We start from the raw sequence: 71,262 nt of genomic DNA, 5'->3' as shown, positions 1-71,262 counted from the left end.
TGTGGTAAAAGACACAGACCATTGTTAATCTTCTCTTTTAGGACTTCCACTCAAGTAAAGCTTGAGGCTGACACAGAGAAGGACTTCCTGGGATTGGAGGGGTGGCTCAATGACTAAGAGCTCAGACTCTTCTTGGGGACCCATGTCGGGCAGCTCAGAAACTCCCTGTAACTCCAGGGAGAACACAGCACCTCTGGCCTCCTTAGGCACCTGCACACACAGACACACAAACATGCACATAATCAAAAATAACAAAATGACTGGGTGTGGTGGTTCATGTTTTTAATCCTGGCACTTGGCTGGCAGAGGCAGGCAGATCTTTATGAGCCCAGGCCATCCTGGTTTACATAGAGACTCCAGGCCAGACAGAGAAACATAGGAAGACCCTGTCTAAATAAATAAATAAGTGAATAAATAAACAAACAAATAAGTAGGTTTTTAAAAAATCTTAAAGAATTCCAGGAAAAGATAGTATGAAGCAAAGTTGGGAGTTTATTAAAATGAGATTTTTTTTTTACATGCACAGGTGTTGTGCTTACATGTCTATCTGTGTACCATGGACATGCCTAGTGCCCTCAGAGACCAGAAGAGGGTATCAGGTCCTTGTATCGAGTCCTCTGGAACGGGAGTTACAGGTGGTTGTAAGCTGCCCCATAGGTGCTGGGTATCAAACCCAGGTCTTCTGGAAGTGTGGGCAATGCTCTGTTCACAGAGAAATCTCTTCAGCCCCTAAAAACAGATTTTTAAAAAATGGATTTATGCCCAGAGGTTAACAGAAAGACAGACAGGCGCTCAAGGAAAGAATAAGACACATCTGAGAGTGTAGGCTGGGCTTCCTTCCCAGCAGCCTCCTCTGTCTTCACAATAGCTGTGTATGTGTGTGTGTGTGTGTGTGATATGTATGTGCATGTGTGTATGTATGTGTGTGTGTGATATGTATGTGCATGTGTGTATGTATGTGTGTGTGATATGTATGTGCATGTGTGTATGTATGTGTGTATGTGTGATATGTGTATATGTGTGTGCCTGTGTGTATATACATATATATGTATGTGTATATGTGTGTATATATATGTGTATGTGTGTATATGTTTGTGTACTTGTGTATATGTGTGTGTATGTATGTGTATAATATATATATTATGTGTATATATGTATAGATGTTTGTATGTGTGTATATGTGTGTATTTGTGTGTATATGTATGTATGTGTGTGCATATGTGTGTGGATATGTGGATGTATGTGTGTGTTTGTCTATGTGTGTATGTGTGTGTATTTGTGTGTATATATATATATATATGTGTGTATATGTGGATGTATGTGTGTGTGTTTGTCTATGTGTGTATGTGTGTGTATTTGTGTGTATATGTATGTATGTGTGTGTGGATGTGTGTGTGTGTGTGTGTGTTTGTCTATGTGTATATGTGTATGATTTTGTAGTTCAGAAATTACCTTCAAAGGGTTGATGAAGAATTTAAATGATGTCACCAGTGGTTTCTGGGGTGCACTGGACAGGACTGCAAGACAAAGTAACATCCAGATCAGAGGGACCAACGTTGTGTTGTTAGCAAAAGCTAACAGCCTTGTTTGTGAGGTGCTCAACACACACCTGTACGAGGCGTGAAGCCACTCTCGAGACCTCGATCACTCCGGCCTAAGACATAGTTTACTGTTTTTCAGAATTATTATCTGAAGCCATCTCTATACAAAAGGCATGACCCCTCAGCAGATCAGGTGTTCGTCCCACAGGCATGAGGATCCAGTTTGGATCCACATTAAAACCAGCTCTGTGTGGTACCCCACCTGGAACCCTAGCGCATGGAGGCCAAGATGGGAAATCCCCGGAAACAGGCAACTAGCCAGACTAGCCAAAATAGCGAGGTTTGAATTCAGCAAAACGACCTGCCTTGGGTTCTAATATGGAGAGAGATTGAGGGAGACAGCTAGCTGTTGTCAGCCCCAAGCCTCCACGTGAATACACACTCATGCGTGTGCATCCCACACTCACAGACACATACCTACATCTGCAAGAAAAATAAATGTCTTTACGGTTGCAACCTTCACAGCAAATGCTATCAGTAGGCTGATACTTTTGTTTTGTTTGTTTGCTTGTGTGTTTTTGAAACAGGGTCTTACTACATAACCTGAGCCAGCTTGGAACTTGCCATGGAGACCAGGCTGGCCTTGAACTCACAGAGATCCAACAGTTTCTCCTTTCTAAGAGCAGGGATTAAAGGCATGCCCCGCCCCCTCCTCTCCCCCACCTCACCCTGAGGCTGTGCAAAATTCTTGAATCTCTGAGGGCAAGAGAGTTTGACCAGACTCTAGAGTATATGGCTCTGTTTTCTCCCTTTACTTTTTTCTTTCTATCCTGCCTCAGTGGCCTGGAACTCTTCATCCTCCTGCCTCAGCCTTCTGAGTTATACATGTGTATGCCACACTCAGCTTGGCAAAGGTATTGTTTTCTGGGTTTGTTGTTTTTACTTATTTTTCTTTTGTGTATATACCTGGGTGTCTGTGTCTGCTGCAGATGTGTCTATGTCCGCTGCAGATGTGCAGTTATTTTCCTTTTGTGTGTATACCTGGGTGTCTGTGTCTGCTGCAGATGTGCAGTGTCTGGGGAGATCAGCCAAGAGAATGGGCTCCCCTGGAACTGGAGTTATAGATGGTGATGCACTGCCTGCATGGGTGCTGGCGCTGCCTGCATGGGTGCTGGCAATCAAGCCTCTGCAAGAACAGCCAGTGCTCTTAACCATTGAGACCAGCCCCATAAGTACTGTACACACAGAGATTAGTTTTGTGAGCTTTGGATTTTGGTTCAGGTCTTGGCTTTAAATGATGATCATGAACGTCTGATCCCCCTGCCTGTGCCTCTTAGTGCTGGGATTCCAGGTGTCATATGCTGTTCCTGATGACCAGAGCAATCATCCCTCAGAACCTGAGGTGGGAGAGGTTGATCCAGGACCCCCAAAGAATACTCAAGTCCTTTGGGTAAAACACATATAGCTGGTGCTCATCCTCCTGCGTGCTGGGAACCATCTGTAGGTTGCATGTAAGATATAATGTAACATTGGTGCTAGATAAATAGTTGCTAATATAGTATATGGTTTAAGAATGATCACATGAAAAACATGTACATAGTCTGCATAGATACAATGTCATTTTCCTTTTTTTCATTTTTTAATACAATTTACACAGATACAATATCGATTTCTTTGTTTCTTTTCTTTTTCGTTCCCATTCCTGGCTGTCCTGGAATTTACTATGTACCTACTATATAGACCAGGCTGGCTTGGAATGCACAGAGATCAGCCTGCCTCTACCTCCCAAGTGCTGGGATTAAAGGCATAAGCCACTCCTAGCTTGCAATGTCATTTTTGAATACCCTCAGTTTTCAAGTAGGGGCCTCCAAGATATAGAGCGGTGATCATGTATCATTTTATTATTTCTTTAAGCAAACACCTCAGTGAGAAACTGCTGGGTCAGATGCATGTGTTCTGAACGGCTCCTGAATATTTGGCTGCAGGCTGGGCCCGTGATTCCTGGGGCCTGTAAGCCAGCTGTCCTCTCTGTACTAGAGACCAGGGTGAGGGAGTCAGCGCTGTTGCAGGGGGTGGGGGGCAGTGCACACTCAGAGGTTGGAGCTCAGGTCTATAGAAAGCAAGTTCCACCCTCCTGCTGTGTGTCATCCAATTCCACCCTAGTACAGAGGATGGGCAGGTGAGCGTTTGGAAAGTGAGTCCCGGAGGCTGTACAAGAGTCTCAAAGTCAGAGCAGAGAGAGTCAAAGTTCCCCAGGGGAGAGGAAGTTGCAGCAGCAGCCTTCTCCAGACAGTGATGCTTCTGGAGTCACCAGTGAAGGAGGATGTGACTTAGCATGAGGACTCCCCATGGGTACCGAGGGAAATGGAGGCCCGCAGAGCCTGCCCTTAACCGTGGCTCCTTCCCTACTCATGTCAACAGGTGAAGGCCTCCCCAGGGCCAGACCTGAACGAAGAACAATTACTAGCTTTGTGACCCGGAGTGGCTCCCTGTCCCGCTCTGCTTACTCAGTTGCACAGTCACTTGTGACTGTGGGGACTGAAGGGGCGTCACTGGGTCAGCTTTTGGAAACGGTGAATGGTCCAAGACTCGAGCTATAAAAACTAACTAACTAAATGAAAGCTTCTCTCTAGCTCTTGTAACAAAGCTGAAACATTGTATCGTCTCTGAGTTTTCATGCTAAAACATCTTTCCTACCTATTGGACAATGAATGGGGAACAGGTCTGAGATTATTCCTCAGCATCAAGACAAGATGGGGATCCCCATGGGGTATAACTGGGGGGGGGGGGGAGTCCTGCAGACTTGGGAGGCCAGATATGAGGCTATGGGATGGAAGACAAGGACTCCCAGGGCCCCCCTGCCTCTACCCCTCCACTGGCCTCCTCTGCGTGGGGCAGCCAGCTGGTCCCTGACCTTGTGCCTCTGACAATGATTTAACTACAAGGTGGGGGGTGGGCAGGGATCTGTAGAGCTGTCAGTAGTGGAGGGGATTCCGAACGTCTCTTACGAACCCATTATCACTAATCCTTAAACCAGGTAATAAATAGTGCAACAGACGAAAACTACAGACCAATCTAATGAGCATAACTCAAAGATACTCAATACAGCTTGCAAACAGCTTCAAAGCTCGGGCTCAGGCAGGCACCGCAAGGATGAGCAAATTCACGAAGGAGAGACGGGAAGAATAGAAGAAACTGTACTGCGCATGTGCGGGAAAGAGAAAGGTGGGGCTGGAGATGAGTCGAACAGAGTCCACAACGAGGACCAGGCAGATGCGAGTTGCCCACACCGGCCCCTAAGGCCATAGTGATGTCCAGATTTGTGCAGCCACTTGAGGGGCAAGACTGGGTCTGAGGTCCAACTGCAGCTGTAGTCTATATCGACGTCCGATCTCTGAGCTGCCACCTAAATCCATGCGGATGTCTGCAAGCCTTGCTGCTGCGAAGGGGTAGGGGTGGGTGGGAGTGGGATATTGATCTGCGTGACCTGCGCTACCACGGTGGTGTCCAGGCCCATGCTGCAGCTAAGGGCCATGTGTGTATTTGTGCTCCTACCACAGCCAGGATCTGTGTTGATGTCCACGGTTCGCGCTATCACTGAAGGTCATGCTCTGCGCAGAAGCCAGAAGCCATGTTGATGTCCCTAGACTGTGCTGCCGCTAGGGGGCCACAGCAGTGAGTAGCCTGTCCGTGTTCCAGGCTGCCTCAGAGGGTCTTGTCTGGGTTTCTGAGCCTACACAGCCAGTGGCTATGTTAGTGGTCTGCGCTGTCCCCCGGAAACCATATGGAAGCCCATGACTTATGCTCCTACTGACTGTAAAAAGCAAGGAAGTTACTTAATTAACATTGATACCAATACCTGCAGATGCATAGTTGAGAAAGAGGGACACGGAAGCCTTCTAGTGACATCCCCTACCCCTACCCCACCCCTCCCCAGAGACAAAGAAAAAGTAACAGCCTTAACAGGAAGCTGTTGAAGAGAATTCTTTTAAAAGTGCAATAGGATACTGAATTCACCATTGATGGCTCCTGCCAGTTCTATTTAAGGGGCAGGTCACTGGGAGTTTGACCATGCTCCAGAGTACATAGATGACACAGAGCAGATCTTTAATTTTAAGTTTTGGAGGGGGGAGGTCACAAGGGTGGGAGATGGGCATGTGTCTTAGTCAGGGTTTCTATTCCTGCACAAACATCATGACCAAGAAGCAAGTTGGGGAGGAAAGGGTTTATTCAGTTTACACTTCTGCATTGCTGTTCATCACAAAAGGAAGTCAGGACTGGAACTCAAGCAGGTCAGGAAGCAGGAGCTGATGTAGAGGCCATGGAGAGATGTTCCTTACTGGCTTGTTTCCCTTGGCTTGCTCAGCCTGCTCTCTTACAGAACCCAAGACTACCAGCCCAAAGGTGGTACCACCCATAAGGGGCTCTCCCCACTTGATCACTAATTGAGAAAATGCCCCACAGCTGGATCTCTTGGAGGCACTTCCCCAACTGAAGCTCCTTTCTCTGTGGTAACTCCAGCCTGTGTCAAGTTGACACCCAAAACCAGCCAGTACAGCATGGAAGGACTTGGAAATAAGTGTCATCAGGGTGCGTGATGTGAAATTCCCAAAGAATCGATAAAAAAAATACGTTGAAAAAATTATTTGTGAACAAAAATATAGACATATCAAAAGATTATCCGCCATGACCAAGTTGGCTTTACCCTCGAAATACAAGGATGGTTCAACATAAGGGTCACCAAACTACATAAATGGGCGTAAAGATAAAGGACACATACATGATCATCTCAATAGATGCAGGGAAAAAAAACCCTTTTGATAAAAATCCAACATGCCTTCAAGATAAAAGTCCTAGAGAACGTAGGACTAGAGGGAACATGCCTTATGTGGTGGTTTGAATACCTTGGCCCAGGGAGTGGCACTATTAGGGGGTGTGGCCTTGTTGAAGGAAGTGTGTCACTGTGGGGGTGGGCTATGAGACCCTCCTCTTAGCTGGAGACATTCTTCTGGCTGCCTTCAGGACAAGATGCAGAACTCTCAACTCCTCCTGCACCATGCCTGCCCAGATGCTGCCATGCTCCCGCCATGATGATAATGGACTGAACCTCTGAACCTGTAAGCCAGCCCCAATGAAATGGTGTCCTTTATAAGAGTTACCTTGGTCATGGTGTCTCTTCTCAGCAATGAAAACTCTTTAACACCTTAACATAATAAAAACTATACATGAAAAACCAGAACTAACATCGTCATAAACAGAGAAAAGCTTAAAGCAATCCCACCACAGTCAGGAATGAGACAGAAACACCCATCACTCCCACTCCTTTGAAATGTTTCACTCTCTGGAACAATAAGGCAAGAAGAGGAAATCAAACTACACAAACGGAAAGAAGTCAAATGATCCCAATTTGCAGATGTTGTGATACTACATATTAGAGATCCCAAAAGACTTACCACAAAACCTTTAGAATTTAGAAACAAATTCAGCCATAGGATTAACTTGCACAAAGAAATAGTTTTTCTAGACACCAACAACAAGCATACAGAGAAGGATATTATGGCCACATTCCCATTCACGATCACCTCAAAGAGAATAAAATATCTAAGCATAACCAAAAAGGTGAAGGGCCTCTACAATTAAAACTTAAAACTCTGAAGAAAGATAAAGACAGTAGAAAATGGGAGAGCCATGCCACATGAATTTGTATGGTTAACATTGTAAAAATTACCATTATTTCAAAAGTTATTTACAGATTCAATGTGCTCTCAATCAAAATCTCCATCTCATCCTTCACTGAAGTAGGAAAAAAAACAAACAAAACAGCTGTCCTAAAATTCATATAGAACCACAAAAGAGCTCAGAGAAGCAAAACAATCCTGAGCAGAAAGGAGCAATGTTGGAGGGATTATAGTTCCAGACTGCAAGAAATATTATAGAGCTGGGGCAATAAAAGAAATATATCACCAGCTGGCCCAAGACCAGACATGTATACCAAATGAACTGAATTGAAGAACTAAATGTGAATGCATGTAACGTCAGCCATTTACTACTTAACAAAGATGCCAAAAGCGTACACTGTAGAGGGGGGAAAAAGAAAAGAAAAAGCATCTTCATTCTTCATCACGTGGTACGGGGGAAACTGGATGGTCACATGAAGAAGAATATATCTAGCTGGGTAGTGGTGGTGCACACCTGGAATCCCAGCACTCTGGAGGCAGAGGCAGGCAGATTTCTGAGTTCGAGGCCAGCCTGGTCTACAGAGTGAGTTCCAGGACAGCCAGGGCTATAGAGAGAAACCCTGTCTTGAGAAAAACAAATCCAAAAAAAAAAAAAAAAAACCAAAAAAAAAAAAAAAAACCCAAAAAGAATAAATCTATGACCTTATACAAAAACTAGCTCTAAACAGATTAAAAACATAAACCTGAGATTTTTGTATCAGAAAACATCGATTACTATCAATGTAAGTTAATATATATTCACAAAAATCTGAGCACATAGTACATGCACACATGCCAACAGTTTAACATTGACCTTCCTAGTAACTGGAGGAGCATCTGCTCAGACTCGGTGCATCCTGGTTTGACTATGATACCTTTTTTGTGGACTTGTGATGGCAGCACACAGCGATGTAATTTCAGTCCAACTGGTCAACCACAGCTTGGGTCATGGCAAAGTCTTATGTTGAGGCTCCTTTCTTACCTACATCATTCCTAAAGCACCAAGTCCAGCTAACACTGTTTTACAACTCTGGATATTTGTATAGCATCAGTCTAGTTAAAACTATTCTGTCATTAATAGTGAAAAGATATCCATTGCCTTTGTATCATTTCACAGAATTCTGGACACCTAGCATCCCACAGGGAAAAAAACATAGGCAGTAATATGACAAGGATATAGGAAAGGACTTCCTGCGTAGGACTCCATCTGCCTGAGAACTAAGGTGACAAGAGGGGCTTCATCAAAACTAAAAGGCTTCTGTACAGCCCTGGAAACAATCTATCGAGTTAAGAGGAAGCTCACAGAATGGGAGAGAGTCTCTGCAAACTATCCATCTGATGGAGGATCAATAGGCAGAACAAAGAACCCAGAATCAAAACAAACAATAATGGCACCTTCAAAAAGTGAGATCTGAACAGAGAGTCTCAAAAGAAGAAAAACAAATGAATAAGAGATAGCTCTAAAGTGCGCATTGTCTCCAGCAATTAGGGAAACACAAATCCAAAGAACTTTGAGTTTTCATCTTACCCGAGTCAGAGAGGCAAGGAACAACACGTAGGACAAATGCAAGAGGGGGGATGGGGCAAAGGGAACCTGTGTTTCGCTGCTGAAATTGCAAACCGGTGCAGCCTCCATGTACACCAATGTAGAGAAACCTTAAACAGCTAAAAATAGCTTCATCGCATGACCCATCTATTCTGCTTCCTGGCATATGCTCAAAGGACTCAATATCCCCCATGGCTGTGTGAACACAGCCATGGTCAGTGATGCTCTATTCACAACAGCTAGGGACTGGAAGCAACCAAAATGTCCCAAGACTGAAGAACAGATCATGACAATGTGCTTCATATGATGCTGGTAAATATTTAATATCAGGTGGGGTTTCTACCCTTACCTTAGTGCCCAGATAAAAGATTTTTTAAAAGTCTTTATATTTATGATAAGTCTTTAAAGTACTAGGTAGAGTTAGGCAGATACCCATCTAAGCTGTTATGTCTACTTCCCTAGCAGTAACCCCCAGTTATAACTTGCCATGTTCCATCTGGGCTGTTTTAACTCCAACTGGTCAGCCCTCATGGCCATGTTCTCCTGATCCACCTACCCCACCTTCTTCTCTCTCTACCTCCTTCTCTTTCCCAATGTGGTCCTACCTCAGACCCCAGATCTGGAACTGAAACCACATGTCTCAGTCAGGGTTTCTATTCCTGCACAAACATCATGACCAAGAAGCAAGTTGGCGAGGAAAGGGTTTATTGAGCTTACACTTCCACACAGCTGTTCATCACCAAAGGAAGTCAGAACTGGAACTCAAGCAGGTCAGAAAGCAGGAGCTGATGCAGAGGCCATGGAGGGATGTTCCTTACTGGCTGGCTTCCCCTGGCTTGCTCAGCCTGCTCTCTTATAGAACCCAAGACTACCAGCCCAGAGGTGGTACCACACACAAGGGGCCCTACCTCCTTGATCACTAATTGAGAAAATGCCCCACAGCTGGATCTCACGGAGGCATTTCCCCAACTGAAGCTTCTTGCTTAGTGATAACTCCAGCCTGTGTCAAGTTGACACACAAAACCAGTCAGTACACCACCTATAGCTCTTCTACGCAGCTATAGGCTGTAGGCATCTTCACTGACCAATCAGGGATAACTTGGGGGGCAGGATCACATCGTATCTGTGGTATACCCGAGGATCTCCTTGTCCTGGAGGCAACCACCGCCATGCCAGGATTCAGTGTTATAATCCACAACATCAAAGCAAATCTCAACATGATGGAATATATTAAGGTGTCAAGAAAATTTGCAGGTAAATGGACGGAACTAGAAAAATTCATTTTGGGCTAGATAACCCCGACTCGGAAAGACAACGTTACATGTTTTCTTGCCTGAGCTTCTAGCTCGAAATCTTCAGATGCGACTGCATATCCTGGGGTAAGTGCAGAAATAAGCAAAGTAAAGTGGGGGCAGGGACAGGGGCAGAGAGAGGAATGGCAGGGTACTAGTGATCTGAAGGGGAACTGGAAAAACTGGGGACTCCAAGGAGGAGAGAGAGATGAATAAAGAAGGAGGGTTGGTGGGGAGGTATCTACCTAAAAACACCTGTAATCTCCTTAAGTCAGTAGATAAACATATGTAGTTTAAATGAAATTTTCTTCTAGGCTGATTATGCTTCCTCCAAGAGGCACAGAGACCATTAAATACAAACCCCCAACACCAGACATGAAAAGACCTCTTTTTAAAAAAAAATATTTTTTTAAGATTTATTTATTTATTATAATATATATATGACTACATTGTTGCTGTCTTCAGACACACCACAAGAAGGCATCAGATTCCCATTACAGACAGTTGTGAGCTACCATGTGGTGTGGCTGGGAAATGAACTCAGGACCTCTGGAAGAGCAGTCAACGCTCTTAACCACTGAGCCATCTCTCCAGCCCGACCTTTTTTAAGATTTATTTTATCTGTATGAGTACACCATCGCTGTCTTCAGATACGCCAGAAGAGAGCATCAGATCCCATTACAGATGGTTGTGAGCCACCCTGTGGTGGCTGGGACTTGAACTCAGGACCTCTGGAAGAGCAGCCAGTACTATTAACCACTGAGCCATCTCTCCAGCCCGAGAAGACCTCTTTTGAGTTGTTTGTCAGAGTTGTCAAAGAGACTCCCCAAGCATTTTGGCTGTCACTGTTACCCTTGGCTGTCCCCTTCTCCCAGCAATAGAACATACCATCCTTATTGCTGAGAACACCGTTTACTTCGGAATGGCGCTCAGAGACCCCTGAGCTGGACCTGGCCTGAAAGCCTCCTCCCTGAAGCCTGACTTTCATAGGGCTAGAAAGCCATGCAGACTTCCAAAGGAAGTTCTACCCAGCTATGGTGCCTGCAAACTATAACAATGACCAGTATGGCACTGTAATCCAGGGTGCAGTAATGGTACCTGCTGGTACCCAGCAGCTCTCTAACAAGATGTAAGCCCCTTTTAACAAGAGGAAAATCATGCCTGGTACTGGAAGGGCTACTGAAGGCATGGATCTCGAAGGAGAATCTACAACAGCGACCTTACTAAAGCAATGTGATCCCTAACTAAATACTAAATATTTGCTCCTATACCTGCAGATCCGTGTAGTTCTCACCCTTGTCAAGGAAACCTCTCCTTGTAACAGACGAAGATCGCTACAGAGGACCACAACCAATCAAAATGCAGAGATGCATAGCCCAGTCCCAATAGCTACATCTATAGGACAACTCCTAAGGCTCAGGGATAAGATGAAGAGGGGCTGGAAAGACTGTAAGAGCCAGAGGACCAGGGGGTTTGCTGTGAGGTTGTGTTGCTTAGAAACGTCAAAAGCTACACCCACAAATCCCATTAACACAGCTACCTTCCCACATCCATCATTAATCAAGAAAATGCCCCACTGGCTTGTCAAGTCAGTCTGGTGCGGACATTTCCTCGATGTGGTTCCCTCTTGTTAGATGACTCTAACTCACGTAGGGTTGACAAAAAACAAGCAAACAAACAAAACAAACAAACAAAAAAACCCTTACCAGAATGGCAGATAGAGGCGCTCGTGAAGTAAGACAAGGAACTTGAGTTTGATCCCTGAAACCAACATAAAGATAGAAGGAAAGACCAGACTGCACGAAATTGTCCATGACATGCATGCCCCCCACCACCACCACCACCGTCATCGTCGTCATCGTCATCATCGTCGTCAATAACAATAGCAATTCTTCAAAAGGGAATGAATGGTAAGCAGGAGATTTCTGCACTAAGAGTCAACGCTAGGCTAGAGGTGTGGTTCCTTGTCCAAGACTCTGGTTCTGTCTGATCTTCATCACCATTGCTGACAACAGACCTAGGTTTAGAGAGGTCCCTTTAACTGTAAGAGAAATATTAAGTGGAACCTGCGGCCCATAGGGAGGAGAACACCGCAGAGCAGAGCAAGGGGAGGCAACCACGGAGTCCCGGAAGTCAAGAAAGCTCAGTTAGCCGCCTTGGCGCATGCGGTTAATCTCAGCACTGGGGAAGACGGCTGGGAGTTCTGCCAGTTAGAGTCACCCTGATGATGTGCCAGCGATACACATACAAGAAAAAGAGAAAGAAGGAAGGAGGGAATGAGAGAGAGAGAGAGAGAGAGAGAGAGAGAGTCTAATGTCTAACCCTAGCCCTACCCGAGCCACAGAGGGTGTCTAGGAAGCAGTGGCTGCTGCTGTCACTATTTGCCTGTGTGTGTGTGTGTGTGTGTGTGTGTGTGTAGTGTGTGTGTGAAAACTCCATGCCTCCTGACTGCTTCAACTCCCGCACCATTCTCTTAATCTTCCAACTCTCTCTCCTCCCTAAGCAGCTAACTAGAGACCCTCTGAGAATTACTGAGGACCAGACTCCTCTCCGTGACCATTCTGAGAGCAAGGGTGACACGTGTGTGTGTGTGTGTGTGTGTGTGTGTGTGTGTAAGAGAGAGAGAGAGAGAGAGAGAGAGAGAGAGAGAGAGAGAGAGCGCGCAAACCAAAGCCCAGAGAGGTCCCTAACTCTCCTCGTTCTGGTGGGCGTGGCTTGATCTGAGCCTGGCTCCCACAAGCCCCGCCCATTCCCCTCTTTGGTGGGGGTCAGAGTTGTTTCATCCTTGGGGACTAAGCTCCTTGGGAACCACAGTACCCTCAAAAGCCTCTGCATGATAGATGAAGATACAATGTACCAGTTTGGAGAGGGCACTGGCTCAACAACTTAAAAATCCGGACAGCATCCTCGCTCTGCAAGAGTCCCATCTAGGCTTCTCTGGACCCGAGTGTTCCGGCAGGGGAGAGGGAGGCGCTGGCGAGCCACAAAGGGGCTCCCTGTGTGGCCTGGAGGCCCAGAGCTTTTGAAGGCCGATTTGCTCTGGCTGGGCCTGAGGAAGCCGGAGCTAATTTCCTCCTAAGGGGGTCTGCTGCCCTTCCTCCCTAGGGAGGGAAAGCTGGGGAAGGGGCTGGGTTTGCTCCACCTCCTCTACCCGCTCCCCCCCACCTCCCTCCAACTCCCCTCCAACTCCCCCCCCCCTCCCATGCCCTTTCCTTGGGAGCCCTGCGCACGAAGTATACACGAAATTACACAGTGAACTCTCAGTTCATCTCTCTTTGACAGAGAGGAAAAGATGCACTTAGCTTCGAATAAACAAAGTTAAAAGCAGCTCTGAGATGGGAGACACCGCTGCCCTGGGGGTGCAGGGATGGACGGAAGCTGTGCTCAGCTTGCTTGGTTGCAGCTATTTGAACCTCTAAGCGTGGGTGTGAGTGCTCTCTTCTCTTCACAAGAAATGCGGTCCTGGAGATGCCCAGGTTTGCTAACCACCCAGATTCCACGCAGGCCCTGACCACCCCAACACCTGTGAGGCTTCCAAGTGTTAGGTAACTCGAATTGCCTCCTTTTAGAATTAGTTTCTACTCCCCCCCCCCCATTGTAGCGTTTAAAAAAACTTTATTACATTTAATTAGTTAATTTAGTGTGGGGGGGGGGCTGGTATTTGCTCACACATGTGGAGGTCACAGGACGATGTGTTCTCTCCTAGACTATAGGCCCGGGTCCTGGGATCGGACTCAGGCTCCTAGGATCGGGAGCGCCTGCTTCTAGCCACTGAGCCTTCTAGCTGCCTCCTTACTTTTATCTTGTATGTCAAGTTTAAATACTAGACTTTCAACAAATGAAAAGGCAAAGGGCAGAAGTGAGGAACTGTGGGATAGCCTCGTGGGGACAGAGGGTTGTGAGGAGGAGTTGCCCTCAGCAGCCTGGAGTCTTGGCAGTGCTGCTCAGGGGGGGGGGGGGGTCTCTATAGGACAGGGCTTGGGGCCTGGAGCTCTGGCCAAACGGCACAAGTTCCAAGTCCCCAGAGGGGCTTTCCCCTCTCTCTTCTCTCTCTCTCTCACTCACACACACCAAGCTTTCTCTTTCTCTCTCTTTTTGACTCTCTCACTCTGTCTCTCTCTGTCTCTCTCTGTCTCTCTCTGTCTCTCTCTCTCTCTCTCTCTCTCACACACACACACACAAAGGCACCAGGTTCCCTTCTTCTCTTCCCCTCCCCTCCCCTCCCTCTTTCCTGCAAGGCCCCTTCAGGAGCCTCTTTGTGAGGTAATTGGATTTCTCCCCTTGTTAGCTTGCAATGAAAATGTCATCTATTCCAGGCCACCGCCAGGGAGGGGCCAAACCCCCATTCAGTGAGGCCCAGAGCTGTGACACTATTCAGGCCTCCCAGCCTCCCAGTGGGGCAGCTGCAGGCTGTCTCCCCTGACAAAGCACCTCTTCCCCTCTGGCCTACCAGTATTGCCAGCCTGAGTGTGGCCCTGCTGGACTTGGGTGGCTGGACTCTGAGGCTTCTGGAAGACCCTTTGGTCAAGAGAAGGATTTGAAGTTTAAGTACAGCCCCCAATGCCACCACCAAGTTTGGGCACATGTAGTGGAGCAGGAGGGGAATTCAGAAGCACCAGAGAAGCAGGAGAGGCTACAAAGGACAAACGCTGTTTGGGGAAGACAAGAATCAAGATAGTTAATCATCGTCAAGTTGACTGGATGTTGAATCTCTGTGGAGACACACATGCCCAGATGACTATGGTTTCCAGAGAGGCCTAACTGAGGAGGACCGATCCACAGTGGATGTGGGTGGCATCGTGCAGTGAACCAGGGGCAAGAGGGGTCCCACACTCAATAAGAAAGGAGAAAGTGGGGCTTTGGGGGATGACCCAGTCTGCAGAGTAGAGCTGAGGTGAGGATCTACTGTGCAGTGCTCTCTGCATCGTGACTGTGGGTGTCATGTGACTTCAGGCTCCACCCACCTCGACCTTCCTTCCTGCCACGATAGACTGTAGCTTGAAGCTGTGTACCAGGACAAGCCCTTTCTCCTTTAAACTGCCTTTGACAGAACATTTTTAGTGCAGCAACTAGAAAAGCAGCTAGGACAGCCAGCTGGTACACCTGAGCCTTCAGACAGTCAAGGTGGGGCAGGGCGGAGGGTTTCTAGTTGACTTTGTAACTGGGGCTCGCTCGATCAGAGAGGACAGGCTATGTGGCCAAGTAGCAGGTGGACCCTGTTTGCTGAGTCTCCTTCATAGTTAGTTACTGCTTGGAGACACCAGGTTAGACCTTTTTCTCCTTTTCTAAGAAGGGGGTTGTTTAGACTGGAGAGACGGCTCACCGGTTAAGAGCACTGACTGCTCTCAGAAGGTCCTGAGTTCAAATCCCAGCAACCACATGGTGGCTCACAACCATCCAGAATGAGATCTGAAGCCCTCTTCTGGGGTGTCTGAAGACAGCTACAGTGTGCTTACATATAACAATAAATAAATCTTTAAAAAAATAAATAAATGAAAGAAGGGGGTTATTCATGGAGTTGAGGCTGGGGGTTGGACTCAGTCTCTGGCCTTCCCTCCAACTGTGTGTGCCCAGGTTCTGAGAGGCTCCATGCCAGACATCTTGGCGCTTCCTCTGAACTTGGTCTGGCACATGGGCATAGGTTTGCCTGCTGGCTCCTGGGACTTCTGAAACCCAATTCAGAGTCCGCACCCCAGGAGAGCAAAACAGATGTCCAAGTAGAGGCTTTCCCTTTATTGATGAGGCTTTAAGGCAATTCTACCATTCTCCAAAGACAGCAAATGATAGTTTCCTTACTTTTTCCTCTTCTTTGTGTCTTAGCATCAGTACTGACTCATGAGTTAAATATTTGGAAGATTCCAACCCATGAGAGATATTATCCCCATTAAAGCTCATGTTGATTTTCCCTAATGGAAGGAAACCTCCTTAAGTTGGCTCTTGGGTCTTTGACAACACCTTGGTAGCCTTGAGAAAGATAGAAAGGCATGGAAAACTGGGCCAATATAAGAAGGGAAAGGGGCCATTATTCTAGAATCTAGTTGAAGCCTCTCACCAGCAGCTGAGCAAGAAACCCAGCTCAGTAAGCAGCTGCTCAAGGCCCTTTCTTCTCTGTAAAAGTAACATTTATTGGCCTAATATAATTGTCATCACCAAGGGTTATTGCCTTAGTCTGCTAACCTAGGCCTAGTCCTGGAAGCTTTTAGCCTCCGTACAATCTTATCTAGGCCTAGAATGTTTTCAGCATCTGAGACTTACTGCTGAATAAGCTCACCCTTTCTAGCTCTTTCTGAACTCTGGCTGGCTGGTTCAACTCAGCTGTTTTGCTTCAAACTCCTCTCCAAGGCAACTGGTTCAATCTGGCTTCTTTCCCACCTTCTCTTGAATTGCTCTGCTTGGCCTCATACTAACTTTGACAATATGTTCTAATCTTCTGGCACTTTCTCATTCTCTGGCTCGTTCTCTCTCTCTCTCTCTCTCTCTCTCTCTCTCTCTCTCTCTCTCTCTCTCTCTCTCTCTCTCTCTCTCTCTCTCTCTCTCCAACCTGTGTCTGTACAACTGTCCCAGTAAAACTGCTCCTTCTCTATCTCTCTCTCTGCTCTGCCCCTTAAGTAGCTTCCCTTTCCTCTCTGTTCTGTTGGGCAGATCCTATTCTGTCAAATCTTTCTCTGATCCATCACTTTGTCTGCCACTCAGTTAGACATCACTTTCAAACATGGTGCTTCCTTCTACAAACTAACCTTACCTTCATTGTTTGGGATTAAAGGTGTGTGCTAAGGCTGAGTCAGGCCACATCTAGAAAGAGATTTTTTCCAGTAAACAACAATCTCAGGGTTCACAGTGTGATTAAGTATCCTGCAACACTTCTTCCTCTCTAGCTACAAATGATACTTACTAAGCCCCCTGTGTATCATTGGTGGGTCCTGGTTTCTCCTATTAGCTTACAGTCCCATCCAGGGTCTTGTCAGTGACACCTTGAATCAAATCTTATCCAAAGAGAGAGAGAGAGAGAGCTAGGTATGGTGGTGCGTGCCTTTAGTCCCAGTATTCTGGCAGGCAGTGGATCTCTGTGAGTTCGAGGCCAGGTTTGTCTACCAGGTCAGGTATGGAGTGAGTTCTAGGACAGCCAGGGCTACACAGAGAAATCCTGTCTCAAAAAAAGTACAAAGCAGGTGGGCAGATAGACAGGCAGACAGAGAGGCAGGCAGACAGACAGGCAGGCAGGCAGACAGACAGACTGACAGATCAAAGGATTTCTTAGTAACCTTTCTGAGATGTAACCTGAGAGCCATGAAACATCAGAACGGATGCTTGGAACGAGGTCTTAGTGTTTTACCGCTGTGAACAGACACCAAGACCAAGGCAACTTTTATAAAGGACAGCATCTGATTGGGGCTGGCTTACATGGTCAAGCGTTCAGTCCATTATCATCAAGGCGGGAGCATGGCAGTGTCCAGGCAGGCATGGTGCAGGAGGAGCTAAAAGTTCTACATCTTCATCTGAAGGCCGCTAGCAGACTATGGGCTTCCAGGCAGCTAGGATGAGCCCACACCCACAGTGACACACCTACTCCAACAAAGCCACACCTTCTAATAGTGCCTCTCCCTGGGCCGAGCATATACAAACCATCACAGACAAGTAGCCACTTACTTCTTGAGAAGCCCAGACTCAGACTTGGGCACATCTTACCCCCACCCACACACCCACCCACCATGGTTTTCCCTGAGAAGCATATGTCCCCACTCTAGTGTTTCAGTTTCTATAGAACACCTCTCTTTCACTTAACTCTCCAGCTTAAACCTATATCAAAACATCATTAATAACATTTCCAATTCTGCTTCACTATACTGTAGGATAGCCCTGAAACCAAATCTGTATAGCTCCAGTCAGGTCCCTAAAAACACAGGAGAAGACCTTGGGGTTTCTGAGTGTGGAGCTGTGTCCCTTCACCCCTGGCAGCTACCTAAATTCTTCCCAACCTGGTATGATAAGATGGCTGTCTTAGGGTTACCATTTTCTGGGATCAAAGCAACTTGGGGAGGAAAGGGTTACGGCTCACTCTTCCATATCACCTTCATTCCCGAAGGAAGCCATGACAGGAATTGAAACAGGGCAGGAACCTGGAGGCAGGAGCTGATGCAGAGGTCATGGAGGGTGCTGCTTACTGGCTTGCTTCCCCTGCCTTGCTCAGCCTGCTCTCTTATAGAACCCAGGACCACCAGCTCAGGGATGGCACCACCCACAATGGGCTGGGCCCTCCCATTAATAAATAATTAAGAAAATCCTTTACAGCCAGATCTCATGGAGGCATTTCTCAATTGAAGTTCCCTCCTTTCAGATAATACTAGCTTGTGTCAAATTGACATAAAATTAGCCAGCACAGTGGCCCAGAACTGTTTTTTGGGTTTCTTTTATAATCTTTATTTTTAGTCATTACATGTCTGTATCAGTTTCTTAATGTATGTTTTACCACTTTGAGAAAATAATTGTAAGTTTTGTGTCTTTACTGAGGTATGCTTTCTGGCATGGTTTTATTGTTTATAGCAATATCTTTATTTCTGTTCCTTTATCTTTTTAAAAGTGTGTGTGAGAGAGAGAGAGAGAGACAGAGACAGAGACAGAGAGACAGAGAGACAGAGAGAGACAGAGAGACAGAGCACAGGTGGTGGTCAGAGGAGGACTTGTATAAAAATCTGTTCTTTCCTTCCATCCTGTGGGTCCTAGGAATTGAACTCGGGTCCTCAGGCTTGGTTGCAGGCCCCTTTACCTACTGAGCCATCTTGTTGATCCCTTGTCTCACTTAGCTTTCTATTGTTGTGACAAAACACCATGACTGAAAGCAACTTGAAAAGGAAATGATTTATTTTATCTCATAACTTAGAGCCCATATCACTCAGTCCAGGAACCTGGTGAAACAGGAGCCCCGGAAGACTGCTGCTCCCTGGCTTGCTCCCCACACCTTGCTCAGCCTGCTTTCTTATAGAACCCAGGACCACCAGCCCAGAGACATCACTGCCCACAGTGAGCTGAACCCTCCCACACCAATCATCAGTCCAGAAGATGCCCTGCTGGTTTGCCCATAGGTCCATCCGGTGGGGGCATCTTCTCAATTGAGGTTCCCTCCTCCTGGATGGCTCTGGTTTGGTGAGACATCGCAAAGACGGACTTGGCCACAGCCCACAGTGCCTCTTCCACACCCTCCCACCTGATCCACCTCTTTTGCCTTGGGATTAGCTTTTGGGACAACCAGAACTGTTGGGGTGATGTTTATTAATATAGATGAAAATGATTCTCAGAAACAAACGGTCTATTAAGTGGGCAAGGAAGAGAAGAGTAAAGTCAGAATTGATTGTCACCGACTAGATGGCCTTCATTTTGCCTTACAATATAGACGGCGGAGAGAGCTTTAAGCATGAATACCCATAGCGAGGCAGCCCCAAAGAAGATGGACTGGAGAAACCTGTCAGAGAAGGCTGTCGTCCAAAGAGTTTAGCAACAGAGCAGTTGTGGGTGACAAGACCCTCACTGACTAAGTCCTTGCCACGCAAGTCAGAGGACCCAAGTTCAATCCCCAGAACCTGTATAAAGGTGGAAAGAGAGACTGGTCCCACCATGTTGTCCTCCTCCTACTGCTCCACAGTATGAAGGCCCCTGCCCCACACCACGCACTCACAATAATAAAGTTACGGAAGCATGGTAAAAATATTTACTGAAACAACCAAGTCATACAAAGTCCTAGGAAACTGTTGGGAAAGTCTCATCTCTAAGTAGTCTGAATGGCTCAATGCTCACTTAAATGTCTTGTCTGTCTGGTCCCCCTGCCTTCACCTGCTGAATGCTGGGATTGTGAGCAAGTGCCACCGTCCCCAGCCTATGCAGTGCTGGGGATTAATGCCAGAGCTTCATGCGCCCGAGGCCAGCATTTTACCAACTGAGCCACACCCCAAGCTCTGTTTCCAAGTTAAATAAAATAAAAGAGTTGGGGGCTGGAGAAATGACTCCGCAGTTAGGAGCCTATATTGCTCTTCCAGAGGACCTGGACTTAGTTCCCTGGAACCCACATTGAGTGACTCACAGCTGCCTGTGACTCCAGCTCAGAGGATCGCACACCCTTTTCTGGTCTCTGCAGATAGCCACGTACGTGCGCACAGACACTCAGAAAAGAAAGAGAATGGGAGGAAGGAAGCAAGCAAAGTCATAGAGTTAAGGCTAAGATCCCACTGGCCCCATCTTCCTTCTCTCTCCCTCAGAGACTTGAAATATCTCCTTCTACTCCTTAACGTAATATTCTCCCTTCTTATGGTAATGCTGGTGAACACAGTGTATTGTATTAGCAATTACACAGGGAGGGCCAGAGAGATGGGTCCGAAGTTAAGAGCTCTGGCTGCTCGTCCAGAAGTCCTGAGTTCAGTTCCCAGCATCCACATGGCTTGGGACCAGAGGTGGCAATACACATCACAGTGGGGAGAGAAAGAGAGAGGGAATAGGGGGGAGGAGAAGAGGGGAGGAGGAAGGGGGAGGAGGGAGGAGAAGAATAAAATTTAAAAATGTAAAGAACTGACTTCTTTGACAACGTTTATTCTGGCTAAGGTTTCTTTAATCTGGAGTATCTAACAGAGCAGGAAGCACCTGCCCCAGGATGGTCCATCCTCACCAGAGCCTCTTCCTTTGGATGCTGGGAATGTTTCTTCAGCTGGTCCTCTACATCTCCGTCAGATTGTCAATCATTTAGGTCTACTATTTTTTTATATACATTTGTATTTAAGTGTGTGTGTGTGAGAGTGCACTGTGTGCATATGCATGTGTGTGTGTGTGTGTGTGTGTGTGTGTATGTATGCAGGAGGAGCCAGAAATGTGCCTCGGATGGATCCGCTGGAGAGGGAGTTTCAGACAGTTGTGGGCTGCCTGACATGGGTGCTGGGAACTGGACCCAAGTCCTCTGCCACAGCAGTGTACGTCTTATCCACAGAGCCATCTCCCTAGCCCCTGTCTAATTTTAACTAAAATATTACACTTTTTGTTGACTGCTGTCCCCTACCATGAATTGCCTTTATTTGTGTGTGTACATGTATGTGATGCACATGCATGCACACACACACACTTGTGCATAGGTGCACCCACATTGTCTTCATGCATGCTTTTTTGCATATGTGTGGATGCATAAGTTTGTACAAGTGTAAATGTGTGTGTGTGTGTGTGTGTGTGTGTGCCCATAGAGGCTCCAGGTGCAGCTAACTAATCAGCTTATGCTGGGGATACCTCATCTCTGGCCCCCATACTCTGGGGTTACAGGCGACTATCACGTCCATACAACTTTTGAGTGTGTTTGGGGATCCAGTCCTCACACCTGTGACATAGTCTAAAATACAAACTATTCTAAACTGGCCAGCGAACTCGATGGCATAGATTCATCTGTCAAGTATTTACTGAGTATCCTGTGACACTCTGGAGCTGCCCTGGTGACAAGATGCCATTGAAAGTGGCAATTCCAAGGTCCCTGGTCCTCAGCAGTGCCAAACGTTCTCCTCCTACTGATTCTTCTTTGGCTTGGGGTCCTACTCGAATCCTCCAGGAAACAGGAAGCTCTGATCTGCATTCTGCTTTTGAAACACTCTTCTTCCTTCTCCTCCTCCTTCTCCTCCTCCTCCTCTCCCCCCTCCTCACTTCTCTTTTCCAGTCACAGCTGGTTTCTAAGACCGACTGCCAGAAGAGTCCAAGTGACTCTGAAAGGCCCCGATGCCTGGCTCGGGAGCACTCATAAACCATGGCCGGCCGGGTCAGCACCCAGAGGGCACCTGAGGCCCTGGCTCAGTCTCTGCCTTCCGAGCTCCACCTCCATCACAGCCTCAGTGTCCTCAGTGGATGCCTGACCAACCAGGCTTTTTCTAGTCACGTGATATCTCCGGTTCCCTCTAGAGGTTGAGGCCCCAAACGTCTATTTTGGCTGATGGAGAAGAGGACACAGGACCAGTGAGAGGATAGCAGCTCAGCCACCAGCAGCAAAGGCACCCTAATGTGTGCAGCTGTCACATTGAGACACCCCAGATGCTTCCTTGGGAGAGGAGAAAGAGGCTCGGAGAGAGACCAAGATTTGGCAAGGCCTGGTCCTCTGCTGGTCAGAGATGGGATGCAGCTAACCCACTGTATCCCAGAAGCCCCAGAGGCTATTTATGACTGTATGCTATGTTTCTGGAACAATCTAAGCTCTGTGGAGACAACAGAGTGTGCACATGCACAAGTGTGCATGTGTGTGTGTGTGTGTGTGTGTTGCATTCTGCCACTGGCAACAGGACAGGGAGAGAAGGTACTGAGGACCCTCCTTCCATGTCTAGTCTCCTGTCATCCTGGCAAGGTAAAGATGGCCACCCTCCTGTCAGTAGGTGAATACATACTTCTGTGGGCTCATTCTGGCAGAGAAGCCCCACCCCTCTCCTTAGCTTCTTCCTCCCTGGCTCTCGGGAATACCCAAAGGCCCAGACTTCCCTCTCGTGATCAAATAGTGACACGGGGCAAGGGTTGCACTGGCTGAGAGAAACTTCATTCACCAGGTGCCCTGCCAGGATAGGAGGGAGCGCAGGACCATTATGGAGGCCTGGTTCTGATTTCTCCTGATTACGTGACTTTGTCACTTATGTCACCTGGCCTGGCTGACACATTGCTACACAATAGCCAGCCATAATAACCTCCTTTCCCTGGTCGGTCTATGCATTAGCGCAGTCAACAATTTGTTTTGAAACAGGGTCTTGTCTAGCCCAGGCTTGCTTTAAACTCAATGTGTTAGCCCAGGCCGGCCTTGAATTCCTGGGCCTCCTGCTTCCATTTCCCACGTGCTGGGATCCCAGGCCTGGGCCACTAAGTCTCAACAGCGATTTCATTAGGACTCCTTACACTCCAGTAGCTGGAGTGGTTTTATCCTTCTTCACCTGTTGTCTGCCCTTTTGGGTGAAGAGGAGGCTCTGGGCTTTGGGGGTGTGTGGGGACAGCGCCACCTAATGGCCATATGCTTCCGTTTCTGATGTTTGCGTTTGTTTTCCGACTGGGCTCTCAAGACTGCGACTCTGGCTCCCCCTAGGGGCTGGTGGGAGGACTGGAGCTCCATCTGTGAAGTTGCGGGTAAATTGTCATCCCTGCTTAAAGAATACAGACGTGACAGTAGGGTACTGATAGCCGTGCAACTTAAACTACAGGAGGGTTCACGGCCTGGCCACACGAGAGCTGGCTCAAAACTTCCTCCCCAGAGGGAATTTCACCAAAGTTCATTCTGGGGAACCAGTGAGGTTTTTGGGCTTCCTTACAGAGCACACACAACTAAAAGGTTACTTACAGGAGTGTGAGTGCTCCTCCCCGCAAAAGGCTGGAAAAACCTTCACTCAAAAGGTATGGTGACTTACCCAGGGCTGCATAGATGGAGCGCCAGTCCTCAGCCTATATACTCCAACCACCCTGCGGCCAAATGCAATTAAGGCAGAGCGGCTAGCTGGCTCACCACAGGTGTTAGGGAGTGGCTGGGTACCCGGTGAGACGCTCCTGGCCCCACCCCACCCCTCCATTAGGGGACGCAGCTGGGATGATTGTTTTGCAAGAAAGCACAGCATAACGTTCCTCAGATCACAGTTGCTTGGCTGGGAAGACAGTCACAAGGTTCCTCCTCCTCCTCCTCCTCCTCCTCCTCTTCCTCCTCCTCCTCCTCCTCCTCCTCCTCCTCCTCCTCCTCTTCCTCCTCCTCCTCCTCCTCCTCCTCCTCCTCCTAAGTGGCAGGGCCTCAGAATTACTCAGGCTGCTCCTAAACTCCTAGTCTTCAGCTCCCCTCTACCTCAGGCCCAGTACCCAGGACAACAGGCATGTGCCACACAGGGCAACTTGTTTTTATTTATAGGTGTGTGCCTGCTAATCTGTATGTGCAAACCTGTGCAGGTTCCCTTGGAGGCCAGAAGAATGTTGGATCCCCTGAAGTTGGAGTTATAGTCATGAGCCACTGTGTAAATACAGGGACTGAACCTGATTCCTCTGCAAGAGCAGCCAGTGTTCTAAACCAAGATTGAGGGACTGCATTTGCAAATTATACCTATATAATAAAGAGCTTAGATCTAGAATATATAAAGAGTTCTCCAAACTCAGTAATATGAAAACTAAAAATCCAGTTTATTAGTGTGTGTGTGTGTGTGTGTGTGTGTGGTGTGTGGTGTGTGTATGTATATGTGTATATGTATGTGTGTGGTGTGTGTGTATATGTATGTGTGTGGTGTTTGTGTGTATGGTGTGTGTGGTATGTGTGATGTGTGGTATGTATGTATGTATGTATGTGTATGGTGTTTGTGTGTATGTGTGTATGGTGCATGTGTGTGGTGTGAGTATGCATGTGGTGTGTGTATGCATACATGCACATGATATATGTTTGTGGATGTAGGTCAGAGGGCAACTGGCAGGAACTGGCTCTCTCCTCCCATTTGTGTTGCCCTTAACTACGGAGCATTCTTGCCAGTCCAGATATGTTTTTATATAAATATGCAAACATTCATTGTAATAACAAAATAAAGTTGTCGCTGAATACAGCAACACATATCTTTGATCTCATGGGCGTCTCTGAGTTTGAGGCCGGTAAGTTTCAGCAGTCAGGGCTACATAGTGAGTCAGTCTCTCTCTCTCTCTCTCTCTCTCTCTCTCTCTCTCTCTCTCTCTCACACACACACACACACACAGAACAAAAAAGGGTAAAAATGGCCATTGATTTGTAAATGCATAAACTAACTATGGTGTATCCATACAACAGAATACAACTTGGCCACAAAAATGAATGGCTTTCAAAATAATTATGCTAAATGGTAGTAGCCAGAGCCTTAAAGAGATCTCGTGATCTCTTGTAAACGCTTTAGAAAAGAGACTGAAGAGCACAGAGAGTCAGAACGTAGCTGGGGGATGGGGCTGCCTTGGGAGGCAGCGGGCAGTGGCAGGACGAAGAGACTGCAGAGATTAGGACTAAGTCTTTAGGGCAATAAATATGCTTATCATCTTAAATTGCATCCCTGATGTCGAGGGCTCTGTGTTCGTCTCCATAAATACTAGACTCCCGTCTTACCTTTCTCATCACTACAATAAAACACCAAACAGAAGCAATTTAAGAAAGGGTTTATTTTTGGTCCACAGAAGGGCAGGCAAAGGTAGACAGGGACACTGGACAATCCTACATAGGTGTTTTGTTTTGACCTCACAACCCTCCTGCCTCCGCCTCCTGAGTGCTGGATTAGAGGCATGCATCAGCCCCCACGCCCAGCAAACTACTATTTACTTGTGCTGTGTATATTTCAAAAGGAAGGTTCCTGAACAGGTTGGTTTTTTTTGTTTGTTTTGGTTTTGTTTAATTTTCACAAGAAGCCAGCGTCCCTTATTGAATTTTTCTTGTAACAAAAATCTTCAAAACTGAAGCCTACGTGGACGAGGAAAGGCACTAGTCTTGAGGGCTATTCTGTTTTGTTTTAAAGATTTATTTATTTTATTTATGAATACATTATCGCTGTCTTCAGACTCCAGAAGACGGCATCGGATCCCATTACAGTTGGTTGTGAGCCACCGTGTGGTCGCTGGGAATTGAACTCAGGACCTCTGGAAGAGTAGTCAGTGTTCTTAACTGACGAGCCATCTCTCCAGCCCCTTGAAGGTTATTCTCTATACTTGAGAGACAAGGAGGCAAGATGGTGTCCTTGGCATTGGGTAACAGAGGTGCCATGGTAGGTGACCCCGGAGACTGGCTGGCAAAGCTCTTTGGTTTGGTTTTTTCTTAAGAGGCAAAGGCATTTGTCAGTCAGAGGGCATATAGGGACTCAGGGCTGGGTAGGCACCACCTCCATCCTTGGTGGCAGAGAGAGAATGAGAGTCACCAGGCTCTGGTCCCAAGCCACCTCTGAGTGTCCCAGCCATATTGTTGTACCACAGCCATCTGTCCCCTCAGAAGGCCCACCACCCAGCCCAGTGTCCCGATCAAAGGGCTCAGTGGGGCCAAAGAGACAAAGAACTTCCAGCCCCCGGAAGCGGGGTGTGGCGGAACACACCTGGAATCCCAGCATTCACAAGAATGGAGCACAGAAATCTGAAGTTTAAGGTCATCCTCGGCTACACAGCGAGTTGGAGGCCAGCCTGGACTACATGAGATCCCATTTCAATAACCAAACGGTGATAGGCAGAAGCATCCTTAGGGAGCACAGGAGCAGCAGCCCCGGCCGCGCATGGTTTTGCACACCTAGGAGAGTCTGCTAAAAGTTTAGGGCTGGCTTCAACTGGCCTCTGATGTGTTCATGGTCATGGTGCCCTTTATAAAGTCCCGCCTCCACCCCTCCTCATTTGGAACCCAAGCTTTTCTGGTTAGGGGAATTTCCTACCCCAGGCTTAGTTGGTTTGAGATTCTTCCTTTATAGCTATTGCCCTAAGAATCTCACAGAAAACCTAGAAACCCGGGTAGGCTTGGGGTGACAAGCGCTTGGGCTGCTGTCTCCAGCAGGGGGCGGCCAGCACCAAGCTTTGTTTGGCACTGGTCCCTGTATACAGTCTACAGATCCCTACCACTGTTACTTTCTAGTTACTTTCAATAACACCGGTAGACAAGTAGATACCGTTATCCTTCCAGGTCCCTGAATTCAGCCACTTCTCCATGTAACCAATTTCTCTACATGTGGTGTCTTAGGTCTTACTACTCATCCTCAGTTTCCCCCAGTGAGTGAAATACGAATACTTCATCCCTGCCCTCAGCGTTCCAAACTTTACCAATCTTCACCTGGGGCAGCCTTTTTTCAACCTGATAAGAGACTTCTAAATAAGACAAATGAAAGGCCACCCCCCAAAAAAGCCACCTCTTTATTGTTCAATTAATGAACTAAGGGGGAGGGGATGAGTGGACTGGGTTGAAGTGGCTAGTTTTTGAGTAGCCAGAACTTCTTGTTAATTGTATACAAAACATGGTTATATAAAAGAAAACCACATAGAAAATGGGTGGGAGAAGCAGGAGCCTTACAGAGGACTCAAGGCACCTGGGAATTTGAGACACGGTCCAACCTCACATCTAGAGCAGGATACCAGAGCTGCACCCAGCACTGCCTGCCCCACAGGACAGACACACTTCTTTCTCGCCTTTAAAAAAAAAAAAATCACTGCAAAGCTGCCCTTGAAGGGGCGTAATGACCACTGGTCATAGCACTGCCAGAATAAAAAGAGTCCACGCTAAGTCCCGAGCTTCTTCCTCTGAGGCTCAGAACCAGAGCTGGGCTGTCCGTGATCCCCGGGGACCCCGCAGGGTTCAGCTTTCCCCTGGGAGGAGAGGCCATCAGACACTAGGCGCAGGCACATCCACCCTGGGCTTTGGTCAGTGCCGTGGGTAAGCAGAGGAGCTGCGACTCGTCCAGTCCAGCTTGTGTGGACTTCGATGCACTCTGCAGTAGTCGGGCTAGGGCTGCTGTGCCCGGCCAGGTCCTAATCGGGATAGCACAGACAGCACCCGGTGCTTGCCGTGTCTGTGCTGGACTTGGCCCCGGGTCCCAGCAATCCATCCGTGACAGAATGCTCCAAGATAATGTCCTCCACACGGGTGATGTACAGTAGTGTCAGCAGCACACCAAGGAACTGAGGACAGAGGAGGAACCCGTGAGAGCCTGCGGGCACACGGGCACCTCTGCCTGGCAGTTCCGTCCCTGGGAACTGGGCTGGGGAAACCAAGACATCCCAGCACCCGCTGCCCAGGTAGCGCCAGGCTGGGGCTCTTCTGCCCTGCCTAGGAATGTGAAGACTTCCTGCCCCTGTGCCTTAGCACAGCCCCTCCATGCTGGTTCTGCCTCCATCCTGGCTATGCCACGCCTTAGCCAGGGGCACCTTGGGAAATTCACTTCACCCCCTCGAAGCCTCCGTTTCTGCTACTGCCATGAAATGGGTGTGGTCATCGGTCACTCCAACCTCACCGAGGGAAGGCAGAGCCAGCACAGAGAGAGCCACCGAGGCCACTCCCCTGAGCCCTCCTTCCAGACCCCAGCCCTCCCAGGGGCTCTGAACCCTCCTCCTTCATAACTCAGCCTGTTGCCAAGGAATACCCACCTGAGGAAGCAGGATACCCAGTAAGAGGCCCGCCATGATGGTGTAGTTGTCCGTGAACCATAACAGCACAGCGTTGGTGCAGCCCCGCACATAAATGAAGTCCTGTGCATTCAGGCGCTGTGCGGGAGGGAGCAGGGTGTCATCGGGGGAAGGTGGCTCTGGTCTCTCAAGTGCTGCTCCTGAGACAGCACTGGAGACATGGTGGTAGTGCTCTGGTAGCGAGAACTACTTCAAACTGGCAGTGTGTGTCCACATGCCTCCCAGATGCCACCCAGGGTTTCACACTGTCACATGAGCCAATAGCCAACTCCAGGTATGTGTGTGTGTGTGTGGGGGGGGGGACTGACATGGTTTAGACCACAGGGAAGCTTCTAGAGTTACTATGTTACATTTTCCCACAAGTGGAAAATTCCTCGCCATGAAAGTTTGTTTTGTGTACAAATTATTAAAAACAACATCATTCATGGGGCAGTGGTGGTGCACTCCTGTAATTCCAACACTCTGGGAGGCAAAGGCAGGTGGATTTCTGAGTTTGAGGTCAGCCTGGTCTACAGAGTGAGTTCCAGGACAGCCAAGGCTATACAGAGAAACCCTGTTTCGAAAAAAACAAAATCCAAACAAAACAAAAACAACAAAAACCCCAACATCATTCAAAACTTTGTTACATGTGTAAATTAATAAAGACAACATCATTTGTGGACAGCATATATGGGCAGGACTGTTTGGACCCGCTGGGTTATTAAAAGAAGAAAGAAAGAAACAAAAAAGACTGGGCACAGCGATTCACACCTTTAATCCTAGTGCTCACCCAGGAGGCAGAGGCAGGGGAATCTCTGTGAGTTTGAGGCAGCCTATATAGCTATCTAGCAAGTTGCAGGTCAGCTGGGGCTACATAGACTTGCCCAGAAAGTTGAGGCATGGGGATACCCAAGAAGGACTTTCCCTTCCCCGGGGGACCCCTGGGTCCCAGGCAGGTAGTGTGAGCTGTCAACAAACTCCAGGGCTGGGCAGGGAGCACGGGAGAGACCCCAGACGGGCACGATGCCTCCCTCAGATAAGCCTGCCTGGCGCAGGTACTCAGCAAACCTGGACACGTGACCTCCCTGGGCTCCCTGGGCCCTTCTGTGAGGCCAGTCAAGAAGAGTTGGGAAATCTGAGTAGCCAGGAGCCTCCGCTAGAAGCCCTCCGTTAGCTAAGGAGTGGGACAAAGGGAGCACCATTTCTGGGGACAAAAGGTTTCTAGGCTGTTACCTCCTTGTCGATTGTTTTGTAGCCACACATGGTGTTGACAACGTCTGTCTGAAACAGAAACACATCCAGTCATGATTCTATAGCCTGTAATCTAAAGGGCTCTCCTGGTAAGGATGGAGCTGAGATTTCCTGCCTCCAGGATCAGGCACAGGGACCCCCCCCTCCCTGGGGGTTCTTGTGGGGGTCACCCCTCCACTAGCCGCAATCTAAGCTCTTAGCCAGAGGTACCCCTGTGGCACCCTGCTGCTGAGGCAAGCTGTTCCCATTTTACTGGCTCTCAGAAAGGAACTGCTCAAACCACAACTGGGCTCCTGCCAGCTGTGGTTTACCTGAGGGCAAGGCTGGGTCACTGGCCACGCTTCCCTGCTCCTTCAAAGCTGGCTTTGCCACCAAAGAACCACAGAAGTTCCTCTCTGACAAAAGGGCCGCCCTCCAGGGCTTCTTGCCGCTGACTGATTTATACCTGGGGACTGTATGCTGGGCTCTAGGCCCCCATCAAATTCCTTCCCAAGTAGGCCCCAGGACAACGCCCACCACTGTGTGGGCCCTGCTTGGTCGCAACTCAGCCACAGGGGAGAGGTGGAGCCTCAGGTCCAGCCTGGATCCAGCCTGGGTCCCTGCATATGTAAGAGGCCTTTGCTGGACCAGCGGCCACTGGTCCAGTGACAAGGGAGGGGAGCAGCAGAGACCCCAGGGTTCACAGGGCAACTTCACTTGGCAAAGTTCCAGACTCTAGGTAAGGCCCTGCCCACGGGTACTCTGTTTCCATGGTTACAGGTGGGGGTGGGGTGGAGGTAGGCACAGCTGTTGAAGCCATCAACAAGAGACTTTTCAGGAGTGGGGGGGGGGCGTATATGTGTGGTGTGTGTGCTGTGCTGTGTTGTGTGATGTGTATGGTGTGTATGTAAGTGTATGCTGTATGTGTGGTGTGTGTGGTATATATGGTGTATGTGAGTGTTATATATATGTATGTTATATGTATGGTGTTATATGTATGGTGTATGTGTGTGTTATGCATGTGTGATGTGTGTGTATGTGTGGTGTGTGTGTGATGTACGTGTGTAAGTGATATATGTGTATGTGTCTATGTGTGTGTTATATGGGTATGTGTGTTATGTGTGTGGTATGTGTATATGTGTGGTATGTGTGTGTACATGTGTGTTATATGTGTGTGGTGTGTGTGTATGTGTTATATGTGTGTGTGGTGTGTGTGTTATATATGTGTGTGTATTGTATGTGTTGTATGTATTGTGTGTGTTATGTATGTGTGTATGTGTGTGTTATGTATGTGTATGTGTGTTATGTATGTGTGTATGTGTGTGTGTTATATGTGTGTGTGTGTGTGTAGTGATTGCCAGGATTTTCTTTTTGGCTCTAGTCCAGAAGTTGGGCAGTTCCTGACATCCTTGTTACACATCAGGACTGACAGGCGGTGACCTCACAGCTCAGCATCCCGGATGACTGGGGAAGTGACAGCTGAGAGGCTCCTGCTGGGCAAAGTGGTGGCTGGCATTGACATCACCACATCCCTGTGGCCAGGGCTCCTCTGCCAGAGCTCACAGCGCCTGCATTGTACTCTGCCTCCAGCGACTGGGTGGGGCGACTGGGTGGGGCCTGCTGCCCTTGCTGGGCACTCTGGCTTTCTGATGCCGGGCATAGCCCTGCCAACCACACAGGCACAGGCTCGAGCGACACTCACTGACACACCCACGTTGCCCCCCCCTCACCAGAGCCCCTGGGCTAAGGAAACACGGCCCGGCCGCCACCTCCTGTCCACTCCCAGTGCCTGCTCCACTTAGGCCGAGTGAGAGCAGGGTTTGGCAGACTGGGTGACCCCACATCCAGCACCCGCGGTTACCGTGTTCTTGATACAGCAGGTGTAGGGTACCCCGCAGGCCAGGGGCCCAGGGGCGCTGCAGTCGTGGTACTGGTTTTTGCTCCAGTCTCTGTAGTCCTCCCCGCCACAGCACTTGAACTGAGGGAGAAAAGCACCACAGAAGAGCTGTGGTCATTGCCAAGGTCAGGGTCAGACAGCAGGAAGCACCAGCTAAGAGAGGAGGCTAGTGGGTGTCTGTGTCCAGGGGTGGCGTGGGGTGGGGGTACCAGGGCCCCGTGAGGCTATACTCTGTTAGGTCAGAACTGTCTGTCAAGAATGGCGTGGTCATGAAGGTCATGAAGAAGAGGGTGAGCTCTCCACTCCGGAAAGTTTGCACAGTAAGGCTGGACCACTCCAACTGGACACCAGGTGGTGACTAGACACTGGAAGGGAAGTCTGTCCCTGGCAAACTGGTCTGCACCTTCTCCTCCAGATTCAAGCCCCTGAGGCAGGGGTCTGGCTGGAGAAGACAACCTCAGAAGCCAGGGCCTGTGGAAGCCCTGCTTTGCCCTGACCTTGGAGGACCTGAACCCCTACCACAGGCTCTCCCCTGAGCTCCCCCCTCTGGCCTCTACTCTCTACACTGGAGCCAGCTCCTGGGGCAGGAGACAGGGAACAGTTCTGTAGGGGGGCTAGCAGGGACAGAGTCCTTCTGGGCTCCTCACAGACAAAGTACAATCATCCAGGGAGACAAGAAGCTAAGTGACAAGAACTATGGCCAAGCATGCGGGCAGGCCTGCTATCCCAGCAACAGGAATACTACAAGTTTGAAGCCAACCTGGGTTACAGGGTGAGACACCCCACCCCCAAAAAACAACCCAAATTATACCAAAACCACCCTTCTGAAGTCTCCACAGTGCCCCGTAGTCCCTCTGTCCTCAGGTTCCACAAACGCCCATCTATCTGCTATGTTGGACACGGGTTGTTTGTTCTGCTGCCAGATGGATACACGTTCAAATCCCCACGTCACCACTGCAGCTGTGTGGCCACAGGCAAGGCTGTCGCCCTCTCTGGGCCTCGCATGCTTATCTGCTAGAAAGAGCAATGCCAACTCTGCCTGGCTGGGCTCTGGCTGGAAGAGGAGCCCTGCATGAAGCATTCTGCACGAGGCCCTGCGAGCATTAGTCACCTCCTACCCCCGCCCAAGGAGAAATTAAACCCCCGAGCCAGCTACGGGGCTGCTTCCAACAAAAGCATCTACCCAGAGTATGACCGGCTCTCCCAGCCCGGGCTGGCAGGCACGTTGCAGGCCTAAAAGGATCTCCCAGGAGCTGCACCTGTTTCTTCTACAGAGAAGCACAGAGTCAAAGGCCTAGGGTGTGGTGAGGCTGGCCTCCATGGAAGGCTCGCACAGGGGACCAGGCACACCCAGTCGCCAGACTCCACCATCACTGCCCTCATCCAGGGGATGATGCCCTCATCCCCCACCACACTGGTTCTGCTCTAAGCACATCATAGACAAACCAAGGGAGTCTCAGCTACAGCAAAGGGAGAAGCTAGAGTCAGTCCCACGGTGTAGACAAGACATCCAGGCCTTGAGACTAAGAGGGAGGCGGGCAAGCCCAGGGACAGGGTGACTTCATGGTGGCTATAACTGTTGCACCCACCTACTGGGCTGGGCCTTGGAGTGAGAGACGGTGTCTCAAGGGGACACACAATTATCGCCACATTCAAAGATGCGTCAGAGACAAGGGAGGGGTCTTGTCTGGTGCCCAGAGGAGGAATTTGGAATTAGGAGAGACTATTTTCCCCACCTATGTTGAAATAGAGCTCTCCACACTAGTGGGACTGGATCCAGGAGGCTAGCCAGTCCTCAAAGAAGATGCTTGTCACCCAGGGGGTGAGCCCTGGGGCTCTGTAAAGTGGCCAGAGACATCTGGCTTTGCTGTGAGTTCCCCCATGTTTGAAGGGCCATCCAGGGACTAGCCACCTCCATCGGGAATGGACAGGTCAGCTGGCCCTTCACCTCACTCTCTGGAACAGAGGCCTGAATCCAGGGCAAGGGGTCCTGGGGGCTCCCCTCTGCCCCTCACGCCCCACTGCCCGGTCACCTTCTTCTGAACAAAATCCATGATGTTCTTGAAGTCCAGATCGTCGTAGTAATTCTCGATTCCCCTCCGGATGTTGTCATTCAGGAAGTCAATGGTCTACACAGAAGGAGAAATGGCCAAGGAAAAGGATCTCACATCAGAAGTCAGGCTCAGACTATTCTAGAAGTCCAGGTTAGCGCAGAGGTGAGACTAACCGTTCCCACCCACCTGAGGAGAAGGACCCCGAGACACCCCACCCTGAGCACCTGGGGACTGCCCAGCCCACGGACATTCATTCCCCGGACTTCCAAGGTCCAGGCCCCAACAGGCCGATCTGCCAGGCTCCAGCACTGAAGCAGTGTGCTGCGTCCGGGCCTTCCCCCTCCTGATTCCTGCCGCACATTCTCTCCCTTGGCCCGCAACAGCAACAGCCGTGAGCTGGAATCCTCCACTGGTCCCCAAGCCCCATTCTCTTGCTTTATAAAGAACGAAACTGAGCCCCCTGGGGAAGATGACCATAGGGCTGGGAGAAGAAGGGAAATAGAGAACAGACTTCGCCCTGAGTCACAGAACAGGCTGGTCAAGACTAGAACCCAGGTCCACTGACACCCTCCCTACGCGCGCGGGCCCTTCTTCATCCCTTGGTGCTGACCCTCAGGCCGCACAGACCCCGCCCAGTTTGGGCGTGGCCAATCTCCACCCGGAAGAGCGCTGGAATGCCATTCTCCTCTTCCAGTCGGGCTGGGCTGAGATCCCAGGAACACAAAGAGCCCACAGCAGGCACGGCTGGGGCGGGTGAGTGGGCAGCCCAGTCACAGGCATGTTGTGACAATTGAAGCTTTCAGAGCAGAGGCAGAGACTGGGCACAAAGGGGCATTCTTGGCTCTGGGACAGGACAGAGGAGCCAGACGATTCCTGGGGGAGGTGCCCTGACGTACTGTGGGGGTGGCGGGGACCAGCTCCTCAGCCCTGTTGGGGTTTGGTTTCCCATTGGGGAACCGACCCTAGGGACCTTCCAGACTTAAGCTTTAGAGACTAAGCGAAGAGGGCAGGAACATCAAGTCCTGCAGTCAAGGGCACAGTCCCTGCTGCCACCGGACCCCAGACACACCCCTTAATCTCCAAGCCCCCTTCTCTCATCCACAAAGCAGGGAGGCAAATACAGTCAGCCTTCTCGAGGCATCAGGAGTTTGAAGCCCCCAAAAGTGGTTCAAAAGTGATTGAGGATGCCGGTCACACGGTAGGTCCTGGTATCACTGGCACCTCTGCATGTGGTAAACATATCTCCGCATGGGGTCACAGAGGAAGCCTCAGTCCCCAGAGGTGCTAAGGCTCACAGCGAGCAAGAGCCGTAGCCTCCCCTCCCCCGCCCCCGCGTGTGAGCATCCTGGGGCTTTACCTGAGACACCTGCAGCTGGGAAACCAATATACTTTGTCCAAGGTCCCCCAACTGCCTACCACACTCCACATGACAAGCTAAGAAGTCCAGACTCGGGTGACCGACCGCCTGTTCCTGAGACCCGCAATATTCAGAGTGAGGTGATGGCAGAGGCTGGCTTGGGAGCCTGGAGGACCTCACTCCCGCCCCATGATGGCCAGCAGCAGCGCACACCCCAAAAGGAAAGAGAAACCCTGGGCTTGGAGAGCATGGGTCTGAACCCCGGAGCAGGGGTTGAGTGGCCGTGTCGCTATACTGCATGGGCAGGACCAGCCAGCTCTCAGCCTGGTCTCTGCAGCCAACCTCGCCTGCCTGCTCCTCCCTGGAGGAAGGGTGGTAACAGGCCAGATGGCTGGGGCGGAGTGGGGATGAATAAGAAACGGGACACCAGGGTGAGGCTTGTCTGTCTGCCACCTGAGTGGGGCAAGGGAAGATCTCACCAGCCTTGAATGATGCACTGTAGGGGTGACCCTGGCTGAGCCAGGCTTGTGGGTGATACCGCGTTAGGGACTTGCCTAGGCCGGGAGGGTAGAAACGTGACCTGAGTCCTACCATTCTGCTCTCCAGGCACCGGGGCTGGAGACCTGGCCTGCTGTGGCCTGCCCTTTCTCCCTCAGCCATCCTTAGATCTCCAGGGAGTCTCTTCCCTCAGGGAAGGATGAGGACAGGAGGCAAGGTGGCCAGAGCAGGCTAGTGGGGTCTTCACAATCTTTCTCTCTCCCTCCTTCCCTCCCTCCCTTTCTCCTCCGATAAGTCTATCTAGTATGGTGCATGCTAGCCGCACTCAGACAGACCAACAGACCAGGCAGACCCACATATTCATGAGGACCCTATTTGTATCTGGTGAGCTGCCTTAGCCCTCCCTGTTGGGGAAGAAGACCCCGCAGGGTACCTCCCTGACCAGACAGGGTCCTGGGCCCCACCAGCTCACATGAGGTGGTCCTTGGCATAGTTCTGGCTGTTGCAAACCTGCACTGTCCCTGAAATGGTGTGTGTGTGTGTGTGTGTGTGTGTGTGTGTGTGTGTGTGTGTGTGTTTCCTGGCATTGTGAGTGGGACACTGACAATGGAGGCTGTGGCTGTTGAAGACAGGTGGGAGAAGGAACAAATTCCCATGATACACTTAGGTTGTGTGGTTCCCAGTGCTCAGCATGACGATTCAAGGGAATTGGAATCAGTCAGAGGTCATGCCCCAGCTGGGACAGGTCACAGAAGGTGGGAACTCGGCTCCCAAAGGCCAGCCAGACCACTGTCCCCAGACCCAGCCCTCAGTCAGGTCACACCAACAGGAGCAACTCCAGCTTGCAAGCTGCCTTTCCCTAGTTCTGCTGGCACAGGTCACAGAGGGACACATGACCCAGAGCAAGGAAACACAGAAGGCCACGTGACTTTCAAAGTGTGTTAAGCCACCAGCTAAAGCCATGTAGACCTTCCTTTCCAGCATTTGCCTTTAGATCTGCATTTCTCACCTTAGATGCCTCTGCCTCTCCCCAGGGAAGTCTTGGACTTTTTTCAATGAATGTAGCATATGGTGGACAACTTTGAAGGGACCTGAGAGTGTGCCCCTCAGGCTGGCTGCCCCAGGACCCGGCCCCTCTGGGGATAGAATTACTCTGGTCCTTGCAGGCTGTGCAGAGTTTCTGAGACCTTAGGCTGTGGGTCAGAGGTGCTTAGCCAAGGGGACTGTGGAACCACCAGCTTCTGCCTGCCCCTGGTTTCAAGACATCCTAAGCGCTGGCTAGCAATGGTATACCAGGGTAAGATAACCAAGGTGGTACTGCCTGCCAGTCTCTGGCCTGGCATCAGGAATGACCAAGACATCCTCTGACCAAGACAGAAAGTGGTTGTTTCTATTGGGAAGAGGTGGCAAGAGGCATGGGAGACCTACCTGCTGATGCCCAAAGCCCTCTGGTGTTTCTGCTCAGTTTTGCCAACTCCGACACCCCTGATGCCACCTACGACACCCCTGATACCCTCATGATGAAACCTAGGGCGAGCTAGGAAAACACTAAGTATAGAGAATACAGCTCAGGCTCTGGGGTCCCCGAATCCCACACGCACGCCCAGGGTCAAGGCTCTGAGTATTGTTCTGCTGGCCCCGGTGGACTCCTCACCACGCCCCCCACATGCACAGACTGAGGAGCCACTGGGCTCTGACTGCTGGGTCCCCCTGCTTGCAGCAGCCTCGGGGACGCAGTTTCTTCTCGCATCCAAGCATCCACCTCTCTCTAACTGGCCTTGGCCGTGTCAGGCTTGTTCCCTGAGAGCCTGGCCCGGTGACCAGTGCTCGGCCCTCAGCACAAAACAGACTGTCAGAATTAACAGGCAAGCCATGGTGCTGGACACTGGGCTTGTTCTACCGTGGCTAAAGAAGCCTGCCTTCTCCTGAGGAAGCACTTCACACGGGCACCCTCTTCTCCCTATTCCCTCCTCTTCCTCCTCTTCCCCCTCTTCTCCTCCCCCTCCTCCCCCTCCTCCTCCTTCCCCTTCCTCCTCCTCTTTCTTTTCCTTCTCCCCCTCCTCCTCCTCCTCCTCCTCCTCCTCCTCCTCCTCCTCCTCCTCCTCCTCCTCGCTGACACCTCCCCTACTCAGTAGATCCCAGCAGCTCCTCCTTCCCCCCATGCTCAGCACTGACCTGGCTCCTGTCTTACAAAATCACATTGCATCAGAGCCAGAAGAAGTATGCATAGAGGTTTGTTTTTTGTTGTTGCTGCTGATTTTGCTGTTGCTTAATGTGGTGTTCTGGACATCACGGGGGTGGGGGCGTAGGGGGTGGGGGGGTAGATGGGGAGAGGAGGGGACAATGGGGAAGGAGAAGAGAAAGAGAAATTTGGAATCTAGAAAAAATATACATAAAGGAAAGAATAAACCAATGCATCGTACTCCCAGGCTTCCGGAAATTTCTCCAGATCTTTTTGTTAGTTTTATTTTTTAGTTTTTCTGTGATTTGGTTTCTCTGGGTAGCCCTGGCTGTCCTGGAACTCACTCTGTGTACCACAGTGGGCTCAGTCTCAGAGATCTGCCTGCTTCTGCTTCCCAAGGGCTGGGGTTAAAGGCATACCCCACATTCCCAGCTTCAGGTCTTTCTTTTATTTATTTATTTTTTAATAGGGATTAACTTTGTAACCTACATAGGCCTCAAAGTTGCAATCCTCCTGCATCAGCCTCTCAAAGTCTGGGGTTATAGGTGTGCACCACTATGTCTTCTGTATTCTAACAACTTTAAATGTTATGATAAGTATCTTGTGAATTTTTTTATTTTTTTAAGAGATAGGGTCTTGCTGTATACCTCTGGCTAACCTGGTACTCAGTACATAGTTCAAACTCTCAGCAATGCTCCTGCCTCAGTCTCCCTAGTCCTAGGATTACAGGCACGTGCCACTATTTTATATGTCAGCTTTCTTTTGTTCTTGATTCCTTACTCAGACCCTATTCCCCAAGGAAGGCCAAACCAAAACAAAACAACAAAAAACAAACCAAAAAAAAAAAAAAAAAAGAAATCCGAAAACAATAGAACCCGATAGGTTCCAATTCTCACAGAAGCATTCATCTTCCCCAAATCGGGAGGCTGCAAAGATCAACTCTGAGCCATCCTCATCTAGTAAATCATTCCAGAGGGTCCTGCAGCAAACCTCTGAAAGAGATCGCTAAAGCATCTTCAGACAGGCTCGCCCACGCGCCTATTGGTCTCCATAATGAGCCAACGGGACAGTCGGGGGGAACTAAGCAGGAAGTGTCCTGGAGGATGAGACACTGGGGGAGACGCTGGGAGCTGCGGCCACCTTCTCCCAAACACCTCCTCTGCATCCTTTCCTGTGGCTCTGACATTGGGTGCTGCTGCTGTTGTTGTTGTTTGGTTGTTTGGTTGTTTGGTTGTAGCCAAGGCTAGCCTCGAACTCACAGAGATCCACCTGCCTCTGCTTCCTGAGTGCTGGAATTAAACCACACCTGGTCTTTGGCATGCTTATTTTTGAGACAGGGGTTCGAGTACCTGAGGTAGCCTCACACATACTAAGTAGTTGAGGGATAGCCTTGCACTTCCCCCACACACTATGAAACACACATTTCAGGGGCCATGGGGCCGATCGGGTGTGGGAATAACAGGAAAGTAATTTGTGACCCAGGCCCTGGCTTCCTGAACTGTGAGGCCTGAAGGTCCCAAGAGGCTCCCAAGGCAGTGCCTGTCACTCAGCTCAGCCCCTCATTTAAAAGAAGGAAGTGACATCATGACCCCATCTGACCTACAGAGCACTGAGATTTGACAAATCTGACAGCCTTGCAGAGGCGCACGGGAATCAGGACTAGCTCGCTTGGTAAGGGCAGGTTTATGAAAGCGGCGAATGGTGCTGACCATGAGCTAGCCCTGGGACTCAGGCAGGAAAGTGCTAACCTAGACCCCCGCAAGGGCACCGGCCAACCTAGGGCTGATCACACCCAAACCCATAGCTATATACAACTGCAGTAAATACCTCTCTCTACTCAAGGCTGCTGGGAAATGAACCAGAACCTCACTCCTGCCAGCTCAGAGTAGATGGTATAAAAAGCAGGGGGAAAAAAGAAGCAAACAAACAATTTAAGGGCCTGGGGCGCCGGTATCACAAATCCCAGCACTTGGGAAATGCAGGCAGTAGGCTATTGAGGTTTGGTCTTTTGCTCTGTATTATTGTAATGCTAAGTTCAGGCCCCAAGACCCTGGTTGCTGCCCTAGAGACAAGAGAGTCTACACTGCCCATAGATCCAAGGAATGCTGTGTGAACTTGCCCCCGAGGTATTTCTGATTGGTGAAGAAAGATGCCGACAGCCAGTAGCTGGGCAGAAGAAATATAGGTGGGGTTTAGGGTTCCCTGGCTTGGAGGTCTGAGGAGAAAAATAAAGGGGGAAAAGGAACAGAGAGAGGCCATGGGTTAGGAGTCAGGAAAACATGGCACATGGTGCGGAGGGCTGGCCCATTGGAGTTAACATAAGTAAGTAATAAATCAGGGTTATCAATAAATAAGTAGATTCTAATAGCATAGAGGGTCGGTATCTGCCCAGCTTTTGTGCTGATTAAAGATTATTGTAAATATAAAGGTTGTGTGTGCATTTTATCCAGGAACTAACTGGTCAGAGGAGACGGGGTAGAAACCCTGGATCAGGATAAAAAAAAAATCTACTACAATCATAGGCTGTACATCTTTGTTGCATAACTAGATTGAGGCTACCAGATTATAGAGTCCCTTTCTCAGAAAACAAGCCACACACATACACACACACACACACACACACACACACACACGTGGGGGGGTTAGCCCCTGGGCATTGCTGACTCTCCATCAATACCATGGGAACTGTCCCTCTCCCCTGCAACCTTTGGAACTCACCCACTAGGAAGCAGACCCTGAGGTCCTCAGTAGGTTAGACTTGCTTAGGCTCAGGTCCCACTGTTTCTATTTTTTCCTGGGTCAGAAAACTACCATGCTCATGTGGGATCAGACATAATGTTTTCTGAGGGTTTTAGACACCAATTGGTGACTTGGGATCAACTTTCAACAAGTTTCTGACATGATTTGCCTGCAGCCTGAGGTGCATTCTTGTTGTCTTGAGACAGGGTCTCTCTACATAGCCCTGTCTGTCCTGGAACTGGCTATGTAGACCAGGCTGACCTCAAACTCACAGAGATCTGCCTGCCTCTGTCTCCTGCTGAGGCACAGCCTTAACAGTACTCAGAAGGCCAGGGACCAAGATGTCTGGGACCTGCGGGGTGAATGGACAGGAAACCTAGGTTTCTGCAAACAGACCTTGCTCAAACCCTACCCATAACAGCACCCAAGGAAGAAGAAGACAGAAGATTACAGGAGGAAAGACAGAGCCCTGTGTGCAGCAATGGTAGGCCTCTTGCCCAGCATGTGCAAGGTCCTGGGTTCCATCCCAGCATCCCAAAGACAATACCCTAATCAGAGGACAGCTCTACCCCATCATGATGGGACCCTGGACAAGAAATGCCAAGGAGGGTCTAGTAAAGAGGCTCTCAACCTATGGGTTGCAACCCCTCTGACAAACCTCTATCTCCAAAAATATTCACATTATGATTTATAACTAGCAAACTTAAAGTTATGACGTAGCAACAAAAACAACTTTCTGGCTGGGAGGGGAGGGGTCTGCATGAGAAACTGTAGTGAAGGGCTGCAGCATCAGGGAGGCTGAGAACCACCGGGATTAGCATGGCCGGAACCATCCATTGAGGACCTGGAGCTCCAAGGTTTGCGCCCGTAAACGGGGTCCTCATTTTGCAGACACTGCTGGGTCTTGGGTGTCAGTTATCACTCAACCTGCCCCTCCCCCAGTTGTATGTGCAGGCCCAAACCCCTCCATCTGTGGTCTGGGGACATTCACCTTCACTGCCATCTGAGCCGCCATCCCTTCTTCTCTGGGTGACTGTCACAGCCTCCCGTGTCACCCTTACTTCCTACTGCCTGTTCTCCACTCGGCAGGCAGCTAGAGTGAGCCGGACATGAGTCAGGCAAAGTCCTTCCTTGCATACATCTCTAACAACTCACTGCCTTTCAAAGTCACCCAGAGCACCTAGGCCTCGCCCTCTGAGGACCTACGGACACCCCAAGCCAGCCAGCCAGCCCTGCCTTCCATCTTCCTCCTCCACACCTTACCCCACCGGCCAAGCAGACGCCCATCCACAGCCTTCTAACAGTCTGCCCAGAGCTTCTGCCTGCTTCTGTCCATCCTCCTGGCCACTTTTCAATGCGCAGAGCTGCATGGCCTGGGCCGTCCCAGCTCACCTAACTGTTCTTAAAAGAACCATCTGTCTGTCCCGCACACCGCAGCACCCTGGGTACAGCCCGGAGCAAACACCCTGGGCGCTTGGTACACATATGGCCAATGATGAACCCACAGGCCTACCTGGTTCCGGAAGATCAAGGCCACTATACCGCCAATAAGTTCCATTACCAGGCAGATGCCCAGGATATACATAAACTGCAAAACAAGACGCAGAGATTCATTTGGGGGGTTTGCAGGAAGGCGCAAGGCACTCTCCACCGGCGCTGAGATCAACCGTAATGAGGCAGTAGCCCTCCCTGACTGGGCCTCGTGGGCCCTCCTAGAGAACACAAAGGCTGTGCTTGAAAAGGCTTGAATCGAGAGAATGATTGAGAATGAGGAATGAGATACTCCTCATGTTTTTCCCAGGGGTCTTCAGTGGGGTCTAGAGGAACAGTGGGCCCTTCCCCCACTTTGAGAGTGGTCTTCCTCCCTCTAATGCACCAGAGGGAGCAGGCCTGGGCAACATTTCCAGTCCCTGACTCCCCACCACAGCCCTAACAGCTCAGAGGAGGCTCCCTAGTCAAGCAAGTACAGAGGGGTACCTGAATTCGGAGGATACACACTCCATTCTCTTACCCTGCCCTGAGGTTCCTCCTGCCTTAGCCCATGCAGGCCGTTTTTGTGAGGCGGAGCCTCAAGGCCTGCTTCCCACATCACCCAACTCCGTCTTTAGTTATTCTAAGGGAACCATCCATCCACCCTGTCCTTGGCAGCACCCTGGGTTAATAGATACTGACTGAATTGATTCTAGCAACTTCCAGCCTTGGGCAGTACCAAGACACCTCAGAGGGATGGTGGGGTTACTGAGGTAAAGACACCTGTAACAGAGGAAGTGTGCCTTCACACTGTGTCCCCAGCAGTGGGGTGTCATCCTCCTGCTGCAGACAGGGGTTGTTTTGACTCTGACCATCTACCTGATGGGCACGTGATCCAAGTCAAGTACTCCAGTGTACTGGGACTCTGAGCAGAGTGTCCGAGAGAGATGCCCTGGGCTCAGCAATAAGGCCTCTGAGGCTGAGGGTGACCCGAGGTAGCAGGAGGTGGCAACACAGACTGCCCAGCCTTGCCTGGTGGTGCTGAGCCTGATGACTCAGCACACCGCACCACACCCTCACCCCCACGCCCTGGCTTTGCTTGCTTTCAGCTGACTGCCATTTCTCCCATGACACCGCAGAGCACAGAGATCCCAGCACCTCTGTGACAGCAGTTTTCAAGTCGGATGCACACGCTGATGTGAAGCAGCCGGGGTGGACTGGGCCACTGTGCCCCGGTGACGACTGGTTCAGGACATGTTCTGGGGCAGCTGGATTGTGGGAAAGGTGAAGGAATTGAGCTAGCCTGGGCAGAGGGACAGGCTCTTCGACTTTCTCAGAGTCCCCTATGTACCATGAGGGCTGCGAGGACTGCCTTACCGACTGGAGAAGGCACAGGTTGTCTCGCAGGGAAGCCAGCACCCCGATGAAGGAGACGATGAACATGACCACCCCTAGGAGGATGAGGATGATGGCCGGGGCCAGGAAGGCGCTCTCGAGGGTTTTGTATTTCTGCCGCTCAGCTTCTGCGTAGATCCCCACCGACAGGACCAGGCCCCCAATCAGCTGCACAGAAAATAGAAGATGGGCTATGGAGGTGTACTAGTTCAATTGGAGCATGCTTGCCTGGTGCGCAGGAGGAGCTCCTCGATCCACTGCTGAGCAGAGACCTTGAGCGGCGGTGGACAGCTATAACCCCAGCACTTAGAAGTAGGGTCAGGGGCGGGGCAGGGCAGTGGTGGCGCACGCCTTTAATGCCAGCACTTGGGAGGCAGAGGCAGGTGGATTTCTGAGTTCGAGGCCAGCCTGGTCTACAGAAGGAAAATCAGAAGTTCAAAACCATCCACACATGAAGTTCAGGGCAGTTGGCCTACAAGAGACCCTGTCTCTCACTGATAGATGGATTGATGGATGGATGGATGGATAAGATAGGATAGATAGATGGATAGATAGATAGACAGACAGACAGACAGGATGGGTGGGTGGGTGGATGGATGGATGGACAGACAGACAGACAGACATAGGATGGATGGACAGATAGATAGGATGGATAGATAGATACATAGACAGATAGATAGATAGATAGATAGATAGATAGATAGATAGATAGATAGATAGATAGATAGATAAGATAGGATGGATAGATGGATGATAGATAGATACGATAGATCAGATGGGTAGATGGATGGATGCATAGATAAGATCGATAGGATGGATGAATGGATGTCTAGCTAGCTAGCTAGACAGACAGACAGACAGAAGACAGACAGACAGATAAATACTATAAATAAAAAGCAAAGGTTGAGATAGGAGAAAGATGTCAGACAACTACTCGACCTCACCTAAAGGATCTCTCTGAGACTGTGGTAGCAGCCATAGACACGGGCTCCCCCAGAGGACTATACACAAGGGACTCCACTGTTTGGCTATGTTCCCTCACAAATGTCACAATGTGACTGTATTTGGAGCTGGGACCTCAAAAGTTAAAGGAAGTCACGGAGGTGGTTCTAACCCATGAGTGTCATTGTAAGGAGCTACAGACTGGGAGAACAGCCAGGTTGGTAGAGTGCTTGCCTAGGCTGCAGATGCCCTGGGTTCGATTCCCAGCACGGCATAAACTGGGTGGTGGTTTATGCACTGGACAGGTAAAAGCAGGAGATCCAGGGGTTACATCCTCTCTGGATACATTCATGTTTGAGGCCAGCCTGGGACACACAAGACCCTGACTGAAGAGGAATGAGAAGGAGGTATTGAGATTACCACAGATAAACACACAGAAGGAAGGACTCAGGAAGATACCTAAGGAAGACATCCCCCTGCGGGCCAGGGAGAGGGCTTGGGGCTCTGCCAAGAACTTACTCTTAGGCTCTGACCCACAAACTGTGAGGAAGAACTCTGTGGTGGCGTGTTATAAAAGCCCCTGAAGACCGATACCAACTCTCAAGGACAGCGCTGGTGAACCAGGGATTTGCCACTGCCCTCAGCGTCAGAGAACATGGGTTTGAGTCTCCGCCCTGAGACAGGCATCCACCAGGAGTCTACATTCTCATCTGAGTAATGGGCATGGACACATTGACTCCAGTCCTGCTCACCCCACAGTTTGTTGACGGGTCTTATGAGATGATAAAGATGGATGTTCTAGAAAGGTGGGGGCACAGGGTCACTGCTGTGTATACTCAACAGGCATGCCACTCCGGGGACAAATCCCAGCTGCTCAGGGACAGACATGTCACTCGGTATAAAATCACAAACGAGGAATTTCCCTTCAGAATGACTGTTGAAAAGGCTGAAGGTCAGAACAGGAGAGATTTCTAGGGGGGGTTAAGTACACTCTCTCCTTACTAGCATTTTAACACTGAGACAGGGTACGTGCTTTAGCCACATGGGCTCAGCACATGTTCCCCCTTAGCAGATCATGCTTCCCCCGGGACATCCCATGCACGCTCCCCCAAACGCTTCCCTGAGTGTGTTCAGTTGTTACCAGCCTCAGGAAGCCTTGAGGAGCCACAACACTAAACACTGGAAGTCCCCGATTGTCGTCATCCACATGCTTGTCTTTGTACCTCTCAGGAAGCTAAGTCAGGGGTTCGAGGTCAGCCTGGGCTACATGAAGACTCTCTCCCACTCTCTCTCCCTAACCACTACACACACACACACAGACACACACAGACACACACACAGACACACACACCATAAAAAGTATTTAATTTTTAATGATGGAAAGGGAGATTCCTCCCCATGAAACTCCTCAGATTTTTTTTCCTGGTTTATTTTTTTCTCTTTTTATGCTTATAAGTATGTTGGAGGGGGTGTGTTTCATTTGTTTGTTTTGTTGATATACAATCTCACATAGCCCAGGCTGGCCTTGAACTTGCTGTGTAATCCAGAAAGACCTTAAACTGCTAATCTCCCTACCTCTGCCTCCCAAGTACTGGGATTACTGCATGCACCATCACTCTGGGATTTGTGCTTACTAGTATTAAATATAAATTATTTTTAAAAATTTGTAATACATTTATTTACTTATTTGGGGAGAAGGCAGCCTGTGGAAGTCAGAAGACAACTTCCACCATAAGAAAACTGAATACTGCACTCAGGAAAGTAACCAGGTTCATGGCAGGTACCACAGAGTTACCCAGTGAGCTAACTCATTGGCCTTTATTTTACCCCCTGTGGTGGTTTGATTATGCTTGGCCCAGAGAGCAGCACTTAGGAGGTGTGGCCTTGCTGGAGTGGGTGTAGCCTTGTTGAAGTAGGTGTGTCACTGTAGGGGTGGGCTTTGAGGTCCTATGTAAGCTCTGCCCAGGGCGGAAGGACCCTTTTCTTCACTGCCTGTAGAAGAAGAGTGTCCTCCTGGCTGCCTTCGGATCAACATGTAGAACTCTCAGCTCCTTCTCCAGCACCGTGCCTGCCTAGACGCTGCCATGCTTCCTGCTATGATGATAATGGACTGAACCTCTGAAACTGTAAGCCAGCCCCAGTTAAATGTTTTCCTTTGTAAGAGGTGCCTTGGTCATGGTGTCTCTTCACAGCAATGGAAACCCAAACTAAGACACCTCCCTAAGGTCAGCATCGACACCCCATGTCTGCTAAAGGAACGTGGGCTGCACTTTCCCTGCAGACCTCAAGGCTAGATATCACTTCCCCCAAGTCTGCACAACCAAGGATTCTGGCACCACAGCTGTATATTATGGAGGGTGGGGAGAGGCCATTCGCTCCGTGACCCTCTCTAGTCCACAGAAAACAGCAGGGCAGAATAACAGAAGCCATGTCCAAAGTGAGAAAGATGAGAGATAGTCCTGACGGTGCTGGCGAGCTATGCTGCTGGCGAGCTATGCTGCTGGCGAGCTATGCTGCTGGCGAGCTATGCTGCGGACCCAGCGAGCCCGGCGGGTGGCCGCCGCCTAGAGAAGCCCAAAGGCTGCCCCACAATGACTTCCTGCCTTTCAGTGACCATAAAAAGCTCCTTACAGCCTATGGTAACCTCACATAATGCCAAGGCTATCCTATGTTCAGGGAAGTGCCTGCTTCCGCCTGAGCTCAGAGAAGTGACAGGCATGCCAGGAGCCACGCCTCTGTGACACAGAAACAGCTGACAGGATCACCAGAAAACCAGCTCTCTTGGACCCAGAGTCCTCTTCCATTTTAAGCAGAGTCTTCCTGGTTTGCAAAGACTTGCCACACCCTGGTTTACTGAGACCCACCTCCTCATCTAGAAAGAAGGTATACATGACCAGGAAGGTTAACGGCATGGCTGGAATTAGCCAAAAGTTCCATATGAACAGGTTAGCCAAAACAAGGAAACTTTGGGGCAAAGGGATCAAACAAGAACAGCTTGGGCTACATGAGACCCTATCAAGACAGACAGACAGACAGACAGAAAGGAAGGAAGAAAGGAAGGAAGGAAGAAAGGAAGGAAGAAAGGAAGAAAGGAAGAAAGGAAGGAAGGAAGAGGGAGAGAGAGGAAGAGGGAAGGAAAGAAAAGGAAAGGACAAGAAAAGAAAAGAAAAGAAAAGAAAAGAAAAGAAAAGAAAAGAAAAGAAAAGAAAAGGTAAGTCCTGCTCTCCCAATAGTGGGAATCTAAGAGAAAGAAAGAACAAGAATCCAGGGTTATAAAACAAGTTTGAGGCCAGCATGAGCTACATGAAACCCTGACTTAAGAAAAAAACGTCTGAAGTGGCTGGGGATATAATTCAGTGGTTGACCACCTGCCCAAATGACTCCACACCCACAGGGCTGCTTGCAGCATCCTAACCCTGGGTGGGTCACGCCTGAGACACCTCAGACCTCTGGATGCACTTCACAGGAAGACAGTGAGGCTGGGCTTGGCATGGGCTTCTGGACCCTCAGAGCCTTTCTCCCGGTGATACCACTCCTCCTCCCACAAAGCCACACCCCTTAATCCTTCCTAAACAGTCTGCAAACTGGGGAATCAAACATTCCTACAGCCATAGACAGTGACGTTCCACAGAGCCCAGGAGTTGTCAGAGTCCAGGCATGGAGGCGATCAAATAGGCTGGGACCCAGTGTTTATGAGGGGAGGAGTGGGTGGGGCTTCATGGAATCTGTTGGGAAAAAGTTTGAGTCTCATCCTGTAGCTGAACTGTACGGCCCATCTGCGATCGTGCTTTCAGGATTGGTTCCATATGTTCTGCAAAGCTGTAGGCATCCTGGTGTTACAGGGTGGGCTCTGGGCCCTGGTATCTCCCCTCTGCTCGCCGCCCTCCTATCCACTCCCGGACCCCAAGCTTGTCCCCACCCCTCCTTCCTGCCTGAGTCTTTGCTTACGCTTGGTCTTTAAATTCATCCTTTAAATCCCAGATCTGTGGGACAATTTCAGACACAGCCAATCTCGGCCCTCTGCAGAAGGATGACAGGCAGATTCTTTTATTTTTACAAGCTCCCTGGAACCCTGGGACCACTCCAGGACAGCCTTGCTAGAAGTAAAACCAAACTTCCCTTGGCCTGATCACATCCCCACCTCCCCCACCCCAATCAGACACCATTATATCTCCTTGCTAAGCTAGCAAGAGCCCATGTCCACCAAAGCCTGGGCAAAGATCCCACAGCAGATCAGAAAGCCTCCTGACTCCCTCACCACCACACACCTTGCCATCATAGGCCTATCCCTTAAGGTCAAAGATGGTGTTGGCCGGGCGGTGGTGACGCACACCTCTAATCCCAGCACTCTGGGAGGCAGAGGCAGGCGGATTTCTGAATTCAAGGCCAGCCTGGTCTACAGAGTGAGTTCCAGGACAGCCAGGGCTACACAGAGAAACCCTGTCTCGAAAAACACCAAATCCAAAAAACAAACAAAAAACAAAAACAAAAGCAAACAAACAAAAAAAAAAGATGGTGTCACCCTTCACACTGTCCTTACCCCAGCACAGGCTAACCCAGCACAGGCTAACCCAGCACAGGCTAACCCAGCACAGGCTAAACCAGCATAGGCTAACCCAGCACAGGCTAACCCAGGCTCCCTGAGCAGGTGGTGTTCGGAGCATCACTGATCAGGACAAGAAGCTGGCATGAATCTTCTTGGGAATTTCACATTTTCCAAGTGATATTTACATCTCTGCAGACATCAATTTACCCAACTGGGTCGAAAGCCATCAGTCAATGCCAGCGTACAATCCGGTCCCCTCCTTCGCTAATTATAGCCCTGCCCCAGGCAGCCAGCCACCCCAGCTCCAGCCCAGGAAGCAAACAGCTCATTTGTCAAACGGGACGGCTTCAGCTAAACAGGCATAGGGTAGGGGCACACAGGCCGTGCACAACTGGGACACGGTGGGAAAAGAACACGCAGCTGGCGGTCTGGGGCCAGGCCTTAGACTGTGGGACCAGGCCGCCTCTTTGCCCTTCTGTGGAGGGGCCCTGTTGTCCAGGATGAACTGGGTCCTTTCAGAGCCAGCCTGGAGCTCAGCTCTCTCATGGGCAGAGACAGGCCCGGCTGTGTGAAGCTGCTGGGAAACAGGCCCTCCTGTGTGGTGCCCGGCACCTGTAGGTCCTCAGGATGTATCTGGTGGGCGCCTGGCTGGCTCACTCCGGCTGGAGCAGCTTTCCAGGAGTCTGTAAGGTCCGTTTCCAACCCTAATCCACATTACAGGCTCCTTGCTGTGCTCCAGGTGAACTGTCTGGCTTCGCATGGGGCCCAAGGAATCAAAATCAGATCGGGAGCAAATGTCTGTCCGGTGGATGTTTTCAGGGAGTCTCTGTTACATGGGCTGCAGGGAAAAGTCATGTCTTCCTTCTTTTAAAGTGTCTCTCGGAGTAAAGCTCTGGCAGTAAAGGCTTGCTCCCCAGGGTGGGGCTGCTGGGAGCTAGTGGAGCCGTGAGGAGGTGGGCCAAGCCTTGAGGAGGTGGTCCAGCTTGCTGAGCGAATGCACACCCTTGAAGCAAACAGTTGACCCCTAGTCCCTTCCTCTTCCTCTTCCTGGGTGCTCCCTCCATGATGGACTGCCTCATCCCAGGCCCTAAAGCAACTATGCCATTAGATCATGGCCCAGAACTCCCGAAACAGTGAGCCCAAATGAACCTTTCCTCTTCCCAAGTTGATTAGCTCAGGTAACTTGCTATAGTACTGCAGCGCGGACTAATGCTACCTCTAACTGCAATATACTCTCCAGTCTTACAAATGGAGGCGACATAACAGTACTGCTGCCTGTCACTGATGGAAGACAGTGTGTCCCCATGCTTCTGTCCCAGCCTCTCTTCCATATAGAGCAGGAGGGAACAGATAGAGGCAGGAGATAGGCTCTAGCATTCTGGGCCTGCCTTGGTGACGGCACATCCTTACTCTGGTTCCTGTTACTTACCTGTCAAATAGTAAAATACAGCCTGTGCCATAACAGAACATATTCTTTATGCATATGTGTGTCTTGTCTATGTTGCTACTTTGTTTCCAACCCAATTCCCCCGTAAAAGAAATCTCAACTCAATCAGTAACAAAACAAGCTGGAAGTCTAGATTGGGCAGATCTCCCACTACACTATTCTATTTCCATCTTTATTATCCCATAGCACTTTCGGTTTCTCCAGGCCACGAGCTTCTCTCTCCGAAGAGCCTCTCTGAAGATTCCCCCGTAGCTCCTCCCATTCTGTTGATTCCCCCCCATGGCTCCTCCCCTTTCCTCCTGCCCAATCATTGGCTCAAGCCTTTATTTTAAAAGTTAAGGTGGGGAGAAGGTTCAGAAGGCTCCTCTGAAGGTTCATCTGCAGCCCCTCTGAGTAGTGGAACTAGCATCAAAATACAAGCCCAGGGCTAGCCACAACATGGCTACATGTGTGTCTGTGGACCACTTATGTGCCAGATGCCCAAGGAAGCCAGAAGAGGAAATCAGATCCCCCAGAACTGTAGTTATAGACGGTTGCAAGCTGGCATGTGGGTGATGCCCATCAAACGTAGGTCCTCTGAAGAGCAGCCAGTGCCCTTAACCACTGATCTATCACTACGGGCTCCTTATTTTATTTTGGGGCAGAGTCACATGTGGCCCAGGCTGGCCTGGTGCTAACTACGTAGCTGAGGAGGACCCTGAGCGTCCGTTACCAGTGTTACATCAAGATCAGGTGATTCTAGGATCTTAGCATCTTAATCAAATGATTGAAATAAAAGAAAAAACAGACAGCAGAGTAGCAAGGAAACACTGTCCAGAAACCAAGTGAGAGAACCAGCCAACTATGATGCCAAGCCGTGCAGAATCAAATGGCTCTCTCAAAGGCCCTGGCTTTCTTTTGAGGTGTCCTTTGATGGGGTCCGAGAGAAGGAGTTTGGTTGCTAGGGGGAAGAGCCCAGGTGGTTTTCTGTTTTGACTGACAGGCTTGGGTTTCACCTGCTTTCATCCACAGAAGATGCCTAAGATGGCCAGAGGGGACGATCCCTAAAAGTTCACGAGGAGAACAGTTTGACTCACTGTGACCTCACTCAAAACCAGTTCAGGCCAGATCCATGCCCCACCCCCACCCCCACATTCCCTTACCTAATTAGAAACTCTTCTCAAAAGGGCAGTTCTTGGTGCCTCTTAGGGAGGGGAGCCTCACTTCCCTGAGTGCAGTTCTGTGCAGGCCAGGGTGCGGGTAGCTTGCCTCCCTTTCGTCCATCCTGCAACTCTGCCTGGCTTGTGGGTTTCCTTTATGTACGTCTTATTTAAGAACAGGGCTCTTTGCCTCCCTCCTGCGCTAGATAGAAACTTCAGGGGGCATCTTGTACCCATCCTGAAGTGGCCCAGGGGTGAGAGCTACGGTCTTCACAAAACAAGCCCGCCCAGGAAGCAGAGTGCATACCATGTTCTACCCTCCTGTTGGCAGACAGTTGATTTCAAAGACTCCCCACGCACCCAGCGCATTCCAGACAGCGAGGGAGAGAGGCTGGGAGGTTTGTAAAACCAGTTATTCAGTCCAGTCAGGGCCCAGTGGAATTTCTAATCAAGAACCACCATGACCATGCAACAAAGGGAGGCCCAGGCAGACAGGTGGGAGTCCTAAGAACCCAGCCGCACACTGAGACAAGACGCAGCAATTTCTTTGTCCTTGGGATGTCCAGGGAGGGTCCACTGGGGGACGCCTGGAAGGAGGCTCTGAGTTTGACCACATGCACCTGAGAAGGGTAAATCTGAAAGATGACACAGCCTGAGAGGCTTCTGGGCCTAAAGAAGGCTCTCCACAGAAAACCTCTTCTGGACAGGAAAGTGGATCATGTTAATGTGAAAACCACGGAGATGGTTATGGGAAGGAGGGGACTGGCAAGAGCAAATCACCTTCCCCTCTGCCCCCAGCCCCTGTCCTCCATTTCCCCTAACACTCCCACCCCCCACCACACACACACACACACACACACACACACACACACACACACATCCCAGCTCTCTTCAGCCCTCTGCCCTGCCTCCCTGGAAGTGGTCCTTGGATGTTAGGGGCTGCCAAGAACCTACTTCCTCTCAGCCTTGATAGCTCATTACCATGAGCCCAACACAGCACAAGGCCATGCTCCCTGCTGCGGTACACCCTGTACATCTGACCCTGGGGACTGAAAGTCCCGGACTCGGGCCACTGCAGGAGCACTTAGACACAGGGCCAGGGCTGTACTGATGGTAGGAGAGAATGGGGAATTCTGGGATAGCAGCTTGGAGACCCTAGGGATGAGAGCCTTATAGGGCTCAACCTTCTTCCTTCTCACCTCACCCACACCCCCTTCCCCACAGCTCAGGGCACCCAGGCAGCCAGAAACAGTCAACATGAGTTAGGGATGTGGCTCGGTTGGCAGATGCTCGCCTAGCATGCCTGAGGCCCTGAGTTCAAGGCCAGCCTGGTGTTATCTGGTAGGGAGGGGAGACAATCTTATTTTCTTATTTTAATGCTCAGCTCAGAGCGCTCCTCTCCTGGGCACGCTTCTTACTTCACTGGGTAAAAGGGATCTCTCTGCTCTTCTCAATGTCTACAAAAGCAACAACAGGAAGCCCTCACTGGTGGCAATATGAACCATACTTACTCTGCCCTCTGGACAGTCCATAGATATGTCACGACCTGGTGGCAGGAGCCGGCACCACCTACCAACTGTGACACAGCCTGCACATGTATCGCAAATGTACTAGCGTATCCCAAAACATCTATAGTCAGGACGTTGAATGGCTTCTCCAACCATCACGCTTTTACCACGCATGGAAGGTGGTTAGTCAAGTCAGCTCCCAATAACCAAGTCATCACAAAGCCCTTGAAGCAAAAGGGTACTCCAAGGTTCTGTCCAATAAATGGTACTTCTTTCCTGTAGCGCACTCAGGGGTCACCTTCAGGCACACACCTCAAAACCTAAGTCCGATGAAGTCAGAAAACAAACCACAGACAGACAGAAAAACCACTTTCTCGTGACAGCCACCTTGATGCAAGGTTACCTTCCAGGGAAGAGGGAAGGAAGAATCCTGTGGACTTCAAGGAAACAGCCCAGCAAATCTCAGCCATTTGAATACTTGATCCCAGAATTCCCAGTGGTGGGTGTTTGGGGAGACCTAGGAGGTGTGGCCTTGCTGGAGGAGGCAAGCTTTGGGGTTTCAGGAGACTTAGGGATTGAGATGTGAGCTCTCAGCTGCGACTCCTGCATGCAGAACGCCTCCCCCAGTCTGCCATCATGAACTCTAACCCTGTGGAACCACAGGCCCAGCGTAAATCCTCCCCTTTGTAAGTTGCTTTGGTGATGGTGACTCTACACAGCAACAGAAAAAGAACTAAGGAGCACCCTATGGTGCGTGCTACATCCATCAACCGCCGCGTAGGCAAAGCGTCCCAGTGGTCTAAGTAGGTGGGATACCACCTCGATGACTCAATGGGCTCCCGAGCATCCTCCCTCTGCACCCCACCTATTCTCAACATGACAGGCTAAGGATCTTGCTTAAACATCAGAGTGAGAGGAGCCCATTAACTACTGTAGCCAGGGATGGTGATATTTGGGTGAAGAGAGGACCCACGCTACCTCAGAGGAGCATCCAAGCAGGACCCCGGGCTTTAAAATGTATAGCTGATCAAGGACTGTGACTTGGGAGCTGTGGTGTTTTGAAAAGGAAAGGGCCCCTAGACTCACATGTTTAAATGCTTGGCCCACAGGGAGTGGTACAAAAAGGAGGTGTGGCCTCGGTGGAGTGGGTGTGGCCTTGGTGGCCTGGGCGTGGCCTGGGCAGAGTGGGTGTGGCCTTGGTGGAGTGGGTGTGGCCTTGGGAGAGGAAATGAGTCACTGTGAAGGCGGGCTTTGAGGTCTTCTTTGCTCAAATTATGTCAATGATGGTCTCCTTCAGCTGCCTGCCGATCAAGATGTATGACTCTTGACTCCCTCAGCATCATGTCTGCCTGCACGCTGCCGTGTTTACCGCTATGATGATTATGAACCTGTAAGCCAGCGCCAATTAAGTGTTTTCCTTTATAAGAGTTACTGTGGTCATAGCAATAAGACCCAAAGTAAGACAGGTGTCAAGACAAAGAGCTGGCTGTTTGCTCTGGGCAGAGCGTAGAGGCCCTGAATGTGCACCGGAATGGTCCGAAGGGCTGTGAGTTTCCAGGTGCTCTGGGAGCCTTTGGTCAAGGGGACATCAGTTGTAGAACAGGGACTGTGGGTTTTTCTTTTTTTATGTCTAAGAAATGTTTTAAACACAATTGGAGCATCTTTTAAATTAATTAATTATTTTATACACATTGGTATTTTGATTGCATGTATGTCTGTGTGAGGGTGTCTGATACCCCAGAACAGGTGTTTAAAGACAGTTGTGAGCTGCAGTTTTAATGTGGGCCTGAAAGGGGTCTGCTTAGACCCAAGAACATTGTAAAATACATCCTGGAAGTCAGCCATGGTGGCGCATGTATTTAATCCCAGCACTTGGGAGGCAGAGGCAGGAGGATCTCTGTGAGTTTGAGGCTAGCCTAGCCTACATAACAGTTTTCAGGACAGTCAAGAGTAGAGAGAGACCCTGTCTCAAAAAAATAACCATGCCTTTGATACTCACACTTGGGAGAGATCAGCAGGTAGATCTCTGTGAGTTCAAGGCCAGCTCGGTCTACAGAGCTAGTTCTAGGATAACCAAGGCTATACATAGCAACCCTGTTTTGAAAAACCAAAACTGTAAAAATAAAAAATAAAAGAAAGAAAGAAGGAAGGAAGGAAGGAAGGAAGGAAGGAAGGAAGGAAGGAAGGACCATGTCCCGTGCCTTCCAGGGAGTCTGTTGTAGGCCTCAGGCCTCATGACATGCTAGCTAACATTGGCAGGGAAGTGCCAGGGATGACTGACAGGAACCGGAGGTGGGTGGCCTCTTCTGGTCTCAAATTAATGGCTAAACCGGAGCCTTCACCAACTGCTAATTGGAGCTAAGTGCAGGCTGTAACGGGAACCTCCCTATTACACACCAAGCAAGAAAAGAAGACCCTGGGGGCTTTAGAAAAGTCAGGGGAAGAGGTGAGTAGGAAGGCAAAGGGTTGGGGACGGGAAATGGAGAGGGGACCCCTGGCACCTTAATCCTTTCTCTTCAGCCTTGAAAAAATGGAAACCCAACACACGGCAGGTGTGGCGGCTCACACCTGCAGATCCCATGGCTCGGGAGGCTGAGGTGGGGCAGGGGCCAGGCTACCGAGTAAAATCCTGCCTCAGAAGACAGACGGACAGTTGTGAACACTACCTGAGCCCAACAGCAGAGAAGCCCACAGCTCTAAGGCGCTGCGAAAGCCAGGCCCTTCTCTGAGCTCTGCTCTTCCTCTCCACTTTAAAATACAACGCAGTGGCCACTCGGAGGCTCCCCTGAGATGGCCGACCTCTTTTGTAGTCTGTGACCTACTGTGACAGATAAGAATCCCGACTCTTTTGGAACCAGGTGGCACAATGACAGAGTCTCCAGAAGAGGCAGACACGATCCCTGGGGATTTCCATGTGCCCCAAGCTCCACTGGCCCCTGTGCACACTTGGACTGCCACGTGCTGCTTGGACGTGTGTGTGTGTGTGTGTGTGTGTGTGTGTGTGTGTCTATGTCTCTCTGTGTGTCTATGTCTGTCTGTGTGTGGGTATCTCCATCTCTGTGTGTGTGCATGTGTGTCTATGTCTATCTGTATATATATATATATATATATAGATATATAGATAGATAGATAGATAGATAGATATAATGTCTATATCTGTGTACATGTGTCTATGTCTGTATGTATGTGTTTTTGTCTGTCTGTGTGTGTGTCTGTGCCTATCTGTGTGTGTGTGTGTCTGTGTATTATTGTTTCTTTGTTTGAAAGACAGGGTCTTTCTCTCTGCAGCCCTGCCTGACTTGAATTGGTAATCCTGCCTCCCCAGCTTCTAGAGTGCTAGAATATCAGACACAAGACACCTTGCTGGATAAGAGTTTTCTTTCTTTCTTTCTTTCTTTCTTTCTTTCTTTCTTTCTTTCTTTCTTTCTTTCAGCTTTATTTATTTATTATTTCCTGTAGCTGTCTTCAGACACCCCCAGACGAGGGCATCAGATCTCATTCCAGATGGTTGTGAGCCACCATGTGGTTCCTGGGAATTGAACTCAGGACCTTTGGAAGAGCAGTCAGTGCTCTTAACCTCTGAGCCATCTCTCCAGTCCAAGAGTTTTCTTTAAAATGGAGATTTTTTTTCCTCTGAACAGCCCCAGACCTAACCCAACCGGCACCTATAAAATCAAACACTCAAGGTACTTAATTATTTTCTTAAAAAAAAACAATTTTTTATGTGTATGTTCCTGAATGTATGTATGTACACTACACACATGGGGTACCCAAGAGAATGCCAGATGTCCTGCAGCCGTACCAAATGAGCTACCCACCGTGGATTCTGGGAATTGAACCTGGGCCCTCTGGGAGAGCAGCCAGTGCTCTTACCCACTGCGCCATCTCTCCAGCCCCTTAATTATTTTCCTTAACACACACTGCACTTAATACACAGATGGCCCACAATACCGTGCGTGACCTCCTGAGATAAACACGCATATACCATCTACCCAGCCCCCTCATTTTGCAGATGGCAATCTAAGGCCCAGCCATCACTCCCCACAGTGTCACACAGCGAATTAGCCACTGGTCAGCAGCTGTGACCTAATTCTCCCATCTCCCAGGCCAACTGTCTCCACAGAAGGCTGCCCTTCCTCCCCAGGAATAGGAGTTCTCACGCCCTGGCATATCCTCTCAAAAAAAAAAAAATTTTTTTTTTTCAGGACAGTAAAACTGGTTCCACTTCTGCTTCCTCTGCTCCAGGGAGCCTGAGGGGACCCAGACCAGAGGGCTTCTGTCACTTGGGCTCTGCCCACTCCTTCCTTTCCCACACAGGACTGTGGTCTTCCCTGGTAGAGCTGCAGCCCCTGTCCCTGGGAGCCACCACCCGTGCTCCAGCACCCAGATTCTTCCAGTCAGGCCTCCAGAGGCTCCAAAACTCCCAGACGCCAAGGAAGTGTTTGATGACTGAGCCATCAAGTTAGAGCGACCTCGAAGAAAGAAATGCAGAACAGGAGTCAACTCGCAGCAGGCGCTAGGTACCCGGCCAGCCAACTGTCCTGTCAGAGAGGCCTCCTCACAGACACAGGGCCAGGACAAACATCTGCTCCCTGGGGCCTGCGATGGCCGGCCAGCATCTAGAGAGCAGCTGAGCCGGAGCGACAGGCGGAAGAGCTCTTCATTGTTAGCTCCTAGGAGACAATGGAGGAGGATGTGGGCCTGAGCAGACGCAGGCCGCCAGCACAGGCGGGCTTCCTGGCTGCAGAAGGTCACGCTTAGGGGGCTGAGGACAGAACTCCATTGGCTGCCTAGCATGCCAAAGGCCCAGACAAATGGCGATAGGGATACCCACTTTTGATCCCAATACACAGGACGCGGAGGCAGGAGGATCAGGAATTCAAGGTCATCCTCAGCTACATAGCAAATTCCAGGGTAGCCTGGTGTAATGTTTGAATAAGTATGGACACCCCTAGATTTTTGGATGCTTGGCCGCAGAGAGTGGCACTAGTGGGGGCGTGGCCTCGTTAGCGTAGGCGTGGCCTTGTTGGAGTGGGCGTGGCCTTGGAGGCGGCTGTGCCGCTGTTTGGGGCAGGCTTTGAGATCTCCCTTACTCCAACTACACTCAGTGTGGCACACAGGCTCCGGTTGCTGCCTTTGATCAAGATGTAGAACTCCAGGCTCTTGCTCCAACACCAAGTGGGCCTGGACACTGGCAGGAGCCATGCTTCCTGCCGCGATGAGGATGAACTTTATAAACCTCTGAAACTGTAAGCCAGCCCCCGATGAAACGTTTGCCTTTGTAAGAATTGCCTTGGTCACGGTATCTTTTCCCAGCAATAAAACCCTAAGACAGGAGACACTATTTAGAAAAAAAAATTGTTTTAATACATATCCCCCAGGGATGTTAAGAGTTGGGAGGTGACTGTGATAAATCGCCCTCCAGACATCAGGGCTCCCGAGGAGCCAATTGCCAGGGCCTCCACTGGCCTCACTTGAGTCACCCAAGACCACAGCTGTCACAGCTCAGCCCGAGCTCAGCCGTCCCTGCAGCAGCTCATGACAAGACCAGACCAACAGCAGTGGCTCTCGGTCAAATGCCGAGTCAGAGCCAAGCAGAGAAGTGAACTAGAGACACGAGCGAGGCAGGCAGGCATCAGAATCACCTGGAAGCAACCGCGCTTACCTGTACTCCGGCCTCTACAAGGGAGGCAGAGGCAGGAGGATTCCCAAAATTTTAAGGCTAGCCTGGACTACAGAGAAAACTGCTATTTCAGAAACACTAAAAGGAGAGAAAAAATTCACCTGGAGAAGTTGACCCCATGCCCTGGAAGTCGTGAATGTAAATGTAGCTTTAACCGGAAGTGACAGGGTCTAGCCCGAGTGCACCCCAGATCCACCGAGTCAGCAGCAATCATGATGGGCGTGGCTGTGTGGCTCTGTGAAACCTCTGAGGGCTGGAAGACTCTAGCAAGAAGGTAAATCTTCAGACCTTGGTAAATGACCCAGCCTCAGAAGAGAGCACCCCCGTCCACTGCACCCAGCAGACTGCTCTGAACTTGGGCACCCACACGCCACACTGTTCCTTCTGCCTGCACAGGGTCCTGGCACAGCACAAGGACACACACCAGAGTCAGGTGTGACTCTGACTTCAGACATGACTGAGGGTTCCACGCCGCACCTGGCAGAGCTGGAGAGCCAGAGAGCCAGAGCACCGCCTCTCTGCTAACTGCCGGGAAGCAGCAAAGAGAGGCCATGTGACCATCCAGGGACACATGCAGTGCCCATTCTGGAGCACACAGCTGTCCTGGGCAGGAAGCGGAAAGGCCATAACACGGAAAAACTGAATCCCTCTATTCACCCTCTAACAAGGCTGTGTTCCTCTACTCACAAAGCAAATATTGATTTCTCTTGCAGATCAAGACACACGTATGTCTCTAGCTGAGAAAGTCCCTTCTGAAACACACAATAGGCACTGTTTTTTGTCCATGAAACAGACACAGATATAAAAGGTGGCAGCGAACAAGTCACTCACTTCCCCTCTCGGGCCTCAGTGTTTCTATCTGTAAAATGGGATACCATCCCCATCTTATCCAGATCACTGGGTTGTTCCAAGAACCCAGAAAGGTGAAGAAAAGCTAGGGGGACTGTCGTCGTGGTATTTAGTGAGACCCCTGACCATACATCCTACAACCAATTGCCTCTGAGAGACAATAATCACCTCCTTTCAAGAGAGAAGAAAATTAAAGTACAGGAATCTAACAAAATGACTCGGCGGCTAAAGGTCCCCAGACACAAAGTAAAGGTGGAAGAAGAGAACTGAATCCATAATGCTGTCCTCTGACCTCTTCAAGGGCACAGTGACACACACACACACACACACACACACACACACACACTGTAAGTTTAAAGCCCAATCTGCATAGTGAGTTCTAGGACATCTATGACTAAACAGACAGACCATATCTCAATAGATAGATAGATAGATAGATAGATAGGTAGATAGATAGATAGATACATACATACATACATACATACATAAAAGGATACATAGATACAGACATAGACACATGTATACATACATACATAGATGAGATACATACATACATATATACATACATAGATGATAGATACATAGACACATGCATACATACATACATAGATGATATATACATACATACATACATGATAGACATAGATACATCGATCGATGAAAGATACATACATACAGACAGACATATATGATAGATACATAGACAGATGCATGCATACATACATACATAGATGATAGACAGATAGATTAAAGAAAGAACAAACATCAAGACAGAGAGTTGTCCCCAACCTGTCTCTGGTCACACAGCTAAATAGACTTCTGGATTTCTCCTTCTAGTAACAGAGCTGAGCCCTTCTGCCTCCCTACACATCCCAGCCTGTGCTATGTGGTCCCGTCTGTTGAAAAGGGGTAACCACTGCCCTTTACAGAGGTGAGGCATGGATGTGATTTCTCACACACTACCCCTCCCAAGCTCACACGGGACCCTCTCTCTCCAGGTGTCCCACCCCCACAAGCTCTTCAATCCTCAGCACTGCCTAGGAGCTCTGCTCAAGGGACCCAGCTCACCCAGGCTGCTGCAAATTCCATCTTCTCGGCAGGCGAGCCCTAGGAAACACACAGAGGTGTCATCTTAGACTGCTCTGTGGAGCTGGCCTTGGCCCAGAGGTCTAGCTCAGAACTGTACACATATGCAGTATTAGCAGCTACCCGCCTGAAACTCCTGGTCTGTGTAGACCCTGCTGCTCCACCCCAGGCCCCCAGAAAGGCCTTGCCCATTCTCTGGGCTCTGGGACCGGCTCTGAGAGCCTGACGGAGCATTCCTCACCCAGGAATCCCCAAGGCCCTGGACAATGAGATTGTTAACACTGACTGTCAACTTGACAGGGTCAAGTGTCATCTAGGAGACAGACCTCTGGGCACATCTGTGAGGAAGTTTTCTAAAAGGAGTTCACTGAGGTGGGAAGACTCCCAAACATGGGCAACAAGGCCCCACATGCCAAGTCGGAGACTGCGTGAAATGGAGGAGACCAGCTGAGCGGCTCTCGTCATCCCTCTGCTTCCTGACCGTCGCTGTACCGCGACCCTCCGCCATGATGGACACCTTCCAACCGTGAGCTAAAATAAACCTTTGCTTCTATGGATTGCTTTTGTTGGATTCTGTGTCACAGCCAGAAGACAAGCAAGCCACACAGGCAGGAAGACCCCTATAACCTGTCACCCTCCCGTGGGTTCAACCTCTCAGAGGCCACACAACCTGTTCTAGGAGACAGGGCTTCTCGGAAAGCGGCCTCCACCCCAGCCCTCTTCTGTGCAAGGAGAGGAGACTGAACATTCCTCAGACTCTTAAGGACTTAAGTTTACAGGAGCCTCTCAAAGCTCTTGAGGGGTGTCCACAGATGAGGGCTCCAGGAAAGGCGGTCCTTTTCCCAGTTCACACAGAAAAGATGCCCATGACCTAGGTCTCCCTGGATGTCCCAGCAATTGTGACAATGAAACCTCCCTTCTCAGTGACTCTGTTCCTGACCCAAAACTCCATATTCAATCAAATCCCTTCCCCCTCTCCACCCATATCTGGCTTCTTCTAGCAGGGCCTTCGTACTTAGCACCCTGCTTGCCTGCCTGCCTGCCTGCCTGAGGTGTTCTCGACCAGAGAGGTTCCTTGTCAAGTGCGAACCCAGCTGAAAAGCCAACTCCTAGTGAAGGTTTTCCTTGACCAGAGCACCTAAGTGGGAGCTCCTACCCTTTCCCACTGACTCCCGGATTCCCACTTTAGCAAGTACGTCCCTCAAAGGGTTTATCCAAAGGCCTTTCTTGTTCATGGTTGTGTCCTGTGCTATACGTGTCTGGCATACAAGAGGTGCCAACTCATTGAGAGAATGGAGTACTGTACCATCCCCACCTGCCCTAGAAAGAACAGCTGGTCTAGCCTAGAGCCTCCTGCCTCCAACTAAGGTGCCAACCCAAACCAACTCGGGTCCAGAGTCCTCTCTGGGAAAGCCTTTCCCTGTGCCCTGTGCCCTGTGCCCTAGCTCACCCAGAAGGCATCTTTGCTGCAGGTGGAGCGAGCTGGCACAGGAATTCCAAGGTCAGCCCCTTATCTGGTTTCCTGTGAGCCCCACCCCTGGGTGTCCCCATGAGTCACCTAGAGAGAAGAGAGGCAGGAGGAGGGCCGGTAGCCAACCAACGCCACAGGTGCTGGGTCGGGATGTACAGGCTGAGGTAGCCATTCCTCTGCAAGAGGGGAAGGGGCCTTGCACAGAATTCTGGAACCTACGCTGCTCCTTTGTACAACAGGGACACTGGAGGACTGCAATCCTGCCTCACCCTGATTTAGGCTAAGGGAGGCCCAGACCCGGGCTGTGGGCCGTCCCTCATAGCCCAGGAAGTAGAGCAGGCGTCTCCATGGTGAAGGCCAGTCGCTGGCTTCCAGCTGGGGTTTCACTATGTTCTCCTTAAAGCACCTGCCTGGACTGTGAAACTAGCCCTGCCCAAAGAACCAAGGAGAAAAATAAATAAATCCGGAAGTAAAAACCTCAGCATGTGTACAAGATATCCAGACAGATGCCAATCAATACGTGACAGAGATCCTGTCCTGGGGTAGGATCAAAGGTAAATTATTGTCTTCATCATGTTTTCTTAAATTGCTTGACTTTAAAAAAAAGACTTATTTATTTATTATATATAAGTACACTATAGCTATCTTCAGACACACACCAGAAGACAGCATCGGATCCCATTACTGATAGTTGTGAGCCACCATGTGGTTGCTGGGACTTGAACTCAGGACCTCTGGAAGAGCAGTCAGTGTGCTCTAACTGCTGAGCCACCTCTCCAGCTCCAGACTTTTTTTTAAAAAAAAATCAGGATTTTGTATGATTTTCTCAAAAAACAGGGCTCATTTTCCAAAAGAAAACTCCTCAAGCGTGTGGTGAGGAAGCATACACCTGGAATCACTGCTCTCTAGGCTGAGGCCAGAAGCTCACCAGGAATTCCAGGCCAGCCTGGGCTTCATGGCGACTTACAGACCAGCCGGGGGCTGGATATTCGGTCTCAACAAGCAATGACAATCTGTCAGAAACCACTTTGCTTTCAGTCTGCTATCACCTACCAGGACACGGAGGGAGGAGGATGACTCCTCCCAGAGAGGTCACCTCCCACTCTAACCCGGGAGGTGTGAGCTACAGGAATTTGGGGGGGGGGGGGAGAACAGGGACTTGAAGGTTGTGGGGAGACACCTATTTCTTGGTCTGGAGCATTCTAAGGCAGCTCCTCACCTTACTCGAGTCTCTGGTTTCTTCTGGACCCCCAGAGAGTCTTTAGGCACTGTCTCTTTCTCCCAGGGTAGCAGGGGGCGCGGCTGGCAGGAGGGGAGAGCGTGCTGGGCAGTGCCCTGTGTATATAAGGAGTGGAGTGTTTGCCGTGCCAGGCCCGGCTCCCAACTCGGTTTACATATCAGGTCACTTACTCTCAGCAAGTCTGGGCGTGCTCTGCTCTTAACATCCACTTCACGGATAAATCTGCAGAGATGCCGCCGGGTGCAGAGTTCACACTCTGTGACGGCAAAACCGAAAGATCCAGCGGCTGTAGAACTGGGACTCTAGTGCTGGCGGTAGAATGCTCACTGAGCATGCGCAGGGCCCCTCCTGGATTCGATCGCCAGCACATTAAAAAAAGAAAGAAAGAAAAGAAAAAAACGGGCACGGTAGCGCATGCTTGTAATAAATAGGAGCACTTGGGAAGTGGAGGCAGGAGGATCCGAGTTCAAGACCACCCTCAGCTACATTAGGAATTTGAGACCTGAACTATATGAGACCTCGATTCAAAAAAAATAAATAAATAAAAGAAGGGAAAGGAAATGAAGGGATGGAGAGGTGGCTCAATGGTTAAGAGTATTCGCTGCTCCCAAGTCCAGTTCCCAGCACCCACACTGGACGGTTCACAACTGCCTGTAACTCCAGTTCCAATGGATCTGACACCCTCCCTGGCTTCCTCGGACATACACACTGCACACACGCAGTGCATGTAAACTCATGCAGGCGCGCAGGCGCACGCACACACACATATCTCCATAATAAATAAATCTTTAAAAAGAGAAAAAGAATCAAAGGAAAGGCTTAGAGGACTGCCCCATCCTTACAGAAGGCAAAGTATTTCCTCCTGCACTCATGACCTCTGCCACTGACCCTCCCCATTTGCAATTATCACACAGCACAGGGTTCTTCCCTTCCTAATTCCTCAATAACACTACACACACACACCACATACACACATACACACAAATACACGCATATACACACAAATACATACAAACACACATATACACATACACACATACACACAGATCCAGGCTTGGCTTCCTAGAGAGCCTGTGACTGTGAGTTCAGCCTAACCCACTTGAAGTTACGCCTCAAAGCCTGGCCAACAGCAGGGCGGCCAAGCTCAGCTCTGTCCTGGGTCCAATCCTAGCCTTGTGGGTACAGGTGAAACTCCATCACCCTGGTGCCCTAGGTTTTCCCCCTCCTTTTGTATGCTCGGCCCTAAACTGGTATTTAGAGTGAGCCACACCCCTGACCTCCAGGAGCCCAAAGCCCAGCAAGAAAAAGCAGCGTGTGTAAACAGATCTCCAGGATGTCCTGGGCAATGCTAAAATTAGAGAGATGTGACCCCTATGATCTCAGGGCACACAAGTTACAGTCATTCACCCTGTCTATGGGAAGAGGAGGATCTGGGTGCCTCTGGATGAGACTCACGGCGACAACTTGGAGACACAGAAGGAGAAGCAGGGGGAACACTGGGCTGAGATGAAACTGGGGGGCTCAGTTCATGTCCTTAGGGTGCTCCTGAGGACACCATCCAAGAAGCACCCTCGGCATGGGGCATCAGCATAGGAGGCCCAGACTGGAAACAACCACAGAATTCCCCAGCTGCGGACAGGAAAATAAACCGTTGGCACGACCTAGATGGAAGTCTGTTAAGACCAGAACATAGAAAGAGGGCAGCCCCTGAGGACAGTGAGCCGGCTCAGTCTGTAAAAGCTCTTGCCTTGCAACCCCAGCAACCTAAGTTTGAGCCACAGAACACACAAAAGGGAGAGTGCAAGGAGAGAACCAACTTCAAAAAACTGTCCTCTGACTTCCACATGCAAGATGTGGGACCTGTGACACACACACACACACATTGAGCATAAACACATAATAACAATTAACTAACTGGTTGAAAAACAGACGCAGACCCTGGCAGATATACGAAGTTTACAAAGATTTTTCTTTGAGTGAAGTCCTGGTGATTTGGCTTGTTTGGTAGCGTTTGGCTAGCATGCGCAGAGCCCTGGGCTCAGTAGTTAGCATCATATAAACTGGGTGTGGCGGTGGACGCCTGTAATTCTAGCATCCAGTAGGATCCGAAGGTCAAAGGCATCCTGAGACCCTGTCTCCCAAACAAAAGCATGAAAGCATTAAGTGAAAAGATGAAGTTCTCCATAGCTCCCTGGGCAGTGAGAATATATGTATAATATATGTTATCAATATATTATCAATATAATCTTAGTATATAAAATATACAAATAACGTTTAAGTTTTGCATAAATATACAATGTGTAAATATTACATAAATATATAATAAGGTATAACTATTACATAAGTATGTAATATATAAATATTACATACTGCATGTGTATGTTTGTACCCAGGCCATCCTTTCCCTTGGATAACTTAGTAGCAGGGTCCCCTTGTTTAAGACAAGTGGGGGGGGGGCAGGAAGGGGAGGTGCCAAGACAGGAAGGGGAGGTTCCAGGACAGGAAGGGGAGGTGCCACTGGCCATCTGCTTCATTTTTATTTTTGAGACAAAAAGACCCCAACTGCTTTTCCCCTTTTAATTGTTTAAAATTCTTGCCGGGCCGTGGTGGCGCACGCCTGTAATCCCAGCACTTGGGAGGTAGAGGCAGGCGGATTTCTGAGTTCGAGGCCAGCCTGGTCTACAGAGTGAGGTCCAGGACAGCCAGGGCTACACAGAGAAACCCTGTCTCAAAAAAAAAAAAAAAAAGTTTAATTGTTTAAAATTGTATTTATTTTTATTGTGCATGTGGGGGGGCACATGGGTCACAGGGGGACACATGAGGCAAGAGAACAACCCTTGAGTCAGGCTCTACACACTGAGCCATCTTTCCGGACCCCACGTCTACTTTTAGTTTGTGTATCATTGCATGCATTTTCTTTCAACGATGGCTTGAAGGAGGGGAGGAAAGGGTTAATTCAGCTTACATTTACAGATCATAGCCCATGGATGGAGGAGGTCAGGACCGGAACTCAAGCATGGCAGGAACCTGGAGGTAGAGGCTGGTACAGAGGCCACGGAGGGGCGCTGCTTACTGGCTCGCTCAGTTTGTTTTCTTCTGGAACCCAGGACCACCAGCTCAGGGATGGCACCACGCACCATGGGCTACCCCGCCCCCTTGATCACTAATTGAGAAAATGCCTTACAGCTGGATCTCATGGAGGCATTTCCTTACCTGAGGCTCCTTCCTTTCTGATGACTGTAGCTTCTGTCAAGTTAACACAAAACCAGCCAGAACAGCTCCCTCTTATACACTATGTGGAACACTCCACAGAGGAAACAGTAAAGATGCTCTTACTGTACCATAGAGAAAGGACTCTACCAGAGCGCCACAGTCAGGGTCCTAATGCTACAAAGAGGCACCATGACCACAACAAAACTTGTGGGAGGAGGAGGAGGGGGAGGAGGAGGAGGGGGAGGAGGAGGAGGAGGAGGAGGAGGAGGAGGAGGAGGAGAGTAATGTGTGTATAATCCATATAGTAAGATAATAAATGAATAGTTAAGACTATTTTGAAGAAGCACTTAACAACTCTTCCATGCAGGCCAAACACTTATGCACAAAATAAAAATAAATAAATCCTATTAAAAAAACAAAACCAAAAAACCCTCAGAGACCAAAGCTAACAGAAGGTTCATGGTGGTAAAATCTCTCTCTCTCTCTCTCTCTCTCTCTCTCTCTCTCTCTCAATAGGATTTCCCTCTATAGCCCAGGCTGGCCTCAAGCTCACAGAGAGAGAACCACCTGCTTCTGCCTCTCAAGTGCTGGGACTAAAGGTCCCCACGGCCCTGCAGCCACTCACACTTTGGGTTAGTAAAGTGAGTAACCCTTGCCCTGACCTGTCTTCTTGCCAGGGGTGAGGCAGGAGATGGCATCTAGATAATGAGTTTTTCTGTAAATGCTTTTCAATTAGCAGTAAACTCAAGCCAGACAAATTACTTAACCGGCAGCCCTGCAGCCACCACCCTGCAGTCACACTCTGGCACCTGGAGCGGCCCCAGGAGCCTTGCCTACAGCTGAGTTCTTGGCCTGGGTGGGGAGGGGTTTTTTTTTTGTTTTGTTTTGTTTTGTTTTGTTTAAGCAGAAATACTGACAGAGATGGCAGAACACAGCAGACTCAGTTGGCTAAAGAGGAAAGGTTCCGAAATCTGGGTACTGCTCAGCCTCCAGAAGAGCAGAGCAGAAGCCAACATACCCCCCCCCCGCAGCTAACTCCCCAACAACTGGGTTGTGGGGAGCTGCCAGAGGCCATGGCTTCGGCCTTTCAAGCTCTTTTGATTTTGTTTTGCTTTGCTGAGGTTTCCAGGGGTTTCTCTCTACATCAGCCAACACTTATCTTCACTCTGCTCTCTCCTCATTCTTTCTTACCACTGGTCCTAAAAAGGGGTGCCGTGAGGTGCAAGGCAGGGCAGAACACACTTCCATTTTACAGGTGGAAAAGGGGGGCACGAAATTGTTACACACCGAAGGTGAAGAGGGAGAGGGAATGGGACCCTCGCCTTCCCACCCTTGTGGTCAACCTTCCCTTTTGTCTCTGACTTATAGGCAGGACAAAACTGAGAAGAATCACTGTGGTCTCCCAGGCCCATCCAGTGCTGGCAGTATTCAGCCCTGGTGTACACTGCAGTTGTGTGAGGAGCTGAGGTACACAGTAATAAACCCAGGCTGCAAACCTCCCGGTTAGTTCTGATGGGACTTCCGTTGAGAGCCTCAGAGTCACAGCTCAAATCGTCTGCCCAAACCTTCAAACTCCCTGCAACTCATACCCCACATCTCTGCCCCACCCTCCATCCTCGGGAGCCTAGCAACGCTGCTAATCTTTTTTTTTTTTCAGGATACCTGGAGTCCGAGAACTGGGCTGGAAGCTAGCCAAAGGCTCGAACCGACAGTTCTGAGACCCAAAACAGAGATAGCATTTGCCTACAATCTGCCGGTGAGTCTGGCACGCAGCAGGACTAGAGTCACGTTCTACTGATTGCCAGCAGGGTCGCCTCGCAAAGGGGTCTCATTCAAAGGCAGTCTTGATGGCCAGCTCAGCAGCTCCTGCCCACAGGAGAAATGCAGTAAGGAGCTGAGGAAGAGAAGAAAGAGAGAAAGTAGAGGGAGGGAGGAGGGAGGGAGGAGGGAGGGAGGAGGGTGGGCGGGTCTCATTTTCAGGGGACCCTTTGGGATCTCTGGACCAGCCTATCTATGTACACACTCTGGAGAGGTGAACATAGAGCCAGCCTGTGGAAAGATAGCCTCATGTCTAGACTGAAGTCCAGTTCTTCTAAAATGCCCTGATAAGCAGGGGTAGCGGCACACCCCTGTGACCCCAGTACCCAGTGTGTGGGAGGTAGAAACAGGAGGATCCAAAGGCCAAGGTCATCGCCAGCTACACGGCGAGTTTGGGACCAGCCTAGATGACATGAGACCCTGTCTCTAAGGGGGGAAATGTCCCTGGGGACCTTTAGCTTATACCAAGTCACTGGCAAGGATTCCTTGTCCATAATAACATTAATAGTGCTAAACATGGTGTCTTACAATTGTAATTCCAATACTTGGAAGTCTGAGGCAGGAGGATTACTATGAGTTCAAGATTAGTGTGGGCTGGCTGGGTGGTGATGGCGAACGCCTTTAATCCCAGCACTCTGGGAGGCAGAGGCAGGTGGATTTCTGAGTTCGAGGCCAACCTGGTCTACAGAGTGAGTTCCAGGACAGCCAGGGCTATACAGAGAAACCGTGTCTCGAAAAACAAAACAAAAACAAACAAACAAAAAAAAGATTAGTGTGGGCTATTTAGTGAGTTCTAGGCCAGCCAGAATGCATAAGATGCTGTCTCAAAACAAATAAGCAAGCACACACACACACTCCACCACCACCATCACTACTACCACCCAGCTAGACTAAGTAAGCTACAATAAGACCCTGTCACAATAATAACAACAACAATAATAGTAGGTGTGGTGTCACATGCCTTTAATGACAAGTGACAGAGGCAGGTATATAGAAAGGCCCTGTCTCTAAAAAATCAATAGCAATAAAAATACATAATAATTATTATTTATTGTTATTGTTTTTATAATTATAATACAATAATTATATTATCGCTATCTCACCCTTTTCTTTAAGCTCTCTGTGGTCTCATCTTGGTCTGCATCATTTTACTTCCACAACCATCCAAATGTTTAATAATTAGTATCTCCAACTACAGATGAGAAAACTATGGTCAGAGAAATGAAGGAACTTCCCCAGATCACTCAGCTAGGAAGTAGTGGGTAGTATTCGAAGCCTGGTTGTGTGCAGCGAATGCCATCCTGGTCCCCCGTGGGCAATTTCAGAACTCGTGGAACTAACACCACCTCCTAGGAGCCGCCGGGTTGTCTAGTGGAATGCCCCACTCCAACAAAAAGGCACGCACATTTCCTTCCATCAAGGAGGAAAGCAAGACGCCAAGAGAAACATCTTGGCCAGAGGAAAGGCACAGCAAGGAGCAACAGGGTCCTGACTTGGAATCCAGGTGGCCACAAGCACAAAAGCTGACCATTCCGGACTAGGCTGATGGGGAGTCACACCCTAAAGGCGTGGTGGGCGCAGCTAACATCGTACCCACACCCTACGGAGCATCCAGAGGATGCACAGCTGACACGGCTGGTGAGCCGGACCCCATCAGGTAGGAGCTCGGCAGCACAAGTGAACAAAGTGGGGTCCGGTGGGCAGCCAGCTCTAACACCAAGGACTGGGCTGCTGAAACCGAGCTGAGCTGGGGCCGCCACTGCATCCCGGTTCCAGGCAAGTGTTGCGAGAAGCCGTCGCGCGCTCCCCGGCGGCCTCTCTGAGTGGCTGATGCTGTACCCAACCCTGGGTCGAGTGTTAGGGGGCCATCAAGGGAGTGTGGACCGTCCCATACGCCATCCCCCGACCCGGGCTCCACCGGCTCCATCACTCACCCAGAACACGGTGGAGTAGACGATGAGAGAGAACTTGAGCCAAAGATAGGAGAAGCGCGCGCAGTAGCGCACCTGCTCCGAGTCCCCGCGAGGCATCTTGGCTCCCGCGGGGGGCTGCGGGGCTGCCTCGATCCGGCCACCGCTCCAGGCCCCACCTGCGGCTGTCCGCTGGCCCGGCCCGCCACCAGCGCTCTCTCCCGGGACTGACACAGGCGCGCCGCAATCACCGCTCGGGCCAGGGAGCGGACAATGCGGGCGGCCAATGGCCGCGAGGAGGCGTGTCGGGGGCGTGTCGCGCTCTCGGGGCGTGGCTTCTACATAGGGGGCGTGGCCTAGCCTCCGGCCCACCGAGCAAGCGGAGGGGGACGAGACCCAAAGAAGGAGCGCTCCGAGCCTAGAAGTCCACGCTTTGGACGCTGGTGTGGGAGCGTGTGGCCTGGAGGGGCGTAGGAGTAAGGGCAACCGTGCCCAGTTTGGAATTAGTAAACAGGCTTTCGGGCGCTCGCACTGTAGTTCAGTGATAGAGGGCTTGCCTAAGAGCCTGGGATCCTGAGCACTGTCAAAAATAAAGCTGGCTTTCCACGGGTGTGAATGAATACTGCGAGAAAGGGATAGGTACTGACAGCGACGGTGGAGACAGTTAGGAGGAGGCAGAGACAGGTGGATCTATGTGAATAATCTGGTCTGCACTGTGAGTCCCAGGACATCCAGAGCTACACAGCGAGAACCTCTCTCGACGGCAAACAAACAAACAAAAAGCAAGCAAAACAAAACAAAAAAGTGCCAAATGCGGTGTCGTTGCAGTTACGTCTTAGCGTGCTCCTTTAATCCTGCGCTCTGGAGACAGAAGAAAGCAGATCTCTGAGTTTCAGGCCAGCCAAGGCTATGTATGGAACGCGGAATAAAACACAAAACAAAACCAGCAAGCAAGTGCTAAGAGTGATGGTCACATCCTGGAAGGTCACCAGTCCAGAGTGTCCCACTGGACCCGCAGTCTTCCGGAGACAGATCTGTCCCGGGCCTTTCAACCAGCTGACCATGGAAATTTCCTTTTGGCCATCAGCTCAGCTCTTGGAAGTTCTTCTCCCAGGAAATCCTCATCTAGGCCCATCTTCAAACCCAATCACTACTCAGTCAGCCAGGGTCTGACTTCCAGCCTCGCCTTGGTGGCCTGGGCCACAGGTGCCTATGACCCCTTTTCCTTGCTAAATGTCCCCAGCTGTCTTCTGTTGTTTTCCTGTCTCCGGCCTAGCCGAACTCAAGGCAGAGCCTGGGAACCAGGCAGTCTGTGTTTGAAGACAATCGGTAATTAAATGCACAGCTGCTTGTCAAAAGCTCTGGAAGTTTTGAGTGGGGGTCTCTGGTGGTGAATCTGGGAATG

General features: G+C 50.0%; 1 protein-coding gene across 2 annotated transcripts; it reads right to left on the bottom strand.

Moving 5' to 3' along the window:
* Positions 1–25,203: 25,203 nt before the first annotated feature.
* Tspan15 (tetraspanin 15) lies at positions 25,204–70,122 on the bottom strand. Of its 2 annotated transcripts, XM_052164014.1 has the most exons (8): positions 69,882–70,120; positions 42,988–43,173; positions 41,654–41,728; positions 33,344–33,439; positions 31,275–31,391; positions 29,417–29,464; positions 28,166–28,282; positions 25,204–27,700 (listed from the first exon to the last, which is right to left on the bottom strand). In XM_052164014.1, exons 1-8 carry the CDS (start codon positions 69,975–69,977, stop codon positions 27,551–27,553), a joined length of 885 nt encoding a protein of 294 aa, XP_052019974.1. In that variant the 5' UTR covers positions 69,978–70,120; the 3' UTR covers positions 25,204–27,550. The 2 variants fall into 2 exon arrangements, with proteins under 2 accessions (XP_052019974.1, XP_052019975.1); XM_052164015.1 differs by lacking the exons at positions 41,654–41,728; positions 42,988–43,173 and having other exon boundaries at positions 69,882–70,122.
* Between the last annotated feature and the right edge of the window lie 1,140 nt (positions 70,123–71,262).

This window comes from Apodemus sylvaticus, chromosome 19, assembly GCF_947179515.1.
Source record: "Apodemus sylvaticus chromosome 19, mApoSyl1.1, whole genome shotgun sequence".
In the NCBI taxonomy this organism is placed as follows: domain Eukaryota; kingdom Metazoa; phylum Chordata; class Mammalia; order Rodentia; family Muridae; genus Apodemus; species Apodemus sylvaticus.
This window is presented reverse-complemented; position numbering and strand designations above follow the sequence as displayed.

What these genes read in the sequence shown, in the direction of transcription:
- Tspan15 (XM_052164014.1), bottom strand. Translation starts at nt 69,977, where the DNA reads ATGCCTCGCGGGGACTCGGAGCAGGTGCGCTACTGCGCGCGCTTCTCC. An exon ending in TCTACTCCACCGTGTTCTGG is followed by an intron (nt 43,174 to 69,881) that starts GTGAGTGATGGA and finishes TTTTCTGTGCAG; the next exon opens with CTGATTGGGGGCCTGGTCCT. An exon ending in ACCTGTGCCTTCTCCAGTCG is followed by an intron (nt 41,729 to 42,987) that starts GTAAGGCAGTCC and finishes CTTGTTTTGCAG; the next exon opens with TTTATGTATATCCTGGGCAT.